Raw genomic sequence first — 72,089 nt, forward strand, 5'->3', positions numbered from 1 at the left:
TCTTGTAATAGTCCTTTCGTTGTAATCGTTGTAAAATCCGAGACTTGGATCATAAATAAAATTCGTATTTCTTTAAATTCGTGTTATACATACTTCATACATATTCATACGTTTAATTTCATGAAACAATTGATACATTGTTCGAAAATCTTGGAAACTATGTGTTAAACTTGCAAATTCGTGAAAGACATGAACAATACGTCGTTTGGATGCATATGATACTTAATTACGACATTCATACGCTTAATCATACTTCATTATACTTATTTTATGTTAATTACACTAGATAGACCCTTATAATATGCTTATATGCCATGAATTACCCTTAAGTTACCTTAAAACCATTAAAATAAACCTAAGGGACTAAAAATGTCAACACTTGAAACATTATAACTCGCCTAACCCACCCTGGTGGCCTGCGACTCGCAGGCCTTTGGGCTTCGCAGCCCGCGACGCAGTCGAATCCGAGAACAGCCTTATCAGCCTACGAGATTGGTCACATTTTGATGGTTTAGTTGATTGTTAAGTGTGTTTCTTGCATTAATTAGCCACCAACCCAAACCTAATCTATCCCCTATAAAACCCAAGCCTCCTCCAAGCATTTTTCACTTTCCTAACACTCTCTAATCACTCTCAAACACACTAAAAATGCAACTGAATCTAGAAGCAAATCAGAATCATATCAACTCACAAAAGTGAGCATAACTTCCTCATTTCTTAACCTTTTTCCTTGATTCTTCTTTCTAATTACTTGGAACAAACTTGCTTGAACTTGAGTTATCTCATACACATTCCTATGTCCTTATGCTCATAATCACTTCTATGGTTAGTTGGGCTTAAAAACAAGGTTGTGCCACTTAAAATCAGAGGTTAAAACCTCATAAACTTTTAGTTTTGGTTAGGGTTTAACCCACAAGTAATGAACAAGTTTAAAGCTTGATGTTTGTATGATTATAGGACTAGCTTGGGCTATCCTACTTGAAAATCCTCACATTACTTGATAATTTCTTAGATTAGTTGTAGTTAACTTATTCTTTATTGTATGTTCATGACCCTCTTTAATTGTTTATAACAACAAGTGTAGTGGTGAACACCAAAGAGGTACCTAAATGGAAGACTTGTTCTTCCTACCTCCTACATGACTTATATGATATACAAAAGAGGTTTCTAAATGGGGGATTCATCATCCTACCTCACGCTTGACCTATATGACATAATGTACACCATATAATACTCATATAATATCCAAATAATCGAACTTTTGATGATGAACTAGTGGTCATTTGTCATGATAGTAGGTTATATCATCTAAGGACCATAATACTTGTCACGATTCTAATGGGCATTTGATCCCTGAAAACGTTTAAACTCTTTTTGAGTTTCATAGTGTCAAGAACAAGTATTATGTGTGCTAGGTGATTACTTTCTTCATATGTTTACTTTCATGTATTCTAAAATCCGAATCTTAATCTTCTGATAAACTACTCTTCCACCTATGTTTCTTCATGTAGAAGGACAAGGTGCTCCATTCTAATCTACTAACAAACACTCGCGGGATATCAAGTGGAAAGCTTGCAAAACCGTGAGTATATTCGAACCCCCTTTACGTTTACCACCTTTTTGGGGTGTAACATGTTTACTTATGAAACTTACACTTAAACTTTATTCGTAAATGCACAAACATTCCTATTACATGCTTGCATACTTGATTACTTGATACATTGTACTTGGGGTTATACGTTTTGTGTTAGACTTATCATTAGCTTCGATCGAGCCTATCCTTGACATATATAGCGCTATAGGATTAACGCACCACCCATAGACTTGAGGTTATGTCATGAGCTTATTTCGTTTTATCATTGGTTTGATTTGTTAAACACATGTCGATTTTAATGTTTATCTTGTATCAATAGCTTGCCATGTGGAATCGTTTAAACTCATTTTATGCTATGTATGTATCAAACTTGTATACTCGCCTTTGCTTTTGCATTGAACTTTATTTTAAACATGTTACAGGTTGAGAACGATGATGCTATGAAATTGAGGTAGCGATGATGCTTAGATACACATATAGACGCCATAGGTTTAATATGTTGTATCAATTTGGTTATTGTTATGTTATGAACATGTTGCTATTTGAATTTCCATGTAATATTTGACAATTTGATTTATGAAATGAAAACGGTTTTGATTTAAATATTGCCACAAATAGTGTTATGTGTGATGAGCAATCTTTCTTCGTCCCACTCTGATGATTCCGCCATAGGTTGGGGTGTGACACCTTAAACATCAGACACAAATCGTCAAATATAACCATTAAATAATAAATCAAGAATTCAAGACACAAGATTTCTACTACAAGCACCATACGATTAATCAAGTTTAGCTAACTTAAGACATAATTATCTAAAGTTACTTAGACATATCCCAAAAAGTGTCTTCGGTGTCCAACTTCTTCATATGTTTAGATAGGGATTTACATTTTACTATTTTTTAATATAACGAATTAACTAGTCTTTAAAGGGGAAGGTAGAAAAGGGGTGGAAGAAAAATTTACAGAGGGAAAGTGAAATATTAAAAAACATTTAAAACTTTTAATAAATTAACATAAACAAACGAATGTAGACAAACAAACATAAACGAATGTGGGACAGTCAAACAAACGAGACCTTTGTTCGCGTTCGTTCATTTAGTTAATCGAGCGGAATATCGTGTTCATGTTCATTCATAAACTCAACTAAACGAACAAACATAAATGAACTTCCCGCCGATCAGTTCACAAATAGTTAAATAAGAAAGAATTTTCACATGTTGTGCATAGTAAATCCTCATAGCAATGGGAATCTTAACCTAAAAGCCTTTGTCTAAGCCTATAAAGAATATTTTGTAAAACTTTGAGGATTAATATTGGCCAAGAAACAAAACAAACAAACAAACCTGGCACTAAGGCATGTTTGGCTAAGTTATTTGAAACAACTTATTGACTTATTGCCTTATGAAAAGTCATATGCTCCAAAACGATATTTGGTAATGAAGTTGTATGTGAGGGGAAAAGTAACTTTTTAAAAAAAAACTTCATACTGAATTTTCCAAAAAGTCAATTAAGGAGTTTTATAAGCACTCCTAAACAACCCTAAGTTGGGGATGCCTCGTTTTTCTAATTTGGGATTACAAACACCACAGGGGTTAAGCATATTGAAAATGCATTACTCTGTGCATAATTATCTCTCCTTGTTTCACTCCCAATTAAAGATCCACGCATATCTCCAGCAATTATTTTTAATTCTCTTTTATTTGTTTCCTTCGTTTGGTCTATTGTTTTGCCGATTTAAGGCCCTTTCTTCTTTGTATTTTATTATCAGAAAAAGGCATATGCCAAATGAATAAAACTCTGATTACCAATTTCTATATGGTATCAGAGCGGGTTCCTGAACCATAAAAAAATATATATATATCAGAGCGGGTTCCACCATGGCCGGTGATGACTAGAGCCGAAATAAATCCAATTCCGCTGCCGACAACCTAAATCAATCGAGTCCAATCCCAGGATTAAACCGTGAGAAGTACGAACAGTTCATCAGGTCGTTCACTAATGACGAGATAATCCAGTGGATGGGAAACATGGGGGCTAGATTAGGCGATGGTGGCAACTGGATCGTTGATTCAGGGTGTACTGAACACATAACCGACCTTCTTAATTTGTTTCACGGCAACTTAAAAGCAACACACGAACTATCGGTAAGAATTCCAAATGGAGACTCTATACCCGTTAAAGGGAAATGGTTGTCCACCTTACCAAATGGGACTGAAATCCGAGATGTCCTATACGTTCCAGATTTTACTTGCAACCTATTGTCGGTTAGTCGGATGACTCGAGACCTTCATTGCACTGTAAATTTCTTTCCGGACTTCCTCGTAATGCAAGACTTGAATTCAAAGAAACTGATTGGAACGGGTAAATGTCAACAGGCTTATACCGGATGAAGATGGTCGAACGAGAAAGGAAGGCTATGTCAGCGTCGGTGGAGGTATGGCATAAAAGACTTGGTCATGCTTCTAGCGGTAAACTTTCTCATTTTGATTGTGTCAAGAATGCGTCTTTTAAAACTATTGATTGTGATTCGTGTGTTAAAGCCAAGCACACTCAGTTACCTTTTCCCATAAGTTCTATCAAAACCAAAGAATGTTTCGAATTGTTGCATTGTGATCTTTGGGGAAGGTATAGAACTCCTTCGTTTTCAAGAGCAAACTATTTTTTAATGATCGTGGATGACTACAATCGATCTGTTTGGGTTTTCCTTCTAAAACACAAATTTGATGCGGGTGACCATCTGATATTTTTTCCACAAAATGATCAAAACGCAATTTGGAAAATCAATTAAAAGGATTTGTTGTGATAACGGGGGGGGGGGGGTTATTTCAAACCGAATGCACAACTTTAATGCTTAAGAGGGCATAATTCTTGAGACCACTTGCCCACACACACCACAACAGAATGGTGTTGTAGAACGTAAGCACAGACATTTGCTCGAGCCTACACGAGCACTTAGATTTGGGGCAAATTTGCCAAAGAAGTTTTGGGTCGAGTGTGTCATGACAGTGGCCTACATAATCAATCATCTCCCATCAAACACCATTAACAACAAACCCCCATTTGAAATTTTACATGAAGAAGAACCTGATTATGAACACATGAAGATTTTTGGTTGCCTCGCTTACTTTCGAAATACCGATACAGATGGAGACAAATTTGATTGGAAAGGGAAACCCGGGGTATTTTTAGGTTATCCACCGGGAACCAAAGGGTACAAAATATATGACATTACCGATAGAAAAATGGTGGTGTCAAGAGATGTGAAATTTGTTGAAAATGTTTTTCTTTTCAAGAGCATGGATCGTATCGACAAAAGCGAAAATGAGAAACTTTTTGATTTTCTGCCCTGGTATTACAATGAGACAAATGATGGCGAACCCTTAGTCAATGCTCATGTTAATGGGAACGAAGAAAATCAGAATGGTGAGAATGCCCACGGTCACGAGGATGATGTCGAGACCATCAGCCATGAAGTTTTAGTTGAGGCATCGTTGAACACCTCAAACATTAATGATCAAGATCTTAACAATGCACAAATTGCAGAATATGAAATGCAAAAAACTGCTGGTCCTTTTGAACAAAACACTTCGGTTCGAGAGGAAGAAAATGACCAAGTTCGACCATCCAGAGTTCGAACCCAACCAGCACTCTTCAACGATTACAATGTCAAGCTTCCCCTATCGATAGACCATACTCAGCCCACAGCAAATCAAAGTTCATCCAAGGTACATTCTCTAGCTTGTTACATCTCTTATGATGATTTTTCTCCCACCCATAAAGCTTTTTTGTCAGCTATCGACTCATGCGATGAGCCCAAGACTTTTCGTCAAGCATCACTGAACCATGAATGGTGAGAATCCATGAAGAAAGAAATTAAGGCCCTTGAACAAAATGGTACTTGGACTCTTGAGGCGTTGCCCAAACACAAAAGGGCGATTGACTCAAAGTGGGTTTACAAAATCAAGTACAAACCAAATGGAGAGGTGGATAGATATAAGGCGAGATTGGTGGTGATGCGTGCTAGCGTGTATATATTTTAGATGTATATTTAAGCCCTTTTTTTTACACTTTTAGCCAAGTTTTAAATTTATAAAACACGATATTTACTAACACTAAACACACATATGGGCAAGTGCACCCATCGTGGACGTAGTATAGTGTTGGTAAGATACCGAGGTCGTCCAAGGACACAAGAGCTTTTAATACCGGTTTATCCTCAACGTCTAATCAAATCAAAAAGTGAAAAAATGTTTTAAACTAAGAAAAATAAAAACTAACTAAATGCTGAAAAATAAGATAAAATAAAAACAAATAGACAAGATGAATCACTTGGATCCGACTCGTGTGTTAGTATAACCTTTGATTATTTTCGCACTTTTGCACTTGTTTAAGAGATTATCTTAGTTATTGTAGTAGGCCCCTCTTTTGAAGGCGACGTTACCCTCAACCCAGTAGTTTGAGTCAGCAAGGATACAATCCTAAAGGGTCGGATTATTGAAAGATAATGAATTAAGTTATTAATGCAAATTGTGGTAGGCCCCACTTTTGGCGGTGACGTTACCCTCTGCTAAGTAGTCTGAGTCAGCAGGGATACAGTCCTAAATAGCCGGGTTGTAGTATTAATAGTAGTTAACTTATGAGGGGGTCAAAGAGTTTGGATCCCCGCCATCCAATACCTATGGGCATTGAAGGAGATCCTACTAAATTTGACCCAGGTCCCAAGCAGGACCTCTAAACGCTGAACAAGGGCAAGACCCTTATCAAACCGTTCCCTTAACCCCCGACCAGGTAGCCAACATACCTCCATATAGACCGTGGAGATATGAATGGTGAAAATCTTTTATTTTATATAGACAGTAAAATAATGCCAAGACACCACGGATAAACGATAAGGAAAGATCACCTTCAACATAAGTAACTAGTTATTAAAGTCATTAATACAAAACCAAATAAACAGTATTATACTAAACACTTGTCTTCACCAAGTGATGTAAGAGACTTAGGCAAACATGGCCTTGATTGTCAAGAACTCTTACGATCAATCTTGGATCCCGAGACGACTCACACACTCTACGATGGACAATGGATGATGGTGGTGGATGATGGTGTTATGGTGGTGGTGGGTGGTGGATGGAGTGTGAGAGAGGTGGTGTGCCAAGGGATGAGATGGAATGAAACCAAGCACCCCTATTTATAGGCTGAACAGAAGGCTGGGCACGGCCCCGTGTCCGCTGGACACGCCCCCATGCCCGTCTGACATTCTCTCTCTTCATTAATTGTAATTCGCAATTACAATTAATGCGCCTGCTGTACTTTCACCACGCCCCCGTGCCCGCTGGACACGGCCCCATGGTGGGCAATGGAAGCTTCTACTGGTTTGTCTTTTCTGCTGCTTCTTGGGCACGGCCCCGTGTTCGCTGGACACGGGGCGTATTCAGTCTTCTGTTTTCTCTTCTTTGCCTTGGGAGGTGCCGTTGAGGGTCCGGGCAGTCTACTTTTATTCCTTTTCTTGTATTTATGCTAGAATTAGTTGTCTTTTTGCTTCTTTTGTGATTTTGAGCTCATTTCATCCTGAAAATACAAAAGAAAGACAAAAACACTCTTTTTCCAACATAGTACTTAAAAAGGGTTAGTTTTATGCCTTAATTGATGTGATTTATATGTTGCATTTTACACACATCAAATACCCCCACACTTGAACTTTTGCTTGTCCTCAAGCAAAACTCTTTAAATGTGGCTTACACTCCCAAATGGAATAGGTAGAAGAGAAAGTTTTTAGCTTGTCCTAGAGTGTCGGGAATCCAAGGTCTTTGTAAGTTTTATTTTTATTTATTTACAATCCTATTCGTTATGATTTATTTTGAACGTTTCATAAGATAAATTACTTATTCGGGCATAGCGTGCCTTATTAAAATTCCATTTATATACAAGTTCACATACCTCACGGGAGATCACTCAACACTCGGCCGAAGGTGTAATTTTTAGTGAATCACTCGAGAGCGGCCTGGAGCTTACGCCTTCCATAGGCTTGCCAAGCAATCAATCCTCCTCCTTTTTAACTTTTTACCTTTGTAAATATCAAGAGGACTTTTTGGGTGAAGGGTTAGGCTTGGGTTAAAGGTGGGTGGTTTGGGTTAGTTGTTAGTAAAAGGGCGAAAATCGTAAAAAGCGTCGGTTTTCGTGACATACCTTGTTTTTAGTGACTTTTTATTTTGAAGTATTTCTCCAAACAAGCTTTTATATAGCTTTTGTTTGTTTTTGACTTCATCAAAAAAATTTTTTTTTCATCACATAAAAAGGCGAGTTTACGAAAAACCGAGCTTGTTACTAAAATAAAGGGTGAAAAATGAAAAGGGTTTTTTGGTGGGTAAAAAGGGTTTTGGGGTAATGAAATGAATGGTTTAGGCTCAAAAGGGCTATCTAGGGGGATTTTGGGTAGGTGGTAAAAAAAATTGAAAAATAATGGTTTAGAAAGAAAAATATGGTTAGTCCTAATGCCTCCATCACTTACTTACTTGGGTTTAAGTTGGTAAGGACCGGGAATGTATCGTCGTGGCAAGTTCTAGAGTTGTAAGAACCAAGCGGCTATTCACACAAGAAACGAAAATTGAGCATTTAGTCTAAATATGTATATCTTTATGCTCAATAAAGGCTCAAAACTCACTTTTGTGGGAATGGGTTTTTAATGTGATCAAGTATATATAATCGAATTTTTAACTAGACTTGTTATGCCATTTCGTAATTTTCTTATGTTGGTTCTTTGTTATCACGACGCTATCGGTTGTAAATTTGTAAAAATATAACCTTTTTAGAACTTGTTATTCCCAACTTAAACTAAGACAAGTCTTCATGATTTTCAATCTGCGGCTTATGATGAGGAGTGTTTTTTAAAACAAAAGTCTAAGGTGGAATGGTTATGTGCCGGTGATTCGAATACAAGTTTTTTCATAATATGGTGAAAAGCAGGAATGCAAGATGTAAAATTCATAGTGTTGTGGATGCTTCGGGTAATCGTCATGATGGAGATGGAGTTGTGGATGCGTTGGTTTCTCATTATTCAAACTTCTTGGGGGTAGAATACCCGGTTGAATCGGTGAACTTGGAGGATGTCTTTACCAATGTTCTCTCGGCTAATGTTGCGGATTACATGGTTCGTCAGGTTACTCGTGAGGAGATTAAGCAGGCCATGTTCAGTATTAGTGAAAATAAATCCCCAGGTCCTGATGGGTACACATCAGCCTTTTTTAAACATGCGTGGGATATAGTGGGTGAGGAGGTCACTAATGCGGTGTTGGATTTCTTTGATAATGGTCAGCTGTTGAAACAAATAAATCACACGATTCTGTCATTGATTCCAAAGAAAGATACGGCGGATTCAGTATTGGACTATCGTCCAATTTCTTGTTGCAATGTTCTGTACAAGTGCATAAGTAAGATTATCACGGAGAGAATAAAGGGTAGCCTGGAGTCGCTTGTGAGGATTAACCAATCCGCTTTTGTGCCGGGTAGGAAAATTTCTGATAATATCCTTCTCACTCAGGAGCTTATGCACAACTACCATCTCAATAGAGGTCCCCCGAGATGTGCCTTTAAGATTGATATTCAGAAAGCATATGACACGGTGAATTGGAGTTTTTTGGAGGTGGTGCTTCAGCGTTTTGGCTTTCATAATAAGATGGTTAAGTGGATCATGACCTGTGTAACCACTGCTTCTTATTCGGTCAGTATTAATGGTGATATCCATGGATATTTCCCAGGAAAACGTGGCCTGCGCCAAGGGGATCCCATGTCGCCTTACTTATTCACGCTTATCATGGAGGTGCTCTCTTTATTGCTTCAAAAGGCGGCTGAATCTTCGTTTAAATATCATGCTCATTGCACTAAGCAGAAAATCATTAACGTCTCATTCGCGGATGATTTGTTTATTTTTGTTAATGGTGACATCAGCTCGGTTAAGAAGGTTAAAAATGCTCTTGAGTTGTTCACTAGTATTTCCGGTTTAGTTCCGAGCCCTTCAAAGAGCACGGTATTCTTGTGTAACGTCCCTCCATCGGTTCGTCAACAGATTCTGAGTGTAATGCCCTTTCAACAAGGTGTTCTCCCTGTTCGGTATCTTGGGGTTCCGCTTATTACCACTAAGCTAAATTTTAAGGATTGTAAGATCCTTGTTGATCGGTTGGAGCATAAAATTACGAGCTGGATGAATAAATCTTTGTCGTTTGCGGGTCGGCTTCAACTGATAAATTCGGTCCTCTCCTCTATGCATATATACTGGGCGTCCGTCTTTATAATTCCTGTTCGTATCATTCATGATCTTGAGAAAAGAATCCGAAGATTTTTATGGAATGCGGGAACTGATGGTAGAGTTCGAGCGAAAGTGGCTTGGAAAGACGTTTGTTTACCCAAAAAGGAAGGTGGATTAGGCATTCGAAGTATTGCTGATGTCAATAAAGCTTTGATCACCAATCATATATGGAGTATTATTACCAAACGGAAATCTTTATGGGTCAATTGGCTTCACTCATATAAGCTGAAAGGAAAGTCTTTTTGGGATATTCCGAGTCGTGGAAGCATGAGCTGGGGATGGAGGAAAATTCTCTCCATTCGCGAGCTGGTTCGTCCTCATGTCTGGTTTTCTATTCGGAGTGGGTCTCAAACAAATGCGTGGAGCGATAATTGGTGTGAATGCAGCCCGCTCAGATCGTTTATTACGCCGAGGCACATTGCCAATGCAGGTTTTAACCTTCAGTCTTGTGTTGCGGATCTGATTGATGATCATTCTCAATGGAAATGGCCTCAAGCTTGGAATGATTTATACCCGGTTTTAATTAACTTACCTGTTCCGATTCTAGAGCAAAATATGGAGGATAGACTTAGTTGGAAGGACCTGGAAGGAAACACCTGTAGCTTCGGATCCGGGGTGGTGTGGGATTCAATACGCAACAGGGATGGTATCGTTTCGTGGGCAAACATGGTTTGGTTCACTCAATGTATCCCGAGACATTTGTTTCATATGTGGCTTGTTTGCAAAGATAAGCTAAAGACGCAAGACAGATTGGCTGCCTGGGAAGCAGGAAGCGAAACTAACTTAAGGTTAATGTGTTGTCCTCTTTGTAGGTACGGCCGGGACTCGCGTGATCATCTCTTCTTTCAATGTTCTTTCGCGTCTAAAATTTGGAACAGTGTGAAGACAATGGTGGATTTGGATAGTGTAACTGACAATTGGAGTTCTATTATGATATGGATGGCTCAATATGCTGAGTCGAAGAAGTTGGTTCATGTTATTTGCAAGATTCTTATAGCAGCATCTTCGTACTTTGTTTGGCAAGAGAGAAATAATCGCTTATTCTCTAAAAATTGCCGAACTCCCGAACAGGTGGCGCAGGTGATTGTTCATACGGTCCGGTTAAAAGTGATGGGGTTCAAAGAGGACAACAATCCGGTGAACAGAAGAGTTTTAGAGAAATGGAAGATCCCCACAGAGAATCAAGTTAATGATCCAGGCTAAATGAGTTAATCTGAGTCTTGGGTGTCTAGTTTAGTTGTGGTCGTGTTTGTTATTTCATCCTTTGTAGTTCTGGGCTGTTTTTGTCTTTGGTTGTGTTTGCTTTTTGGATTGCCTAGGCTTGGTATGCCAAGTCTAGTAGTGTGTGCCAGTTTCTTGTCACACCCTGTTTTTTCTGTTGATATATAAAATTCACCGGGGTAACCCTTTACCCAAAAAAAAAAAAAAAAAAAAAACTTAAACTAAGACAAGTAAATGATAAAAAAATGAAAAAGTTTTTGAAAAAATTTGGGGTGTTTAGCGGTTCCAATAGAGTTTTGTGTAAGGCTTGTATTTAGGATTTGCAAAATTCAAGGTTTTAGCATCCCCCCCACACTTAAATTACACATTGTCCTCAATGTGTCCAAAAATAAGGTTTTTGGTTGATTAGAATGTGTAAAAGTAGGTTAAAAAGCAAAGATTTATGTTACTGGCATCCTGGACACGGCCCCGTGTCCATTGGACACGGCCCCGTGGCGAACTGCCAGTAATGAAAACTTACAGAAAATGAACACGGGGGCGTGTCGGTTGGACACGGCCTCGTGTCTGGCAAATAATTGCAGGTCAGTAAACAAACAGCAGGTCTGGGAGATGAACACGGGGGCGTGTCGGCTGGACACGTCCCCGTGTGGACAGTCTGTGAGCCTGAAAAACAAGTTTTGTCTCCCGGTTTCTCCATTTTGGGGCTGCAAGTGCTAATGTTTAGCACTCTAACCCTTGTATTGCACCTGTTTTAATCACTCAATACCAAACCAAACAAACATAAACCATCCTAAATTACCAACGTTAATTGTCTCCATGCATAAAGTAAAAATAAAACAAAGATAAAAGAAGTAGTTAAAGAAAGTAAATTGTTCAACAAGCGGCACGCAGGCCGTAAATAGTTCGATTGAGAAGGGTACTTAAACCTGTGGGCTTATCACCAACCTACCCCTTGTTCCTTCAAGCCTCCTACTCCATGTCTTCATCGCTACCATCACCTCCACCCCCATGCCTCGCCATGTACTCCCGGATGCTACTGATATCATCTTGTATATCGTTAATGTTGCGCTCGATAGCTCCAACCCGGTGGTATGTGTTGTTGGCGAGATTGTAGGTGTTCCTGGTGCACATGAGGTTTTCCTGCAAAAGATCATGTAAACTTTGAAAGTTAGGAAAACCGCCTCCTTGAGAGGAGGATTGACCCGGATCGCCCTGGGGTTGGTACTGATAATGGGGAGGTGGTGCATGAAGAACTAGAGCCTCCTGCGGGTTCCATGCATAGCCTTGTGTCCTTTGAAAGCTCACCGTCCCGTCTTCTGCCTCATAAAGTAAGTTCATGGCTCGGCAAATGTGGTAGTCAACTCGTCCCGACCATGGACTCCTTTCAAAGGACCTTGGGATATTCGTGAAATGCTTGAAAAGACGGTACACCCATCCCCCGAAGAAGATAGGTGTAGGAGCGTGAGCAAGGCGATTTAGGTGCATGTTTCGTAACAAGAGATAAGGAACATCGAGAGGCTTCTGGTTGTGGATGCGGTGAAGGACAACCAAATCTTTCAACCCTACAACGCCACTACTGTCGTGACGCTTGTTCAGCGAGTAGGTGAGGAGCCTGTGAATGTAGCGGTAAAGCGGGTCCCTCAGTTTGGTACTCTTGGTGCTGCTAGGGTTGTAGATTCCTTCACCGATCTGAGCCCATGCGGCTTGACGTTCAGTTGCATCCAAGTCTCGTAACCCTCCAGTATTCTCTTCATTCCCCGATTCCTCTTCACTATATAACCCTATGATAGATCCAAACTGTGCCATGGAGGTTGTGAACGTGGTCCCTCCACATCGGAATGTGACCGCCTCATGGTCAAACGGTTCACACCTTGAGTTGAAAATGAAAGTACTGTAAAACTCCACTATGCATTGATGCACCGACCTAAGCCGGGTGTTCAATGCAACTGCCAGTGGACCTCTCACGATGTTGTTGAATCGGTCAAGTTGATTCACCATGGTTAACAAGTCGGTACATGCCCGCCTAGGGTACTCCTCCGGTCTTGTTTGTAGTATCTCGTACCGTGCCCTAGCGTCAAGTTCGCTTGCGTTGAACCTCGTGAATTTTGACATCTGAAAGAATACATCAAAAGTTAGTACGAAACAAGGATAATTGTAATGAAACTGCAAATAGTGGGCTGGACACGGCCCCGTGTTCAGCGGACACGGCCCCGTGTCCAGGCGTCTGTAACCCAAAAAATTCATTTTTCGTCCCGGTTTCGAAAACCTGAAAATTTTTAGCCCAATAGTAGCGGTTTCCCCCGAAATTGAAACCCTAAGTGTCGTTTTTTCCAAAACAAACCGTTTACCCTTTCAATTTCGTATTTTTCGGTTCAAGAACAAGGGTTTGGGGTTTTAGTTGGAAATCAAACGAATCTATCAACAATACATGTTTATTTACTTCCTACTATACTAATCTAAACTACTACTAACAGATTTCATCAAAAATTTTGAGTTCGATCCGGATGAACATGAAGAACCCTAGATTTTTCCCCAATTTTTGATGTTTTAACTACATGCAAGTAACTAATCTAACTACTAATGATGATAGAATCATACCTTGATGTTGTTAAATTTGGTAGTGACGTCGGAAAACTGCGGAAAATCGCCTGGAACCAGAGCGTTTTCGGCTATACGGGGCGTGTGGAATGATGTAACTGATAGGAAAAGAGGGTTTTATCCCGATAGTTGCCTCGACACGGCCGCGTGTCCAGCGGACACGGCCCCGTGCCGAGCAAAGTTTTTGAAATTTTTTTTTTGATGTGCTCGTGTGCATGCCCCTTATTTCCAAAAATGGCTAGAAGACTTACCGGTTTTGAAACGTACACTTACCTGTAACATGTCGGGTATGAGTTTATTCGTTAACCGTTTGAAGTGAGATCTCCTCTTCCTCATCCTCAATGGATCCTCGGTAGAGTTTTAGCCGTTGGCCATTGACTTTAAATGGTATCCCATTTCGAGTTTTAATTTCTACTGCACCGTGTGGAAAAACATGGGTGACGGAAAAAGGTCCTGACCACCTAGATTTTAGCTTACCAGGAAATAATCGAAGTCGTGAATTAAACAGTAGAACTTGATCTCCTACCCGAAATTCATTAGATCTAATATATTTATCGTGTAAATTTTTCATTCTTTCTTTATAAAATTCGGAGTTAGAATATGCATAATTCCTTAGCTCGTCTAATTCATTTATTTGACAAAATCGATTTTTACCGGCATTTTCTAAATCTAAGTTCACGTTTTTTATTGCCCAGTAGGATTTGTGAGCTATTTCTGCTGGCAAGTGACAACTTTTTCCATAGACAAGTTTATATGGGGTTGTGCCTATAGTGGTTTTATAAGCAGTTCGAAAAGCCCATAAAGCGTCGTCTAATTTGTCGGCCCATTCTTTTTTATTTATTCCTACGGTTTTTTCAAGTATTCGTTTTAAACCTCGATTAGTCACTTTGGCTTGCCCATTTGTTTGAGGGTGATATGCTGTTGAGACCCGGTGATAGACCCCATACTTTGTTAATATTTTTTCGAGTTGATGATTGCAAAAATGGGTACCTCTATCACTTATTAAAGCCTTTGGTGTCCCGAAACGAGAAAACAGTTTTTTCAAAAATTTTACCACTACCCTTCCATCATTTGTTGGAAGAGCCTCGGCCTCCGCCCATTTAGACAAGTAATCGACTGCCACAAGTATATATTTGTTTCCCTTTGAAGGTGGGAATGGTCCCATGAAATCGAGTCCCCACACGTCAAAGATTTCACAGACGAGAATGCCATTTTGAGGCATTTTGTTTTTGGAAGAAATATTACCTGATCTCTGGCAGGCATCACATGTCTTTACAAGGTTTTGTACATCCTTGTAAATGGTTGGCCAGTAAAATCCTGAATCAAATACCTTTCGTGCGGTACTTGCGGCACCATGATGTCCTCCGTATGGACCTTCATGACAATGACGGAGAATTCTTCGTGCTTCATTACCATGGACACACCTTCGGATGAGCTGGTCAGCACACATTTTGAAAAGATAGGGGTCTTCCCAAAAGTAATGATTTACATCAGCAAAGAATTTCTTTCTTTGATGATGTGGCCATCCTTTGGTGACTATACCGCTAGCTAGGAAATTAGCGTAGTCGGCATACCATGGCTCTTGTCTACTTTCCATCATTTCCAAGGATTCAGTGGGAAATTTCTCGTTGATTTGCTCATCTCTGGTTGTCTTCAAAGCTGGGTCTTCTAAGCGTGAGAGATGATCTGCAGCAGTGTTTTCTGCTCCTCTTTTGTCCTTGATTTCGATGTCGAATTCTTGGAGGAGTAGAATCCATCTGATCAAACGGGGTTTTGCGTCTTGTTTCTTGAAGAGGTACCTGATGGCTGCATGGTCTGTATAGACTACTGTTTTAGAAAGAACAAGATAAGAACGAAATTTATCAAAAGCAAATACCACTACTAGTAATTCTTTTTCTGTAGTTGTATAATTTTCTTGTGCATCATTAAGAGTTTTACTAGCATAATAAATTGGGTGGAAATGCTTTTCTTTTCTTTGTCCCAAGACTGCTCCAACAGCAAAGTCACTTGCATCACACATGATTTCGAAAGGAAATTTCCAATCTGGCGCTATCATGATAGGTGCATTGACTAGCATTTCCTTGAGGGTTAGAAATGCTTGATTGCATTCCTTGTCAAAGATGAAGGGTGCATCTTTTTCAAGTAATTTTGTTAGAGGCCTTGAAATTTTTGAAAAGTCCTTGATAAACCTTCTATAAAATCCGGCATGTCCTAGGAAACTTGTGATTGCTCTTACGGAGGATGGAGGAGGTAATCGAGAAATAGTTTCTATTTTTGCTCGATCAACTTCCATTCCTTCGCTTGAGATTTTGTGACCGAGTACTATTCCCTCTGTTACCATGAAATGGCATTTTTCCCAGTTAAGGGCGAGGTTAGTTTCCTCACATCGGGATAGCATTCGTTCAAGATTATCGAGGCATTGGTCATATGAGTCTCCAAAGATGGAAAAGTCGTCCATGAAGACTTCCATTGTCTTTTCTATCATATCATGGAAAATGGCCACCATACAACGTTGGAATGTTACAGGCGCATTACATAGACCGAATGGCATGCGTCGATATGCGAAGGTTCCGTAGGGACATGTGAAAGTTGTTTTCTCTTGGTCTTCTGGTGCTATCGGTATTTGAAAGTAACCTGAAAAACCATCTAAGAAACAATAAAATTTATGACCGGACAATCTTTCTAACATTTGATCAATGAAGGGTAAAGGAAAGTGGTCTTTCCTTGTTGCCTCATTTAATCGCCTATAATCTATACAAACTCTCCATCCTGTGACGGTTCTTGTTGGTATTAATTCATTTTTCTCATTAGTTATTACCGTCATACCTCCTTTCTTTGGGACTACTTGAACGGGACTTACCCACGGGCTATCGGAGATAGGGTAGATTAGTCCGGTGTCAAGTAGTTTGATGACTTCATTCTTAACCACTTCTTGAACATTGGGGTTCACTCTTCGTTGTGGTTGAATTACTGTTTTGTAGTCATCATTCATTAAAATTTTGTGCGTGCACATGGAAGGGCTTATTCCTTTAATATCTACAAGCTTCCAAGCGATCGCGTTTTTGTGTTTTTTAAGTATGCTAATTAATTTCTCTTTTTCTACGTTACTTAATTTAGATGAAATAATCACCGGTAAACTACCATCCTTGCCTAGAAAAGCATATTCCAAACCTTTAGGAAGTTCTTTGAGCTCAAGGGGTGGGTCTTTAGAAGACACCTTATTTTGTGGCTCATCTAGATTAAGAACCTTAAAGGTTTATTCTATGGCTATCTCTTCTTCGACAAAGTGGTCTTCTTCGTTAGTCGTATCGGGTGGTTCAGCTTCATCTTCAATTAGGGGGTCATTATTGCCAAAAGGATATTTCATTGAACGCTCAAGGTCTATGCTCCTTTTGAATGCCCCTAACTGAAGAGGTAGATTGTTGAATTTCCGGTTTTTCAAAGCTTTATGAGTTTGTACAAAAGGTTTTCCCAAGACTAGTGGGGCGTCATCGAGGATGACAAAGTCGGTTGGGATTATCAATTGATTTGTTTGAACCAAAACATCTTCAACTACACCGATTGATTTTATCACTTTTCGATCGGATAGAAAAATGGGAATTTGAAGTGGAGTAAAATCACTAATACTTAATTTTTCAAAAATGTAGTTAGGCATCATGTTAACACAAAGATCTTTATCAATGGTGATATTGCTAATAAATGAATTTTGAAAAAAACATGGAACCGGTGTAATGTTAATTTCAAAAGGGTCTTCTTTTATTAGCGAGGTTTGATCATTAGTTAACTTAACACTTACTAATTCTTTGATTTTAGCACTAGTGTTTAACTCTTTTAAAAACTTGGCATGAGGGGTTACTAAACAATGATTTTCGAAAGTAGGTGACAAGAGAATAATTTCTTCAAAATTAGACTCTTCATGAATTCTAACATTATCGGACTCACCTTTTTCATTGTTTAACTCATGTGTCGGTTTTTCACTTTCTTGTTCTTCCATTTTTACATTTTCAACTACCGCTACGTTATTATTACAATTTAATTCTTCTCTTGTGCGGGATTCCTCTTCCCTTGCGCGAGATTCTTTCATGTAACGTTTGATAGTTTTAATGTGTTCTAATATCCTATTGGTCACTTCGGTGAGAGAAAAAGAATTTGGATCCTCAAAGCTTGAATCCGGTTGTTCGATCCTTGGTTCCTCATAATACTCATATGAAGTAGATGGTTCACACCATTGTTCTTCATTGTAAGTATATGATGGATAAGGGTCGAAACTTTGTTCTTCATAGTACTCATATGGGGTGGGTTGTTCATGCCATGGTTCCTCATAATAAGAATATGAAGGTGGTGGCTCATATCTTGAGTCTTCAAAGTATGAGTATGAAGGCTCATACCTTGGTTCCTCAAAATATGAGTATGAGGGAGGAGGTTCATACCTTTGGTCTTCATAGGATGTGTATGAAGTTGATGGCTCGTACCTGGGCTCCTCATAGTAGTCGTATGAAGTGGATGGTTGATATGAGTTATTATATTGAACCGAGCGTGTGTTACGACAATTAGTGCAATAATTACCCCTATAATCATCCTCATTGTAGGTGTAGTTGTAACCTCTTAAGTATTGATCCATAAGAATCACTCAACAGACCACAACTGAGTCTCGGGACCAGAAAACAAAAATAAGACGGAAACAGAAGCTGGACACGGCCCCGTGTTCAGTGGACACGGCCCCGTGTTCAGGGACTGTATCTGGGCGTTTTAATTAAAGTTACTGGTCACGTTGAGCACGGGGGCGTGTTCAGTGAGCACGCCCCGTGTTCAGACTCTGTATCTGGGTATCTAACTAAAAATATGCAGCACGGGGGCGTGTTCAGCGAGCACGACCCCGTGTTCAGGCTACTGTAAATGCAAACTAAACTAAAATGCAGGAAAATGTGCGCGCGTTTTGAAAAGGTTTTGAAAAACTGATTAGGCCGTTGATTTTAAGCTTTCTTAAAATCCAAGTGTCCCCGGCAGCGGCGCCAAAAACTTGATGCATGCTAGCATGTATATATTTTAGATGTATATTTAAGCCCTTTTTTTACACTTTTAGCCAAGTTTTAAATTATAAAACACGATATTTACTAACACTAAACACACATATGGGAAAGTGCACCCATCGTGGACGTAGTATAGTGTTGGTAAGATACCGAGGTCGTCCAAGGACACAAGAGCTTTTAATACCGGTTTATCCTCAACGTCTAATCAAATCAAAAAGTGAAAAAATGTTTTAAACTAAGAAAAATAAAAACTAACTAAATGCTGAAAAATAAGATAAAATAAAAACAGATAGACAAGATGAATCACTTGGATCCGACTCGTATGTTAGTACAACCTTTGATTATTTTCGCACTTTTGCACTTGTTTAAGAGATTATCTTAGTTATTGTAGTAGGCCCCTCTTTTGAAGGCGACGTTACCCTCAACCCAGTAGTTTGAGTCAGCAAGGATACAATCCTAAAGGGTCGGATTATTGAAAGATAATGAATTAAGTTATTAATGCAAATTGTGGTAGGCCCCGCTTTTGGCGGTGACGTTACCCTCGGCTAAGTAGTCTGAGTCAGCAGGGATACAGTCATAAATAGCCGGGTTATAGTATTAATAGTAGTTAACTTATGAGGGGGTCAAAGAGTTTGGATCCCCGCCATCCAATACCTATGGGCATTGAAGGAGATCCTACTAAATTTGACCCAGGTCCCAAGCAGGACCTCTAAACGCTGAACAAGGGCAAGACCCTTACCAAACCGTTCCCTTAACCCCCGACCAGGTAGCCAACATACCTCCATATAGACCGTGGAGATATGAATGGTGAAAATCTTTTATTTTATATAGACAGTAAAATAATGCCAAGACACCACGGACAAACGATAAGGAAAGATCACCTTCAACATAAGTAACTAGTTATTAAAGTCATTAATACAAAACCAAATAAAAAGTGCAAAAGATTAAAAATAAAAAGTATTATACTAAACACTTGTCTTCACCAAGTGATGTAAGAGACTTAGGCAAACATGGCCTTGATTGTCAAGAACTCTTACGATCAATCTTGGATCCCGAGACGACTCACACACTCTACGATGGACAATGGATGATGGTGGTGGATGATGGTGTTATGGTGGTGGTGGGTGGTGGATGGAGTGTGAGAGAGGTGGTGTGCCAAGGGATGAGATGGAATGAAACCAAGCACCCCTATTTATAGGCTGAACAGAAGGCTGGGCACGGCCCCGTGTCCGCTGGACACGCCCCCGTGCCCGTCTGACATTCTCTCTCTTCATTAATTGTAATTCGCAATTACAATTAATGCGCCTGGTGTACTTTCACCACGCCCCCGTGCCCGCTGGACACGGCCCCGTGGTGGGCAATGGAAGCTTCTACTGGTTTGTCTTTTCTGCTGCTTCTTGGGCACGGCCCCGTGTTCGCTGGACACGGGGCGTGTTCAGTCTTCTGTTTTCTCTTCTTTGCCTTGGGAGGTGCCGTTGAGGGTCCGGGCAGTCTACTTTTATTCCTTTTCTTGTATTTATGCTAGAATTAGTTGTCTTTTTGCTTCTTTTGTGATTTAGAGCTCATTTCATCCTGAAAATACAAAAGAAAGACAAAAACACTCTTTTTCCAACATTAGTACTTAAAAAGGGTTAGTTTTATGCCTTAATTGATGTGATTTATATGTTGCATTTTACACACATCAGTGGCAAAGGGTTTCACTCAACTCGAAGAGGTTGATTATCATGATAGATTTACACCAGTTGCAAAGTTGGTTACTATTCGTACCTTGTTGGCCGAGGCTGTGAAAAGAAATTGGATGATTCAACAACTTGACGTGAATAACGCCTTCTTGCATGGGGATTTAGAGGAAGAAGTCTACATGAAGATTCCAGATGGTTTTGCTAAACAGGGGGAAGCTCATGTTTGCAGATTAAGAAAATCGATTTATGGTTTGAAACAGGCGTCACGTAATTGGTATCAAAAGTTCACAAAAGCTCTCATTGAGCTTGGGTTCAGACAGTCAAAGGAAGATTATTCTCTGTTCATTTATAAGTCAGAAAGGTCCTATGTAGCTGCGCTTATATATGTTGATGATGTAGTCATAGTTGGAAACGACTCTGTAAAAATACAACACACTAAAGATCAGCTCGACGAGATGTTCAGCGTCAAATACATGGGTCCGTTAAAATAGTTTCTTAGAATCGAAGTCTCTCGTACTAAGGAAGGTTTGGTCTTGTGTCAAAGAAAATACACGCTAGATATCCTGAGGGATAGCGGCCTGGAAGGGTGTAAACCTAGTTCCTTTCCCATGAAACAAAACCTTAAGCTTGGGAAGGGAGAAGGAGAAGATAAAGTGGATAACAGTCAATACAGGAGGTTAGTTGGTCGTCTCCTTTACCTGCAGGTCACCAGACCGGACATCACCTACGCAGTGAATGTCCTCAGCCAATTCGTGACAGACCCTCGCCAGAACCACATGGATGCAGCAACTAGAGTTCTGCGGTACTTGAAATCGACTCCAGGACAAGGTATATTGTTACCAAAAGAAGGTGGCATGAACTTATTGTCATATTGTGATGCGGATTGGTTAGGATGCCCTTTGTCAAGAAAGTCTCGAACTGGTTACTTATTGTCTCTCGGAGGAGCACCCATATCATGGAAGTCAAAGAAGTAATCAGTAGTTTCAAGATCATCTGCAAAGGCAGAGTATGGAGCCATGGCTACTACCATCAGCGAGGTGATTTGGGCAAGGTGGATGTTGAGTGAATTAAATGCTAAACAAGGAGAACCTACTGTTTTATTCTACGATAACCAGCCGGCTAGGCATATAGCAAACAATCCAGTCTTCCATGAGAGAACAAAACACCTAGAGATGGATTGTTGCTTTGTCCATGAAAGAGTTGAAAGCAGAGAAGTTGAACCAGTTTATATTAGCTCCAAAAATCAAGTTGCAGATTTGTTAACCAAGGCCCTTGGAGCTTAGCACCTCAACTCTCTACTGAGCAAGTTGGGCATTCGAAATCTACATGCTCCAACTTGAGGGAGAGTATTGAAAATGCATTATTCTGTGCATAATTATCTCTCCTTGTTTCACTCCCAATCAAAGATCCACGCATATCTCCATCAATTATTTTTAATTCTCTTTTATTTGTTCATTCGTTTGGTTTATTGTTTTGCATATTTAAGTCCCTTTCTTCTTTGAATTTTATAATCAGAAAAAGGCATATGCCAAATGAATAAAACTCTGATTACCAATTTCTATAAAGCATACCATTGCTTGGTTAAGCATACCATTACTGATGGTGAGAGAAATCAGGAAGACCATGAGACGATTCATCAAATGGAAGCAAGTTGATCAATTTAGATGATATTGTTAGCTAGTTTTGGTGAAGAACATCACTTGGTAAGTACTTCTTAGCCCTAGAATTCAAGTGTTTGGGGTTCACCATTAAAAATGTTAATTTCGTTGATGCATGTCGAAAGTTTCTTCTATTTTGTTAATGAATTCGTGCTGAATGTTTAAAGTAGGTGGGAATATCTTCATTTTTTCTTTAACATGACAACTGTTGAGAAAGTAATGACAAAGTTTAAAAATAATTAAGTTGATGCATTAGATTTCCAAATGGGTCAGGTAAGTGAACAAATTAGAAGTGACATGTGTTACTTACTTGTATGTTTGAAATGATGAAATAAAACTAGTAACCTGCTATGATGATATTTGGTACTGTAAAATGTTGGTTTAATTTGCTGCAAATTGGTGATGTATAATGGTGTAAAATAGTGTTTTAATTGCTGAAAATTTGGGTTGTAACGTGGTGTAAAAGCTACAGTAAAGTGATGGTTTAATTGTTGTATAATGGTGTAAAAGTTGTTGTAAACTGGTGGTTTAGTTTCTGTAAAATTGATACTGTAAAATGGGGTTTTAATTGTTGTAAACTTGGGCTGTAAAGTGGTGTAAAACCTGCAGGAAAGTGGTGGTTTCATTGCTGTAAAAAGGTGTTTTGATTGCTAAAATTTTGGGCTGTAAATGGTGTAAAAGATGTTGTAATATGATGGTTTACTTGCTGTAGATTGTGTTTTAGTTGTAAGGTATTTTAGTTTATTTTAAACTAGCCAAAGCGAATGAGGATGGAATATTAGCTCGTATTTAAGTTTGTATACTAATGAACCTATAGTATTAACATGCTGAATGCATTGTGGGTTCGAATGACAATTTATGATGGAATGATTTTTAAACTATGCTTTTAAACGTTGTGTACTGACTTGCAAGTTTTGCTGCGCATATTGAAGGTAGGACGTTAACAGGTCGAAGCTAGTAATTATTGTATCCAAAGATCCGATCCTACAGTCGTTTGTGAGTTCATCTTACACTTATTTCATGAAGCGATGACCAAAATACTTTATTTTAAGTTTATAAGATTAAAGTTTTTACGTTGTTGATATTGAGAATCAAATCTTTTGTATTGTGAATTAAAATGTAGTAACTTTATGCACTTTATTGTTGTATCACTCATGCAGTATGAGGTGAACATTCGTATGTGAATTATTGGATAAGTTTATACTAATATTAAAGGAATTGATCTCAAGTTTTAAACTGTAAGATATTTAGAAGTGAGTGTCTCACAACCTATATGGACTTTTGGATATATTAATCAATGAAGGAATAAAGCGAATTTGTTATTATTATTATTACTATGATATTTCGTATTGTAAATAGGATCTAGTTCTTACATGTGGTTAGTTCCCTGGATTTCACATGATGCTACTTTAGTAAATTGTTAGTTGATGATTCAATCAAATAAAATGGATCAACAGGGACATATGGGAGGTATCAAAGGTTGAGGTAAGTAGTTGCACTAAACCTTGTATGTAAGGAAAATTAGGATTGTAGTGTGGTGAGTACCATACATCTCGTATAAATTCATAAATTCATTGATATTTTATTGTGTTTCTTAGTGTTGTGATTGACCTGAAAGTTATGGGGGGCCCTTTCCAACCAACTAATTTCATGTTCTTTACGTTTGGCTAGTTTCCCGTGGTGTGCATGATTATACTAATGCTTATATTGTATAATCATTTGTAGGTAAAGCTCTTAACGGTGCTCGTGTTCAAGATCTCGGATTAGTTTGGTTGAAGATGCTATATAAAATGTCAACTGGACACTTTCCAAAAACACACTATGTGTGTCAAATATGTTTACATTTTGCAAATATGGTCCAATACACAGCCGAACATGTTTACACGTGTTCTAATAATTATTATCAAATTGTTTAAGTGTTAAAACATATTTTAGAACACCTCTAAACTCAGATTATGAATATTTCAAAAACTGACCCGTTTGACTTTTTAATATTAATAACTTTGACCCGTCAATTGACCAAGGAAACGTGATTTTCAGGATGTGCCCTTTTGAGGGATTAACACCTACCTAATTACGATCAGTAGCCATGTTCGTTGCGAACAATGGCTGGACCATTAAGGTCTAAACCGAAAGTCAAATCATTTATCGAAAATGTTTGACTTTCGGCTTTAAAAAGCCTATAAACAAAAATAGAACTGAAAGGAGCACTTACTAGTGATCCTCAAATGAAAATGCACTTGCTTAGGAAGTCTCCAATGCTCAGGAACCTCCAGAAGTGAAGATAAGAAAGAATTCAAGAAGGTGCAAGTTGAAATGCTTGCTAACACTTCTATTTATAGTGTTGGAGGGAGTCAAGGGATGATTACAGGTGTTATGGGGCTTCAAGAGATCACCACAATTGTCCCCTAACGTGTCACAAACCACTATGCACGCCATAGTATTGAATTAAGTGAGTTTTGGCTGTTTGTTTGGTGAACAAGCAAGAATTTCGAGCTGGGTTGGGCCTGGCGGCCCGCGACATAATCAGCTTAAGGGGCCGCGGCCCCAGCGGCCTTATATAGAATTGCCAAAATGGCAGCTTTGGTACCTAGCTCAAAAACTTTTACATATACTTTCATAAATTGACATATTTGGCACAATAACTCCTTATGACCAATATTAGGTAAAACCGAGAGTATAACCGAACATCAAAAGTTCTTGGTTCGTTAAAAGGTCACTCAGAGGCATAGTTTAAGCATGTTGACACTTTTAGTCCCTCCACATTCATACTTTCATTATTTGGCAAAAATAGTCCCTCCTAGCCAACATTAGGCAACATTAGGAATAGGAACACGTGTCAATACATTAATTGACATGATTTTATGAGGTGTTACAATAATTCACACAAAGTTTGTTTTCCATATTGGTTATATCTTACAAGTGATGACATGATGTATAAATGGGCATATAAGTGGAACATACGATAACCTTAGAAATTGACGTAATTTTTTTTCTTTGCGGAGCCCAGTTCTATTATAGGGTTAATATATACATACATTCACTTGCAAGTTGAAACTGGTAGAAACTGCTATATTCTGACCTGACACTCACTAAATAAATTGACTTCTTGGATAGAATTTTTAGATAATATTCAAGTGTTTAACATTACACCAAGATTACAATGTTCTCGAGTAGGAAGCAACCAATGAGAACACAAGCATTGTTATTGTTAGATATTTAAGTCTTAAAGTAAACATAAAAGATTAAGTGAATGATTTCATGATAGGGCTAAACCCATGTCGAATACTGGCGTCCCAAATTTTGTCGATGTTGAAAACTTCTTCCCCACACTCATTCACATTCCAGTCTTCTAACCCGTGAAGTATCCCTGCAATTCTCGATGCACTCAATACCCTTCTTGGTAACCAATTCTGTTGAATGCATCAATATTAAGAATTACTATGTCAATTGGTTCAACCATGAAGAACAAAAGTTAATTGACCAACCTCACAAGAATCAACATTCTCAAGACATTTGGGAGTGAGCATTGATGGTGTAGTGTAGTAAACACAATCTTTGCGTAATTTCTTTGGAGGGAATTGAGAATAAGGAATGATTATGGTTCCTTTTGATGCCTTCATTTGTTCTTCTTTGGTTAGTCCTTCTCCCACCAACCATATCTTCACAAATCAAGTAACAAACACAAAAGATAAGTTTTCTCTCAAGGGTTTTGGTGCATCAAAAAAGACATGTACGGGGTAATTTACCTTGTGGGAGTAAACATGTGAAATGATCAACTTGTCATGGTCATCAACCGAGTTTAGCTTGGATTTCAATGTCTCATAATCCTTCTCTCGAGATACAACAACCTAAGTTGAAACAAAATAAACTCAAGAGAATTATTTTAGGGTGTAAATGTTTGGCTCCATGCTTTCATTTATCATATTTGTGATATCGGTAAGTGAAGTTACTTGGATGCCCTTTTGACATAGAGCTAGAGCAAGGTAGCAAGCAATTTTATTGAAGTTTCCTCTAAAAGCAACTTGTGTGGTGCCTCTTGGAATGTTGTTTACGACCACTGCAACTACTAAACTGCTCCCATTCACTAACTTCACTTTTAGTTTTGGATTTCTTCTTATGAATAACTCTCCACTGTTATTAAATTCTTCCCTCTAAAAATTTATAAAACTACAATTAGTTTATGTGTCAAAACCAAAATGATAATAATAATAATAATAATAATAATAATAATAATAATAATAATAATAATAATAATAATAATAATAATAATAATAATAATAATTAAACTAGTTTTAGAAACAAAAGAAAAGATGGCAATGGGCCAGTCAAACTATGCGAACATTGTGACCCATTTTTATGACACTGTATGTTAGCGGTGGTTTAGAACTATATAATTTGTGTTAGGACCTTAGGATTCTGTGATGGTTGGTTTGTTGTAGCATTAGTCATGCCTTTGTGTTGTGTAGTCCTTTTTATGGAAGTGTATAACTACTTACATATGGGCTCTTGTCTCCTTTTTTCTTGTCTCTTTGCTATTTTATATGTAGCTACTACATTTTACTCATCACTGTAAATTAGATGTAGTTTACACTTACTATTATTATTGTTTGTTTTCTTTTATTATCCTGGCTACATTATTTCATGCTATCTAGGTATCTAGATTACTATACTGTAAGCAAAATGGTATTTGGAACCGGGGGTCTCAAGTTGAGGTAAATCTTACCCATTACACCTTCTCTAGGTCCTACCAATAATTAAAAAGGATATAAATACTTCAAGAAAATTGTTATTACTTGGTTGGAGAACTGTGTTATAAGATATGAATTGTACAAAGTACAATTTTGTCAAACGCCTACAAGACACACACCTAGCAAAGCAAATGCATCACACCTAGACTAATATAAAATTGTGTATTTACTAATAAGATTGTGCACTAACCTGATTAAGTAAACCAAGAGTTAAAACTTTCACACCCTTTGCCTCAGCATCTAGTATAGCATCCTCAATTAAGCCATTGATGGTTTGTCTTTGTCCTTGCATTAGGTACTATAGATAAAAGCCCAATAAAAATCTTGAAAACTAAAGGAAAGGAAAATAAATAAATAAATAAAAAATACGCATACTTGTGTCCTGTATTTTGGTATGGTCCAAGTTTGTAATTTTAGGTCTTTGAAGACATTTCTTTCAATGACGAATGTTTTCCCGTAAACCCGTGTAATCAACATGGACAAAAATGTGACAGGCGAAAGAATCCATAAATACCATTTAGAAGAAGTGTGAGGTTTAGAAGCTAAGGAAGCAAACCCGAGCCTCATGTGATAAATCGCCTCAGGGGTTGTTAGATGTGTTAAATGCACGACATGTGGTGATTCTTCCTTTTGTGTTAGCGACTTCTCATACAGCATGTCTGTAGATTTGTCCATCGTGCCATAGATGTAGTCGTAGAATGGCATGAAAAGCGAGTAGTTTGTTCGAAATTGAGTATGGTGCAAAGAGTGATACCTAGGTTGGAAAGAATGTAAAACATTTTTTAAATGCTTTCTTAAAATTTGTTATAAACAAGGTATTTAAAAATACGATTATAAAACTATATAAGTAAAATACAAACTTCAGTTCTCATAATTAAACAAATCTGTGATAAGCAAAATCACGAGACTAAATGTGTATAATAAAATAACCATCAAATTTTTTAATTGGTTTCATTGTTATATATATTTCCGGAAACCAACTAAAACAAAAAATGTGGCAGTATTTGCACCACGTAGGATATTATTGTATAAAAATGATCAAGTTTTGGTTTAAGATGTTCTACATGTCTAATATTGACTGATTTTTCTTTTATTAAAATATTTTCAATGTTAATATTGATAAATTAAAAACATTGGAGTGTGACGTACGTTGGAGTATACATGATGTACTTGAGAGGAGGGAACATAACGAATAGTGATTTTGGAATGAACTCAAAGTTACAGTGACCCATATTGTTCATTGCATCGATATACATCACATACCCCGCAACCGTAGCCATAGATGCCTTACCGCACAGGACTACCGTCATCAACGGGATCGCAAACAGTGCAAAATATGCAATGTGTTCCGCAAATGGATGAATCACGGCTGCAATCAATTGGTTAGACGACAATAAGAATATACAAAAACTTGTGTACAATGTATAGTTGTACCATTAGTAATAGATTTTTATGAATAGCATAGAAAGATATCTCTATCTCTTCATATCTCTCTATATCTTTCTCTCTCTCTCTCTCTATATATATATATATATATATGTATGTATATATTTGTCTCCTATGTTATATTAGTATTCACCTTGTGAAAACGTCATAGCAAAATCGAAATTTTATAAGACATCATATTTTAAATTAAAGGCTATAAGAGAAAAAAAGAATAGTAAAAAAGAAACCTTGAAAGAGCTTTGACGACTTGTATGTTTACGATTCTTGTATATTTATCATACACAACTTGGTTTTGAATAAACTTTACATGGAAACGTTGAGCATCGGTCTATACCAAAGGTCGATATGACATAACCAAATATGAATGCAAGACACTAGGTCCCCAACTTGGACCGGGAATAACTTTATCAGTTAAGTATATGTAAAATTATCAAAACTAGTATTAAGCACCCCTGCGCTGTGGCGAGGCCACCAAGACTGAACTTGCGGTGTGTTAATGCGAATAACTTAGACCGAAATGTAAAATATTACAAAAAAATAACTAAATTGATCTAGGACCCACGCGTTGCGACGAACCAGTCAAACGGGAAAAATAGACGACACACAAACGTTGAACTACACACACGTTGCGTCGTGTTAAGTCGCAGAATTTAAAACAGAACGTTAAAGAAAAATTTGCGTAAGATGAAAAGCAAAAGGGACCAAAGTTGAAAATACAAAAGTTATGAGATTAAATTGGAAAAGATGTAAATTTTAGTGTTATAAGTAAAAGAAAACATTGTTTAAGTATAAAAGTGAAAAATCAAAATAGCGTGAGGCAAATATTGTAAATTTGAAGAATGTAAATGTTTATAAATAATAAAAATAAACTATTTTTAATTTAATAAATTGATTATTGAGGACTGGGGTCAATGTCAAATCTTTAAAAATGGCTAGGAGGTTTAATTTTTTTAACTGGCAAATTCTCTCTTCTTCAAAAATTTTCGAGATTCTATTTTCTTTGTTGGGGTTGTGTCAGGTGTCTACAAGAATTGTTTCGATTTTGGGTTAGCTGTCATATGATTTTTTCATCATAATCTTATGTTCTGGGTTTAATTTCAAACCGGTAACCGATGAGATGATTTTGAAGGTTAGAGGTAATTTTGGGGCAAAGATGAGGCGGTAGGGAGGCCACTTGTGTTACTTTCGTACATGCCATTGAGATTACACTTATAATCCCTCATACTTGAGGAACCAATCTATAATGTGGGTATATCATACATACCTTTCCGGTAATTTACTCTGTTTAAAAAGTTATAAGAGAAAAAAAAAACATATGAGTGGCTATGTAAGGATGAACTTGGTACCAACCGGTACCGAAGATCCTAAAAAATAGGTACCGGTAATGAAAATCCTAAAAAATAGGTATAGGTATCAGTAACGTAAATACTCGGTACGGTATGGTTCGGTTCCGATACGGACCGGTATTTGAATGTAAAAACTTGTAAATTCGGTACCATACCTAACTGCAATTGGAAACCCTTAATGCCGGTATCAAATTGATACCGAAAATATTTTAATTCGGGAAATTGGATACAAGTATTGGTTCTAAACAAGTACCTAACTGATACCATCTGCTTAACCAAAAGGTCATGTGATATAAAATGGTTGGTTAAAATTAGCATGATTGTAAAGGATAACTTTTTAAGAAAGTTAAATTGTAAGTTGTAGAATTCATGCTTTAAAAACTTGTGCAAATGCACTCTTACCTTTGATTTGATGTAGTGTGCAATGGCCCACCGATCACATATTTTTAATAATAATAATAATAATAATAATAATATATTATTATTATTATTATTATTATTATTATTATTATTATTATTATTATTATTATTATTATGTTCTGTTAATAGCTTTATAGCGAAAACAAGATTAAAGTGACAGAGCTTGAATGAAAAATTAGTAGGGGTCAGACTCTTAAAATCCAAATTAGTTGGGGCTACACTTTATAAAATCAAATATTTTACACTAAAAAAAGATAAAATTAACACTATGAGCGAAAAATCAGAAAGGGCTAAGGCGCCATGGACCACTAAGATGCTCCGCCAGTTCAAGATTCAACACTAAACACAATAGTTAAAATAGAAACCACTAAATAACTGCAGTGTATTCGGTTGAATGGTGTGGGGGCATGGGTTGGGTCATCAATTACCACGTAGAACCATTAATGGATTGCTACACCACTCCCTTGCCTCATCCACCATGATTCGCATGGATTAAACCATATCAACCATGAGTCTCTTTTCCTTTTTCAATATTCCATTTTCCTTTCGTAAAAGTAAATTAAAATAAGAGAATAGTGATTTGGGTGATGACCACACACTTAGGGTACTGGTTTTGGATAAGACCTGAGGGAATGGGGCTCGTCCTCCGGCCCGTCCCCATGTCGCCGCCCCATCTTCCCACCCCCCATGCCCGTCGCCGCCCCTACTCCCGTGAACTTCATCCTCTCCCAGCCGATGATAACGGGCCTCCTTCCTCTCTCCTCACACACACATCTATACATACATACATATATATATATATATATATAGGATTAGGATCATGAGTGAACAACTTTTTAAGAGTAAACTGAGTGAACTAATCTTGGCCCTTGATCATTTTTTAGATTAAAAGGGTAAGATTGACATTAGCCAATTACTTTTAATTAAAATCCCTTAATTTTCTCCTCTCTTAATTCTCTCTCTCTCTCTCTCTCTCTCTCTCTCATTTTTTATTATTTCTCTATTATTTTAATTATAAGAGATTGAAGAGTTATTTTTTTTTTAATAAACTGTTATGTTCCTTTTAAAATTAATTATTAAACCTAACTAAATTATGATTTTTAACATATTGTATACAAGTCAATATATACAAGACTTATACACTTGTGTATTATTACATCTTGTTTTCACGGGTTAGTATAAACCAGATTTATACACTTGTGTATTATTCAAGTACATATGTGTATACGGATCGGTATATACCAGATGTATACACTGTGTATTATTCAAGTACATAGTGTATACATGTCGATATATATCAGACTTATACACTTGTGTATTACTACATATTATTTCCACTATACATCTTTTCATTAAACATTGATCTAATACATATATGTATAGAGAATGTAATTAAATATTTTTAATTGTGTTCTAGCTGGAACAATATTTGATAATCTTTGTATTTTTTTAAATTATGAAATATTAAGTTAGGTAATATGTGAGAGAAAAAAAAATATAGAGAATGTAATTAAATATTCTTTTAGTTGGAAAGGGGAATTAGGAGAGAGAAAAAAATAATTAATTAAATGAAGATAGAAATATACAATTATACCCTTGTGTTTATTAAAATAATTGTAAGTTACAAAAGATAATTACAATCTTGCCATTAAAGAAAAAATCTAGATTTACAAAATCAATGGTCATGATAAGTTCATTTTGTTCACAAATAAATCATTGTTCACTCATGAACCCTACCCTATATATATATATATATATATATATATATATATATATATATATATATATAAAGGGGTTCATCCCCCACCCCTAGGTCCATCATCTTCAAGCCCCTCCTACGTGGCGCTGACGTGGCGGCCCCTACGTGGCGCTGACGTGGCGGCCCATCCTCATGGGGATGAGCCTCCCCATACCCACCGGTCTAATGGATTAAAAATGGGTGACATGACGCTAATGTGGAGGGTCATGATGACCATGAAGGTCATGAACACACCTCCTAGTTACATTCGCTTACTACTGAAAATAATCTTTAAAGAATAATCAGAAAATATTAGTGTAATATATTTTAGCGGTTCTTATTTTATATCTATATACACACTCGTATTTAAAGAGAGAAATTTACAGGTGATTGGCTCTGTGACTATGGAGGAATGGTGGTGGGAATGGTAGCGATTGTAAAGGAAATGGTGGTGGAGAGCTCTGTGAAACCAATAATACAAAAATTCTACAGGTCCAACATGTAGCACAATTACAATGGTAACCCCATCCAACCTCCATATAGGTAAGTGTTGAGCCCCTTCAAAATAGTAATTTACCAAATAATACACTAACCCATTCAATATTATTTGGTCATCCCTGAAAAAAAAAAAAAAAAAACCGTCAATGGAAGTTTAGTTATTGAAAAATATTTTTAGGAATACATCAATAATCTATTAATGTGTTCATAAAATTCGATCCTTGACTTATCGGGGCTATAGTGTATAAGAAAAGGATGAGAGATAAACCAGTTTCTTTCACGATCAACTTGTTCCAACTCAATATTCTTGTCAACTATTCGGTTTTGACCTTTTGCAGTTTTGTATCGAGAGAAAGAAATCCAAATTTGATTATGAAGCATTCTTGTCAAGAGTAAAAGAAAAATGAGGATAGTGGTTGAATCTCTTGTGTTTACATCCATTGTCATGAAGTCATAGACGCTCTTCACCACCCATGGTACCAATACGACATACTTTAATCGTTTCATAAAAAGCAATAAAGTTGTTAATAGACGATGAAAGAAATATACGAAGCATTTATTTGTACATTAGTAAATACTAAATTGACACAACTTACGACTCAACTACGGTTGTGGTAGAGAGAATAAAGGAGGTTTCTTTTCTTTGGTTATGTAGTCGATCTATGTTTAAGAACTTAGAGCATTCACATACTCCATCAAATTCTCTGTGTGGAGTTTTTATAATATAAAGAATATAAAAAGTGGTTGTAAGTGGAGGAAAAAGAAAATGTTACTTTTCATCTGTATATTTGGGGGACACTGTTCACCTCCTATAATTTTTTAATATATTTTGAAAGTGGTTGTGAGTGGATGAGAGAGAAAAAAGTAATGATAAAGATATAAAAAATATTATTTAATTGAAAAGGAAAGAGAAAATGTAGTGTTTTTTAGTGTAATTTAGAGTGCAAATATGATGGAATGGATGTGAATACTCGTAGATTGGGGTATTTTAATATCTATGACATTGTGATGTAATGGGTTCCAGTTTCTGGCTGGCTGGTCCATTTATTTCTATATTTTTATAGAAGTTGGCTGGTCCATTTATTTCTATTTAGATGAGTGAGCTATGAGCTATCTAGTTTTAAGCACTATTAAAATTTTCAAGTTAAATGACCCGCGTCTATGTCAAGTTGTCGACACACGAGTACATGAGAGGTGCTCGTAGGGCTGGCAAATCGTGTGTTATCGGATTTAACAGGTGTCTAAGGACGACACAAGTATTAAACATCAACACAACTCGTTTAACTACTTTATATCTCATATTTATAACACAGTTTTACGTTTTATGTATTAAGAATAAGAAATGATGGATCCTAACATTATAATTATATTTATTTTTAAGAAGTAAAAAAAAATCACATTGTGTATTTTTTTCAATAAACATGTTTAATTGTGTCTTATACAGATATCTATTGCCAGCGTGCTCGGCTTCTTATGCCTTGACAAGAATTTGAGGTTCATATAATGTGTTTATAATGGATTCAAAAGTACACCTTGTTTAACTTCCATATTAATCAGAAGATGAAAAATCATAATCATCTCATGCGGATTACCACCTCTTTCTAAAAAAGGGTCAAGAGATTAATTAGGTGGTAATAATCATTTCAAGAAACATAGTTTGAAACCTTTGATTAAATAAAATCCCATTTAGCGACAGATTGTAGGTTTGAAGTAATTTTTGGACGTACAAGTCAGAAAGAACACATAATAGAGCGTTGTACCTTAAAGTTTCCAAGTGGTTTCCATGGCCAGTTTGTAAGGAAACCAGGAGTAGCAGCCATTGATGAACCCAACTCTAACTTCTGTTGCGCTTTGTTTATCTTGGCTGAGTTTGTGTTAATATATATACACAAATATTGTCAAGCTTTTGGTTTTCACTTTGGTGACATAAACAGAAAAAAGGTAAAAAAAAATGTGAGGTCGTAGTTATATCTATTATCTACCTTCTAGGGATTTTAATGCATTTGATGAAAATGATATTCATCAAAAGAAAACCTTTTAGAAAAAAAAATATTAACTTCAAAATAAAATAAAAAGATAATTTCTTGTACGAGTAAATATATAGAGGATGTTAGATTAGACATTCACAATACCGTCACACAATAATCTCTATCTCCTATCTCTATATAATCACGAGTTCTTCATCCTTACGAACTCAGAACTACCATCCACATATATATCCTAAATGAGAACTAGATCAAGCCGACTGACATGTTGAACTCCATAACCATGATCATCGCTAGGCACAATAAACTGAAAAAAAAAAACGGTTAAACGATAACGGCACATCTAAAAGCCTTCTTAATAATAAGTAAATATATTTTTACCTCGTTCAGATCTGGCAACAATGGTTGGCGGGGCTCAACAAACTAAAAAAAACAACCGGTAAAAGGTAATGGTAAGTTTAACGCCGAACAGAAAAAAGTAAATAAATACTTACCTCGTTGAGGTCTGGCAACAACGATTCATTATGATGGAGGAAGAAAGCCGGACACGACCTACTCCGCGTGATCATTTGTTCTCACATCGTAATAATCAGGGACAACAGACCCTCCTAATACAAAAGGTGTGCTAAGTATTTCATAAACAAGTTAAAAAATGCTATACCACACCGCTTTCCAGAATAAACTGCTCATGTTTGTGTCGGACGACTCACCGAAAATGTAATTAAAGTTGAACCAAGACATGGTGGAATCGAAATATGAAGAAAAAACGAAGACAATGTGAATCGTCTTCGTCTTCCTCGTTTATAAAGGCCAAGCAGAATTCAAATTCACAAACTAATACGGATCGTATAGGCCTATACGACCCGTATAGGCTGACGCAATGTTCTTTCAATCACTTTATGTCACTGTTGAGTGACAAAAAGTAACCTCGTACTATAATACGGATCATATAGGCCTATATGATCCGTATAGTGTTTGCATGTGAACCCTATCTGTCAGGTTTGATAGACAACCTACTACTATTAGACATCGTATAGGCATATACGATGTGTATTAATCCGCATGAGGAGACAGTGTCAGCCTTTGACTGACCTTGGAAATTGAATTTAACCTAATATGCATCTTATAGGTCTTTACAATGCGTATTGATGGTGTCGATTTAATTTTTCAAAATATGCCAATAATACCATCCTTAGAAAAATTATTCATAGAAAGATACATAATTTTTATATTTTAATTTATAATTAGACTGAGACGTAGAACTGAAATGACATTGGATGTGATTTTTAAAACAAATGACAACTTCTTTTAATATATATATATATATATATATATATATATATATATATATATATATATATATATATATATATATATATATATATATATATATATATATATATATATATATAGTACTATGGAGCCTATAGCTTGAGTTTTCCACCAGGATAAAGGATTATTGTTTATTTAAGACAGGCACTATTCTCACAACTCTATAATTTTATTTTCACATCCCTAGATGTTTACGTACCGTATAACATTATACGGCCCGTATAGAATGCTGTGGCACAGAAATAAATGCAGTGGAATTTTTTTTACATGTATACGGGTCGTATAACATTATACGAGCCGTATACAATTGTATACGAGCAACATAACGTTATATGACCAAAAGTGTTTATTTTTGTGAGATTTGATCAGAGTTTTGGATTTTTAAGATCTGTATACGGGCCATATAATGTCATATGACCCGTATATAAGTATTTTTGTGTAAAACCAAACAACCGTTTAATAAGTTTTAGTAATTATTTAGATAGCGTTTTCAGTATCCGGAGTTTGTTGTGTTGTTTGCAGCTAGGATTCAGAATGCTTGAAGTTTTATTATAAACTTTTTGGTGAAAGTAATCATCTTTTGGGTCAAGTGAAGTAATGAATGGAGGAATATATTTTACTTATTTTATGTTTAATATATGAAGCATATTATATAAGTTTTTAGATGGTATTTGTAATGTTTAATTGCCTTGTGTAACTTGATTGACATCTATCGATACCTTTTCACCCAGGCGGCACCACCAATAGTCTACTAGTCACCTTAATTCAATCTTGAGTGTCCATCTACAATCCTACATTGTTGAAAATCACTGTATAACCAACATTTATCTTCTTCTGCCATTTGTCTTCCTCCTTTCAAAATTTCAAATCAAACTCACCGATCACATTACCCTACCGCCGGAACCCTATTCTGCTTCGCCACTTTTAAACCCAATGGACTTCACTTTCCGAACAATTTATAAGCACCAGCAGCAGCACGCCGACTTTTCTGACCACCCCGAACAATATATAAGAACCATGAAACAATCAACCCCCTTTTGTTACACATATATACAAACCCACCAATCCACACACACCATTTCAGCCACACTCTTCACCTTCTTCTACCGGAAAATTAACAATCTTCTGCTGGAAAACAAACCATCATGGCTGAAGCTTTTGGTATTTATATAATATAAGAAATATTTTGGCATGTTTGTATAACGATGTTGATACTTACTTTTGTTGTTTTTTATAATTATAATTTCTATTTTTAAAGGGGTATAACCGATTTTAAAAATGTTAACCGATTTAATTGTGTCGCTTTCGTATCTATTATGCCATATCCATTATCCTCTTGGTGGTTTCTGTACCCATCCCCGCGCGACATGGCATCTAACCTTTGAATCCCAACGCTTCTCCTTACATTCCTCATCATTTTCTGAATTCGAGTTCATTAAGATATAATGACTACTGACTAATTGCAAGACTGTTTGTCGGGCTTCCAATGCTCGCACTGGGTGATAAACAACGCTGATATGGAATTGGAGAATCGTTGTGGGTGGTAGTTACCCGGTCCCTTGCCGCCTTGGTAGTTGTTACCATATCCATTATCCCCTTGGTGGTTTTTATACCCATCCCCACGCGACATGGCGTCTAAACCCTTGAATCCCAACGCTTCTCCTTACATTCCTCATCATTTCCTGAATTCGAGTTCATTAAGAAGTAATGATTGTTGGCTAATTGCAAGATTGTTTGTCGGGTTTCCAATGCTCACACATGGTAATAAACAACGTTGATCTGGAATTGAAGAACCGTTGTGGGTGGTAGTTACCCGGTCCCCTGCCGCCTTGGTAGTTGTTACTATATCCATTATCCCCTTGGTAGTTTCTATACCTGAAGGGGTATGGTCCCAAAAACCCTGCGGAAGCGCAAAGGACCATACCATAATTACATTCCAAATTCATCTTGAACAGACCTTGCTCGGCCGCGCAACGTGTCTTAGTAAGGTTTGGAAAGATCAGTCCTCAATGACCATGCGACGGAGAATGGAAAGACCAATGTTCAATTAACACCCTTACGCGGGCCCGCGCAAGGGTACAGTCAAGCTTGAAGATTTAAAAATAAAAGACAAGTCTTGGACACATCCGCAGGTATGAAATGAGGACTTGAACAAAAGGAATCTTTTTTGTTGTAACAGAATGGACACGTGGCAAGGGATTAACGGTTTACAGTTGTAGATCTTCTAGAAAGCATTAAATGACCATCATGCACAACCTCATTCGATTATAACCGAATGTGACGTGGCAAAATCTAGGGCCTTCATTGAAGTCACGATGATGGCAAAATTTTACATGCAAATCTAGATCAAACCACTTTCCACGTGGCATCTCCCCAGCCATTGATCAAGATCACGATCCGTGTGCATGGATGGGGAGATAACTGTTAACGTAAAAGGAGATTCCGTTATTACTTCCATGATATTTTGGCGCCAAATTTCGGTCATAAATATGAGAATTCAGGTACAATCTATTCATTCACTTTTACTTACTTTCTCTCTTACTACTTCATCTTCTTGAGATCCCTGTACTTATTCTTACGCCGGAGGGTGGTCACGGAGAGAACCCCCATTCTCCCCGAGGAGAGTCTAACGGCTTTCTGTTTTGCAGTGATTTCCTGCGAAGTAGTTCCCATCAATCATCGGCGAGAGGGTTAACCTTTTTATGCAGAAACCCTACCCCCAGATCTGATTGATTCCAGTCATTTAGATCGGGTGTTTCTTCATTGGCGCCCACGGATTACTTCTTTCATTTTTCATCTTCTCGTTCAGTTTCTTTCTCTCTTCTGTTTCCATGGCAGGAGGTCCATCGAATCAACTACCAGGTCCTCGATCCAAGAACAGAGGCAATTTTGCTTATGCTTCTCATGTCGACGGAATCGTGGAAGAAACGTCTAATGATAACGATGTTCAACATGATGCAAATCATGTGAACGATCCCGTTACTCCAGGAGTTCAGCCTGAAATCCCGATTAGTTCAATTTTACCTCCTAGTGAAACTCCGATTTCCTGGTATGTTAAATCTCAAGGTGCTTTGAATGCCATTTATGCACAAATTTGTGCACAAATTGCTCAAACAGCACCGCAGGCATGAAGATCTGCAGCTCCGGTGCGAACTCCATCTGCACCTCGAGTGTTACATTATGATTCACCATCATACATGTCGGTCGAAGATACAGAAGTGTACTCTCAATCTAGCACCATATATGAGTCTAATCATTCTGGATCTAGACGTCGGGATTATCGTGAAGAACAACATTCTCAGAAGCGTCAATCTGTTCATTCACGGCTGGGCCCGCGCTTCTCACAAAAGCGGGACACCCAGACTGATGAATACGATAGAACATATAATGAGGATAATAACACAAAATTACCATCTAATGTGAGAAAGTTTAATGGATTGTCAGATCCCGATGATCATTTACGCTTGTTCACCAGCGCGGGGCTAATGGAGGATGGACCTTACCGATGTGGTGTCACCTATTTGTTCAAACTCTTACAGGAGCAGCACGCCTTTGGTTTGACAACTTACCAACATGTAAACTGACTTCCTGGATTGATCTTAAGGAGAAGTCAGCAGTGATGTTCCATCAGAGACTCCGCAGATGTCATGAACATCTGGCGGAGAGATAATGAAAGTCTAGAGGATTTCTTTAATCAGTTACAAAAGGATCATGCAAGTTTGTAGTGTACAATCCAGAAGCGGAGCATGATTATAATTTGATCTTTCGATCGGCTGAAGTTGCTGAGAATTCCAAGTTTGTTAGGGAAATTGCATTGGCTCCCCTCGAGCGTGCAAAATTACCATCTAATGTGGGAAAGTTTAATGGATTGTCAGATCCCGATGATCATGTACGCTTGTTCACCAGCGCGGGGCTAATTGGAGGATGGACCTTACCGATGTGGTGTCACCTATTTGTTCAAACTCTTACAGGAGCAGCACGCCTTTGGTTTGACAACTTACCAACATGTAAACTAACTTCCTGGATTGATCTTAAGGAGAAGTCAGCAGTGACGTTCCATCAGAGACTCCGCAGATGTCATGAACATCTGGCAGAGAGATAATGAAAGTCTAGAGGATTTCTTTAATCGGTTACAAAAGGATCATGCAAGTTTGTAGTGTACAATCCAGAAGCGGAGCATGATTATAATTTGATCTTTCGACCGGCTGAAGTTGCTGAGAATTCCAAGTTTGTTAGGGAAATTGCATTGGCTCCCCTCGAGCGTGCAAAATTACCATCTAATGTGGGAAAGTTTAATGGATTGTCAGATCCCGATGATCATTTACGCTTGTTCACCAGCGCGGGGCTAATTGGAGGATGGACGTTACCGATGTGGTGTCACCTATTTGTTCAAACTCTTACAGGAGCAGCACGCCTTTGGTTTGACAACCTACCAACATGTAAACTGACTTCTTGGATTGGTCTTAAGGAGAAGTCAGCAGTGACGTTCCATCAGAGACTCCGCAGATGTCATGAACATCTGGCGGAGAGATAACGAAAGTCTAGAGGATTTCATTACGTGGTATAATAAGGAAGTACTTGAGATCGGCGACGTACATGAACATCTGATTCGAGCACAGTTTAAGTATATAGTATGGTGTGATGACATGATAAAGGTGTTATCAGGAACTGAGGGGTTACCGGAGAGTTGGGAGAAACTTATGGCAGCAGCTAAAGTTTACGCTCAAACCGAGCGCAACTTAATCTCTAATCGACCTCCATTGCCTCAGAATCGTCCGCAAGACATGAGCAGGAACAATGGTCAAAAATTCAAATTGAGTTGGAAGGATTCAGGATTGAGCACGTACTCTTCATAAGATGCCCGCGCAACGATTAACAAAATTGCTGCCCAAAAAGCAATTAAACAAGAGAATCGAGAGAGGCAGTGGTCTCCTCTGACCAAAACTCCTGCGGAGGTTCTCAGTACGGAGAATTATCAGTTTAAGCAGCCGCGGCAGATGAAAAACAAGAAGGGTCATGATCCAAATCTGTACTGTGATTATCACAAGGACACGGGTCACACAACTGACAATTGTATCAGTTTGCGCACTGAGATCGAAAAGGCACTCAAAAGCGAGAAACTCACTCATCTGGTGCAAAACGTGCGCAAGGAGGTTCATCAAAGTATCCACAAAGATGAAGGACCAAGTAACAAGAAAGCAAAGCAAATATGTATGGTTCAAGGTGGTCCGGCGCGAAGGCGAACCATAAACGAAGTCACAATGAATGATGGCACGAGCAGCAAGTGATTTTTCCTGTTGTACCAGGGGGTCCTCAAGAAGAACGACTGGTCATCATAACTGGTATTTTTGGTCATTATCGTACTGATTATATGTTTATTGATCCGGGGAGTTCTATGGATATTATCTATGAGCAGTGTTTCAAGCAGTTAGACCAGAGGATAAGGCGTGCTTAAAACCAGTTGATTTCCCACTAACTGGTTTCTGTAATGAAGCCATCTTTCCGTTGGGTCAGATCTCTTTCCTATTACACTTTTGGATGGCAAACACTCATGCACTGTGTCGGTCAATTTATGGTTATGCTAGCTACGTCCTGCCATGATGTTTTGTTGGGAAGGCGTTCACAAAGGGAGTTTAGTATGATTACTTCCATACCGCATGCTGCTTGTGGTTTTCCAACAAAAACGGGCGTAGCAATTCTATATTCAAGAAAGGAAGTCATGTCTGTGGGTGATGAACCCCCAGTTAAAGTCGCAAAGCCTTCTCCTCTCAATGAGCTAGAGAAATGGGTTCTTAACAGTGAATATCCGGAGCAACCGTCCTACTAGGACCGATAGTGTCTCCAACGATTCGCGCAAGACTCAAACAACTTTTATTTGAGAATACGGATATTTTTGCATGGTCCCCAGTGGATATGACCGGTGTACCAAGAGAGATGGCGGAACACTGTTTGAATGTACGTCCTTCAGTGGAACCTTTGGTACAAGGAAAACGCAGTCTAGGTCCAGAAAAAACTCGCGCAATGAATGAACAGGTAGCTGAACTGCTTCAAGCAAGAATACTACGAGAAGTTCGGTATCAAACATGGGTGGCCAACCCAGTGATGGTTCAGAAACACAATGGCGGATGGCGTATGTGTGTTGATTTCAAGGACCTCAACAAAGCTTGTCCAAAGGACTGTTATTCTCTCCCAGTGATTAATAAAAAGGTCGATTTGTTAGCCTCGTTCCGCTGGAAATCTTTTCTCGACTGCTATAAAGGCTATCACCAAGTGTAAATGAAAGAAGAAGACGAGGATAAGACAGCCTTCCGCACAGAGAAAGGTATTTTTTGCTACACGAAGATGCCTTTTGGCCTCCGCAATGCGGGAGCTACATATCAACGGTTGATGGATAAAATCTTTGGAGAGGATATTGGTGTAACAATCGAGGTTTATATTGATGACCTTGTCATCATGAGTCCGGATGAAGAATTAATGCTCAAGAATATTCAGCGCACCTTTAATTCCTTGCGCAAAGTTAATTTGAAGCTGAATCCAGTAAAATGTTCGTTTGGCATGGAGGAGGGCAAATTCTTAGGATTCATCGTAACCAAAGAAGGTTTCAAACTTAATCCGGAAAAGGTAGAAGCCATTCAGCGCATGCCATCACCAATATCTATCAAAGAGATGCAACGCCTAGCTGGTCGACTGGCTGCGCTTAACCGATTTTTAGCAAACCATGCTGCCAAATCTTATCCTTTCATAAGCACTTTGCGTAATTGTGTCAAGAAGAGTCAGTTTCAATGGACTCCTGAGGCCGAGAAAGCTTTTCAGGAAATGAAAGAATGCTTAATTCAGTTACCTACTTTAACGGCTTCGCGGTAAGAAAACCCATTAGTCTTATATCTCTCCGCATCTGATATTGCAGTTGGCGCAGTGTTGTTAGTGGAAAGAGACGGAGTCCAAACTCCAATATATTATATCAGCAAGATGTAAGATGTTGACGGGTCCAGAAACCCGTTATTCAATCATGGAAAAGCTTGTTCTAGCGTTAGTTCACGCCTCGCGCAGACTACAAAGGTATTTTTCTGGCCATGCCATAACCGTTCTTACTAATTATTATTTGGGTCAAATTTTATCCAAACCGGATGTTGCTGGCCAGTTGGCAAAGTGGGCCATCGAATTGGGTGGACACAATATATTGTAGAAGCAGCACCCAGCTATTAAGGGCTAAGTTTGGCGGATTTCCTTACGGAAGTTCCGATTGATAAAATTCAAGAGTACAAAGCCATACAGAACCCGGTTCCAGTTTTTGACGACAGCATGTGGACCTTGCACACAGAGGGTGCTTCTGACGATTACGGCGTAGGGGTTGGCCTTTGTTTAGTCAGTCCCGACAATCACGAGTTTACTTACGCCATTCAGTTAGACTTCAAAAGTACCAACAATGAAGCAGGGTATGAAGGTTTTCTGGCGGGACTTCGCCTAGGAATTAAAATGGGTGCAAAGAATCTAGAGGCGCATGTTGATTCTTTGTTAGTTGCTCGACAAATCAACGGTCTCCACGATGCGAAAGATGAAACCATGGCGTTAAACCTTCAACATGCGAAGTTTTTAATTGAAAGAATTTCTGACTTTCAGAGTAAATCAAATGGTGTTAAACCTTCAACAAGCTCGCGGATGCACTCAGCAAGTTAGCTGCTACAAGTTTCAAACATCTGGCAAAAGAGGTGCGCATCGAAGTTCTATCAAACCTTTATGTTCCTTTACGACACGTAAACATGGTAGAAATCGGAAATCCATCCTGGATGTCTCTGATTATTATGTTGTTACAGCACGGAACTCTTCCGGAGGGAAAGGTAGAAGCAAGAAAAATTCAGAACAAAGCATTGAATTATGAAATGGCAGATGGAATTCTCAACCGGAAGTCCTATACGGGTCCTCTTCTATGATGTGTTGACAAACATGACGCGCAGTACTTGGTTCGAGAAATCCACAAAGGATTATGATGAATTCATGCCGGTCCTCGCATGGTGGTGGCGAAAATTATGAGCGCAGGCTATTACTTGCCTGGCATGCACTTGGATGCTGTCGAGACTTTGCGCAAATGTGCATCATGCCAACGTCATGCTCCAAAGACCCTCCACCCAAAAAATCCTTTGGTTCCAGTAACCACAGCATGGCCTTTCCAACAGTGGGCAGTCGATCTGGTTGGACCTTTCCCTGATGCGCCCGGCGTAGTGAAATTTATCATAGTTGCTGTGGATTACTTCACAAAATGGGTGGAGGTGAAACCCCTGGCATGAACCACCGCAATGTTTATCAGGAAGTTCATCTTGGAGCATATTATTTGTCGGTTTGGTTTACTGCTCTACATCATCACAGATAACGGTGCCAATTTTGCTTCCGACGATTTACAAAAATGTGCGTATCGAGCACAGTTTCGCCTCCGTGGCGCACCCACAGGTAAATGGTGAAGTTGAGAACATCAATAAGCAGATCGTGGATGGTATCAAGGCAAGATTGGGAACCGCAAGAAGAGGTTGGGTCCATGAGTTGTCAAGTATTCTTTGGGCTTATCGCACCATGCCAAAGACTAGCACGGGTGAAACACCGTTCAGCCTTGTCTACGGAACGGATGCCGTGATCCCAGCAGAAATCGGTCTTCCGTCACCTCGTATGCTAGCCATGGAGAAACAAAATAATGAACAAGAGTGCATGCTTGACTTGGACCTCCTCGAAGAAAGACGAGAGAATGCAACCATTAATAAAGCCAAGTATAAGTCAAAATTGGAGAAATACTATAATGCACGGGTTCGCGTATGCACCTTCGTACCTGGGGATTTTGTCTTGAGAGATAACGAAGTATCAAACTCCAAACACCCTGGGAAGCTCGCGCCTAAATGGGAAGGGCCTTATGTAATCAACGAGGTCCTGGGGAAAGGAGCTTACACCCTACGCAGGATTGATGGAACAGATGTTCCGCGGACGTGGAACGCGCAGCAGCTGCGCAGGTGCTACATGTAATCTTAGCATCCTTTGTACTTGGAAGGGTCCTTGCGCCTTACCAACAAGGATCGCTACTTACACATGCATCAACTTTAATTATCTTATTTATCCTAAATGTAATCTTAACAGCTTTGTAACTATCGACCCCTGCGCCTTATCAATATCAATGCAATGTCTGTTACTTACATCATACCTTCTTTTTATGTTTTATTACAAATGCATCCAATTCCTATTGGTAAGCACAAAAACACTATGGTAATCTAATACAAGTCTCATGAACAACCTGCAGTCAAATGTAACTGTGCAAGGTCCAGTCCTATGTTCAGACATGAGCTTTATACCATCTTTATTTGTCTCACCTAAACAAAGTAATTGTACTCATGCAAATATTGTAACTAAAACATATGATATATTCACAAGAAAGGTTACATGTGCGCAAGCACATTAACAAAACATTACAAAAAGGGATCTAACATCCCAAACATGTTCAAATAACAGAAACAACTTCCACAAGTTACAACGACCTACTCTAAGTCTTCTTCATCTGAAGCATCCGCTTCATCAGGAAATATTTCTTTCAGTTGGTCCACGAAGTTCTCAGACTGAAGCGCAATAGTCACCAAGTCCATCATCGGGAGGCGCATGTTATTGTATTCTTCTTTAGCAGCAGCATGAGCAGCACCGGTGTCAACCCCACGGGTGGCAGACCTGCTGGTATCCCAGTTAACTCTCAAAGCATTGGTGACATGCTGAGTACATTCCACATATCCCTGTGCATAGCCGTCATGGCGTGCAGTCACCATCAGGTTAGCAACAGTTTGGTCCAGATCAATTGAGTTCAGAATTGAATTTGCATCCTGCGCAGACAAAGTCATATTATGAGTATACAAACTTATTCAAAATAATTCAGGGGGTTGAGATACTTACGTTTATGATCCCATAGTGTTGCATCCACATCATGTTGTTCTTCAAGGGCTCAACCAAGCTTTCCGCCGTCACCCTGGCAGTTTCTGAACTTTCAAGTTTTTCTTCAGTCTCGGTGAGGCGGCACGTAGTTTCGGCTTTTCAACTTTTGCAAGTTGCAAATCTTTCTTCACAGACTCAAGTTCCGCTTTGGCTTAATCCTGATCATGTAATAAAGAGGTAAGTTCTTCAGTCTCCTTATTTCTAAGGGCAAGAGTTTCACAAGTTTGTACCTCTCTTTGCTCGCTTCTTTCTCTGTGAGACCGGGCCACATCACGAGCAGCCTCTGCATCCGCTTTTTCTTTCTTCAACTTCTCAATCTCCTCCTTGAGATTGTTCACATCATTTCGAAGAACCCTCTTTTCATTGTTATCTTTTTAACATATCTCTTTCCATCGCTTGCGGGCTTCCGCAAGCCGAGCAGCTTCTGCTTTAGCCTTCTTCTCCCAGCTCATGGCTGACCATTCTTCCGTCTTCTATTCACCCTCGAATTTGGCTTAATCAGCTTCAAGCTTGGCTCTCAAAGTAGCAACCTTTGTTTTCTCTTCAACAACTTCTTTTTTGGATGCTTCAACAGCATCCCACTCTTTGTGCATACTGCGCCACTCGCGCACTATTCGGTGAGTAGTTGAAGTTGAGCTGGTTGTCTGTTGAATATGGGCACGGTAGGTACGTTCTGCGTTTGCTCTTCTTGGAAAGTAATTTCTGCTGGGGGAAAGGCACCTTGAAACCACTCCTAACAAACTTGCCAGTCAGAAAAAGCATCTCCTTGCTTCAACTTCCATACAGGCATGGATGTTAGAAGCTCTCTTCTCCGAATAAGTTCTATAGTAGTGATCCCCTGGAGTCTCATCCGGGCGGATAGGAGATTCTTCTTCATCATGAACAATATAGGCTTGATGCTCAATATTTTTTTGGATTTTCTTCAACATTATTTTTGGGAGGCTCGGAAGTGGGTGCAGAGGAAGAATGAATGGTTACCACAGGTACTTCTTCCTCAATAATGGATTTTTTTCTTTTTAGGCCCCTGCGCGTCCGCCATAACTTCAGGAGACATTGGTTTGGTAACACCAACATCAACTGTCTCCACCTCCGCTTCACCAGTCTTCTTCGCTTCCGCTTCCATAGTTTTCTCCACCTCCGCTTCCACAGTCTTTGTACCCTCTAAATTTTCTTTAACAGACTCAGGGGGGTGACGGCGGAAGGTCATCACTGAAAGCAGATAACGTTTTCGCTTGGACAGATAGAACAGGTTTTTTCTGCAGGGAAAAATTAACAAGGTTATTTTATAATATGGTAAAGGCGGAAATCGGGAAAACGACACTCACCTGGGGAGAGCTTCGCAGCAAAGGCGTCTAGATTGCCTTTCTTGCTGATCTTTTTCCTTGAGATCTTTTTTGCGGGATGCGCCACAGCTTGGCCTTCAGGCTTCTTTCTTTTACCCGCCTTAGTCCTCACCAGCGGCTCAGGACTAGATTCCACATCAATTGGATCATTCGGGTTTGATATTGGGATGTCCGCGGTGTCTCGGGGCTCCGCCTTGGGTTGTTTCACAGCTACAGGCACAAGACCCTCTAATGAGTCAGACACCACTACGTAATCACACCAAGAATCAGACACAAGGCGCGTACCTTTCTTCTTCTTCTCTACCTTTGGAACGTCTGCCTTCGGCATTTCAGACTTCTTGGTTGCAGTAGAGGCAACAGGTCGATGGAGGCGCCTCTTCTCGGTCGGGAGTGAGCCAAAAGAAGTCATATTGCAATATTACCCAAAGTGCAACATCAGCAAAGAGTAATATTGCAATATTACATGGAAGATGCAAAAAAATGAACTTACCAACATCAGCAGAAGGTTGCGCAAAGTTCTTCACCGCCTAATGGTACCATGGCTCCTTATCAGCACCTAACTGGACTGTTGTCATTTTCCCCTTTTCTCTCTTATACGCCACTACGTATAAGGCGACATCTGCAGAAAGAAAGTCGATAACAAACAATATCACGGAATATAAGCAAAGGCTTTCATGACTTACTAGTTTTATCTTTTACATACACTGGTTTGTCACGGCGATCTGCTCTCCAATAAAGACTCATTTTGGCAGCAACCAAGGCCTTTTCAGGTAATTGAATAGAAGGAATATCTTTAATATCTTGATACCAGATTTCAGTCACCGGAGCATCCAAGTTTTCCGGTGGGATTTCCTTTACACCCCGGAACTCCATCGTCACCGGTATCACTCCTGATTTAATAAAAAATAATTTTGATTTCCACTCATGGAATGATTTTGGAGGGGTAAGAAGGATCTTTTTCACTGAAGGACGTTGCATAAACGAGTAGAACCCTTGTGAGCAGTGCAACTGGTAGAAAACTCGAAATCGCTCAACCAATGGTGCAATATCCATGGACTGACAAAGAAATTCAAAGTGCCGTATCCGAACCATCCCCATAGGATGTAGCTGAGATAAGTGGAATTTGTAATAACCCAGAACTTCAAGAACAAATTTTGTTGTCGGTAGCCGGAAGTTTCCGTCGGCAAATTAATCCCAGAATAAGCTAATGTAACCGGCCGGATCTTGTGCCGCCGTTTGCCCTTCCTTGGGATAAAAGGAACCCCAACTGTTAGGAAACTTGAAGCTTTTAACGAGATCATTAAAAGTCTCTTCCGACCATTTCAACAGAGGTAAAGAAGAAGACATCTCTTCTACAGTATCTTCTGGTTCATCACCGGTGGACATAGGAATTATGAAAAGCAAAGACATAATTGCAGACCTTTTTAAAGGAAAAGAAATGAGGAAGACGAAAGGTTTTGCAGACAAGTGCTTAAAGAAGAAGTTTCACAAGGGTAGATATACTCATCGCCATTAATGCTCTCGAAAACCGTAAACCTCTTTTTTCAGGAAAACACGGTTATCAAGGTATTAAGGGCGAGTGGGGAAACAGAAATGGCTTCACGCGCACGTAGAAACCACAATTGAAAACGCCCAATTAATGTTTGACGTCTGACACGGATGACAGCCTGTCACACAACCGTCACACGTCAACATCACCACAGTACCTTTTACCAACTTGCCTGCCATGAATCAAGCAATTTCAAAATTCAAATCATGAAAACCTCATATTGAAGGAAAAGACATATCTTCTGAAAGAAATTTATTCGTACCCTGCGCCGAGCAACCTGTTGACCTCTCAACAACAAAAGCGCGCACACTTCATTTTTTTATAGTCCAGTACTCCACCTACTTGCCATTTGCGCATAGGAGCACCACTGGACTGGGGGGGGACTTGAAGGGGTATGGTGCCAAAAACCCTTCGGAAGCGTAGAGGACCATACCATAATTACATTCCAAATTCATCTTGAACAGACCTTGCGCGGCCGCGCAACATGTCTTAGTAAGATTTGGAAAGATCAGTCCTCAATGACCATGCGCCGGAGAATGGAAAGACCAATGTTCAATTAACACCCTTGCGCGGGCCCGCTAAAGGGTATAGTCAAGCTTGAAGATTTAACAACAAAAGACAAGTCTTGGACACATCCGCATGTTTGAAATGAGGACTTGAACAAAAGGAATCAATTCTGTTGAAACAGAATGGACACGTGGCAAGGGATTAATGGTTTACAGCTGTAGATCTTCTAGAAGGCATTAAATGACCATCATGCACAACCTCATTCGGTTATAACCGAATGTGACATGGCAAAATCTGGGTCCTTCATTGAAGTCACAATGATGGCAACAATTTACATGCAAATCTAGACCAAACCACTTTCCACGTGGCATCTCCCCAGCCGTTGATCAAGATCACGATCCGTGTTCATGGATGAGGAGATAACTGTTAACGGAAAAGGAGATTGCGTTATTTCTTCCGTGATATTTTTGGCGCCAAACTTCAGTTATAAATATGAGAATTCAGATACAATCTATTCATTCACTTTCACTTACTTTCTCTCTTACTACTTCATCTTCTTGAGATCGCTGTACTTATTCTCACGCCGGAGGGTGGTCACGGAGAGAACCCCCATTCTACCCGTGGCGATTCTAACGGCTTTCTGTTTTGCAGTGATTTACAACGAAGTAGTTCCCATCAATCATCGGCGAGAGGATTAACCTTTTTATGTTGAAACCCTACCCCCAGATCTGGTTGATTCCGGTCATTTAGATCGGGTGTTTCTTCAATACCCATCCCCGAGCGACATGGCATCTAAACCCTTGAATCCCAATGCTTCTCCTTACATCATCGGTCTTATTATATTATGGGAAGGCGCGCCACAACCTGTTTAACTCCAGGGGGATAAAGAAAACATCTTTTACCCTTTCGTCATTTTTAGATGTTCTGTGGAAGAAAACAAACCCAATCGTCTTCAACCGGTGGAAAAGTATCTACATTGGAGTCTCGCCGACTTGCTCAATTCAACCCAATTTGGCTCGGGCATTGTATATGGTGTTTCTTGTAGAGACATTTTCAGGGTTTTGCTCTTTAGTGATAGTAAGAATGCCTCATGGTTTTATATTCTGGTACGTCAGTTGCTCCAACGTCCTCTCTTCTGCTGGAGTCAGCCTCATTAGGGACGGAAGACCCTCTAGATATAGAAAGGGTTCGTGATCAGGCTGAGCTTTGTCAACCCTTAGATTCCAAAACCGTGACCTCTTTCAGTATGTCCTAATCTGTTGGAACTTGCAACTGGTTTTCCTGCTCCCGGTCCGTCTCGCCGTGACTGTTGGCTTCTTGTGGCCGGCACAATCGGACGTTAGCCAAATTTTTAACGGCTGCCCGCTTGGGGTTTTCTCGTATATCGTGCGTCTGACTTCTCTACAACACTCCACCAATTCATCCATGCTATCGAATTTCTAATGAAAGTATACGGGTCGTATAATTTTATACTGGTCGTATACAACGTTTATTATTTTTTATTCGCTCATATACTCAATGTAAGAGTACTGTTTATTACTTGTATACGGGACGTATAACTGCATACGGCTCGTATATAACGTTTATTATTTTTTATTCGCTCGTATACTCAATATACAAGGACTGTTTATATCTTGTATACGCGCCGTATAATGGTATACGGCCCGTATACAAGTAACAAATTTTGTTTACTAGTATAGGTGGAATTGAAGAAACGTAGTCAGTATGTGTTCCAAGATTAAGTTTACTTTTCTTTGCTTTTACTTCATGTTTATTAACTGGTCGTTTGTTTGACATCAAACGTATAAACAATAATATCAAACGTACGGCAAATAAATGTATAAATAAATGTTAAACCTGATCGCTTTGAAACTCACTAGGTTCCTGGTCATCGTTTGGACCCTTAGACGGTCCACCACTACCGAGAGGAGATTGAAAACTACTGGGCAGCTGTCCACCACTAGTAGGAGGGGATTGAAAACCAATGGGCGGCGGTGCATATTAACCAGCATAATTACCTTGAAAGGCTTCCAAACCCTAAGGATCCTGACTTGCATCAGACGCAAGATTGAGATCGAACGGAACATTCAGATCAAACAAACCCGGATTGTTATTTTGATTGTTTTGATGACTCCTTTGATTCGACTCGCTAGCCGAGTCACTACCAAAAAAGTTTCCCCAAAACGACATTGATAACGTAATATAATTTGAATGCAGAGAAATATAGAAGAAACGAATAGAAGTTGAATGAAAATGAATAAGATTAGTGTCGTTTAATAGACGTTTTCTACAGAATATTACATCGTTTCAAATAATTAACACGCGGATCGAGGAATCTAACGTCGAATCAAATAACTCGCACGAATATCAAGGAATCTAACGTCTAATCGCATGACTGGCACGAGAATCGATGAATATAACATCGAATCGAAGAATCTTACGTCTAGTCAAACAGTTAAAATTTAAAACGAAATTTGAAATTCGAAATATACGGGCCGTATAACCTTGTGTCATATACATTATATACGACCATACAAAAATCTTATTCTCACATGGTATATACGGGCCGTATAGTATAACCTTATACGGTCCATATACACTATGTGAGAATAAGATTTTACCATTTAGGATTAGTAATACGCTTATTTAAACACTTTTCTAAACAGTTATTTAAAAAAAATGTCAAATTGATGCTGCTAGTGTTAAATAATTGTAAATGGTAGTGTAGCACTATTGTTCACATATATTGTACCATGTTCAAAAGCAGTTGTATCTTCTTTATAACTTTATAACTGGCGGTCCCCTCTTTCGTTTTTAGGTCATACTTGTACATCTACCGTACCTAATGATAGGGAGTTGTACTAGGGACATGATCAATTGTAGTTTTACCCTAGTGGGTGTGGTACACGGTCCTCCGCCACATCAGCTTCGTTAGCGTCCCATGGTACCTCTCTTTTATTTCTTAGGCGGCAAAAGGGGCGCTATGGAGAGGGCTCCATCTCAGTAACGAACGCCAATGGTATGTGCAGGCAGGACCCAATGTTTTCAATCAATCAGTTTTTTCCACTTTAATTATTTTTTTATTTTGTTTAATAGAGAGCTTTAAAGAAGTTTTATCACACACCGTATAAATTAATAATAAAATTCATCACTTATGTGGTGCATACCTGGTAATATAAAACCCCTAGGCTTTAAAATACACCCAGCCTTAGCCGTAGTATACATAACATTTTCTTAAAGGAAAAAAAAAAAAAAAAACAAGATGTTCGTTGTATATAAGGAGGTGCTATGTGCCAGACGAAAATAAAATATGTAAATTTATTTTCGAACATATACAAAACCAATTTTTCCCTATTGGTTTAAATAGGTGGTGGAGGTAATAGTGCCAGACAGCTGCCTGACACTCATCTATTGGCTTAACAAATTTACGATTTTATCCCGCCTTAAAATTACGATTTTGCCATCAGTACAAAATTATGTTTTTGCCCACACTTAAAAATAAATTTGCGCTTTTACTCGCAGCTAAAAATTTCGATTTTGCCCTCGGCTAAAAATTTCGATTTTGCCCTCGGTTTAAATTTACACTTTGCCATTAGTTTTTTTCCTTAAAATTACGATTTTGCCATCAATTCAAAATTATGTTTTTACCCCCATTTACAAATAAATTTGCGCTTTTGCTCCCAGCTAAAAAATTCGATTTTGCCCTCGGTTAAAAATTACGATTTTGCCCCGTTTAAATTTACACTTTTACCCGTAGTTTTTTCCCTTAAAGTTACGATTTTGCCATCAATTCAAAATTATGTTTTTACCCCCTACTTATAAATAAATGTACGCTTTTGCTCCCAACAAAAAAAAATCAATTTTACCCTCGGTTAGAAATTACGATTTTGCCCCGTTTAAATTTAGAATTTTAGCAGTAGTTTTTTCTCTTAAAGTTACGATTTTGCCATCAATTCAAAATTATGTTTTTACCCCCCCCCACTTAAAAATAAATGTACCCTTTTGCTACCAGTTAAAAATTTCAATTTTCCCTCGGTTAAAATTTACGATTTTGCCCCGTTTAAATTTAGAGTTTTGCCATTAGTTTTTTTCCTTACAGCCAAGTTACGATTTTCCCCCAACTTAAATTTACATTTTCTCCATCTTTTTGTTTGTTTTCCTGGTTAAATTACAATTTTGCCCCCAGTGTAAATTTGCAGTCATGCCGGCAGGTGCCTGTCACTCCCCCATTACTCCTTTTAATTTACAATTTTATCCCTGAATTAAAATTATAATCTCGCCCTCGGTTCAAAATTGCGCTTTTCCCATCGTTTTATTTTTTTAGTAAAACTGTAAAAGTTTTTTGTTTTAATTGGTTTACTCTATTTATTATTTTTTTTTTCGTGTCAAAGAGCTGCCTGACACTCGCTCATTAGTCTAGAAAAATTACGGTTTTGCCCGGAGCCGAAAATTACGGTCTTATCATCGTTTTAATTTTTTTCCTAACAAAATTATAATTGTGTTTTTTAATTGATTGAAAATTATTCGGCTATCGCCCCGCAACGCAGACGACGCATCAACTAGTTAGATACATATATACCTTTGCAAGCCCCACATAAATGGTAACTTGTGTATATACATAAAACAACAACCACAAACATATATAACTTTTACGGTTAAAATCACATTACATTTTTTTAAAGGTGTGAATTATTCGTGAATGTCGAGAGGTATGGCACACGTTGTCTTAACTGGGTCCGCGCTAGAAAGCCTCTTCAAGCAATAGATTCCCAATTTGAACCCCTCAATGAAAAACCCTATCACCCAAACTAGAACTTGAGACCTCGAGGGAAAAACTCACCCGGGCCTACCATAAGTGAACTTAGATACCCGTGGCCACCACTAGAGCACTAGTGATGGTTCACATTACATCTGTCTTTTGCAACATTTAAACCAACAACTATTTGATTAGGGAGTATGCTATTTTACCACCAAGCTATCCCCTTAGTTTAATACACATCATGGGTTATATATGGTTTTTTTAATGATAACGCTTCCTGCTACTATATTACATCAATAATTCTAAATATTCATCTTTGTCAAGGGTTGCACTTAAGAACTCTCCTCTAAAAGGCATATGCCTCTACCAACTTTACCAAATAGGCTTTCCCCACAATAACAGTTATATGTGGATACTTTAACCTTTTGTATGAAAAAAAAAGTTATCTGTTGTACATAAGGATAAGGAGGTGTTAAGTACAAGACGTAAATAAACTAGATAAAATATATGTATAAAAAGTTATTAGGACCCGTGTATTGCGACGGGACTGTTAAACTGAACAAAAATAAACGTAAAAATGTTAAAATATGCACGCACGATCCGGGGTATTAACACACCAAATCTACAACGAAAGAAAAAAAACCTAAAAAATAAGAACAAAACCCACAAAATAATGTTTTTAAAGTTGGATCTATAATCAAACTAGCCTTCTTATTGGTTCACTCTCAGATCAATTGAACCGCTTTATAACCAGATTAAACTACGAAATGTAAAAAGTATAGAGATACAAAATTAAAAGAACGGATTATAATTCATATATAAAAATAAGTTCAGCTCGGAGAATGTACTAAATTATATAGTATAACAAAAACTAAAAATTAGAAACGAAAAAGTAAAGTCATTTATATAATAAAGGGAAGTAATAATAACATATCGTAAAATCTTATTCAAGTAAATTGCCATTTTAGTCCCTGAGTTTTGCTCTAAAATGTCATTTTAGTCCAAATAGTTTTTTTTCACCTATGGGTCCCTGCCTTTTGCGCTTTATTGCCATTTTGGTCAAACTCATTAACTCTGTTAGATAATGTCAGTTAACTCACACTAAATAGTTTGATACTTGCCATTTTCATCCAAAACCTTTTTATCCCTTTATAAATAATATATATATACAACTACTATCTTATAACGTTATATCTTTTTAATAAACAAACAACCCCATTTCTCTCTCTCTATCTCTCTCTCACACTCTCTCTCCTCAAGAACACCCTAAGCCACACCACTTTGCACCACCACCCAAATGTCATAGAACCACCACCTACCACAGTTAACCACCACCCAACTGTCATAGAACCACTACCACCAACCACCGTTCACCACCACCCAATCGTTCATCACCAACCACCCGCCAATCCTAGATCTAATGAAGACCGATGCGGGCAAGAGGATTGATTTGCAAACGATTTTGAAACTCATCTTCGGACATCAGTGTATTCTCCGGCGAGTGTTCAGTGAACCTGCGATTGAATGTCAGAGAAAATAGAGTATTTTGATTTCTTTTTTTTTTTGGCTGAATTGTTAACAAAAACAAATTGAGTGAAAATTGGTTGTCTTCTTTCATTTAGTTGATTAAACTGGGTGAAAATTGGTGGGTTGTATAAATAGATACCTACGCATACGGTCAGATCCATGGTTCCGATGCGTCGGCCGGAGAAACAGAGATACCTGATCTCTATTTAATCTGAACAGACAAGTAATGGTGTGGTGGTGGTCGTAAGATGTTTGGCTTAAATCTGAATTGACAAGTGGTATTGTGGTGGCGGTGGATGTTGCCGAAGACGGAGAAAGGGTGTCACTGCAGTTTTTAGCCGGTGGCGGGGGTGGCGAAATAAAGGGGTCCCATTAATAATAATAATAATAATAACATTAATTTTTTTCTTTTTTTAATGTAAAATAAATTTTGGATCAAATTGGCAACCGAAAAGATTTAAATTGAAAATCCCCAAAATACCCCTGGTTAAAAATGGGGTTTTTGGACGGAGTTAGAGTGTGTGATCAAAATGGCACCAAAAGGGAAAAGTCAGGAACCCAGATGCGAAAAACAAATTATTTGGACCAAAATGGCAAATTTGGACAAAACTCAGGGACTAAAATGGTAATTTACTCACCTTATTCTCACATGGTGTATACGGGCCGTATAGAATAAAATGAACTGACAAAGGCTATACCAGCAGCCTTTGTCAGTTCATTTTATTCTATACGGGTTGCATAACCTTATAGAACCTGTATACACCATGTGAGAATAAGATTTTAGGGTGGTCGTATATAATGTATACGATACCTTTATATGGGCCGTATAAGGATATACGGCCCGTATACTTTGAATTTCTAATTTTTACTCTACGTATTATGTTTCAAATTCAATTTATGCACAAAAGGGCATAATTGGTATTTTTAAGGCATAATATAAGGACTTGCATAAAACCCGACAAACAATATGATCAAATGGTATAACCTCAGAGGGTTATTCCATTCATTAATGTGATCATAATACAACTTCAAATCAGTAGCTAATTTAGCTTAAACGTGTCAGAATCGAAAGTCAAAGTAGAAGTCAAACTGTTAGACTTTCGGTTGCGAACAAAGCTATAAGCAGGAAATGACAGGTTGGACATAATCTAACATGTGCTAATACGTTATACCAACTGATATAATGTCAAAAATTTGTGTTTAGACGCTTAGAAGTTCATTTAATATAATTTCCAAAAATATGTGTTTTGACTTTTATTTTAATAGAATTTGACCCATCATTTGACCAAGTTAACGTGATCTTCAGGAGGTGCCCCCATAGGGGATTATCACCTACCTTATGACGATCACGTAGCCAAGTTCGATTCGAACATTGGCTTTACCAAAACGGTCTTAACCGAAAGTCAAAGCAAAAGTCAATTTTCTTGACTTTCGGCTAAATACTAGCCTTAAAACTGAAAAGGAACTAGGGAAGGACACTTACAAGTGTTCTAGGATGCTTATAACTTCAGTAGGAGGGCTCTATACGCAGAAGCAACTCCAAGAGATGATTAGAGAGAAAGAGATTGAATGGTGCAAGTTGAGAGGCTTATCAAGGCCTCTATTTATAGTTGCACCAAGTTCATGAGATGATGCCAAGTGTTTCCAGGGCTTTTCTAGTGTTGATTAGTGTCCACTGAGGTGTAAGAAGCAGGAGGAGAATGGAAATTCACGACATATGTGGCATAAGGTGTAGGCTGCCATGGCAGTCTGCACAAACTGCCAGCTGCACCCCCTTACGGACCATAAGGGGTGATGGCTTACGGTCCGTAAGGACCTAGCGCGCCCATGGTATTCAAATACCTTACGGTCCGTAAGTGACTATCAGATATAATATAATATTTGCCTTACGGTCCGTAAGGCATAAGCCTTGCGGTCCGTAAGGATCCTTCAGAAGCCATAATTTTGGCATTTTGTCACAAATGGTCCCTCCACATCCAATCTTCCTCAATTTTATATATATGGTCCCTCTCGTCCGACAATTTGGTATATTTGAGAGTTGATTGGACAGGTGTTGCCATATTATTCGATATAAATTTCCGAGGTGTTACATCCTCACCCCTTAAAAGAAATATCGTCCTCGAGATTTTATTCAAATCGATAGGGGTATTTTTGTCTCATATTCGCTTCAATCTCCCATGTATATTCTTGGCCACGACGGGAATCCATTTGACTTTCACGATGGGGATCAATGTCTTACGGTGCTTTTTAACATGTCGATCCTCGATCGAAATCGGTTTCTCAATGAACCTTAGGTTTTCATCAATTTGCGCATCATGGTGCGACATAGCTAGCGACTCATCGACTAGACATTTCTTTAATTTGATATGTGGAATACGTCATGGATTCCACTGAGTTCCTCAGGTAGCTTAAGTCTATAAGCTACGGAACCGACACATTCAGTTATTTCGAATGGTCCAATGTAACTCAGGCTCAACTTGCCCTTCTTTCCAAATCTCTTGACACCTTTCCAAGGTGATACTTTCAATAAAACTTTGTCCCCAATTTGGAAGCCTCTTATTAGCATAGCTATTCTGCCTATCTCGGGCAGCTTTGAGCCTGTCACGGATCTGAATAATCTTATCTGTGGTTTCCAGGACTATCTCAGGTCCTGATAGTTGGCTTTCTCCAACTTCAGCCCAACAAACGGGTGTTCTACATTTTCTACTATACAAGGCTTCAAATGGAGCGACCTTGATACTTGTATGATAACTATTATTGTAGGGGAATTCAATTAGGGGTATGTGGTTATCCCAACTACCACCTAAATCAATGACGCATGCTCTTAGCATGTCTTCTAATGTTTGAATTGTACGCTCACTCTGACCATTAGTCTTTGGATGGTAAGTCGTACTAAAATTTAATCCCGTACCTAAAGTTTGTTGGAAACTTATCCAAAAATGAGATGTATACCTAGTATCTCTATCAGATACTATGGATACTGGCACTTCATGTAAAGACATCATATTGTCCACATATAATTTAGCAAATTTGTCGGCACTAAAAGTTTCCTTGATTGGCAGAAAATGGGCTGACTTAGTCAGTCTGTCGACTATCACCCAAATCGTGTCATTGCCATGTTTGGTCTTTGGTAACTTGGTAATAAAATTCATCGTTATCATTTCCCATTTCCAAGTGGGAATTTCAAGTTGTTGCAGTAGTTCTGACGGATTCTGATGCTTAGCTTTAACTTGTGAACGCATCAGACATTTAGCTACATAGGTGGCTATAGATTTCTTCATACCCATCCACCAGTATTCTTTTCAGATCCTGGTACATTTTATCTCCTCCAGGATGTACAGAATATCTAGAATTATGCGATTCCTGGAGAATCAGATCTCTGAGTCCTCCGAAAATAGGAACCCAAATGAGATCATTTAATCTCAAGATTCCATCATTTCCAGGTGTTAACTGATCAACATTTCCACCTAATCCTTCATTAGAAGCATTTGCTTCTAATAAGGCTTGCTTCTGAGCATCTAATAGCTTTTTATTCAAGTTAGTCCATAGCTCAATGCTTTTGGCGTTAACCCTAATTGGTTTAACTCTTTCCTTGCGACTTAAGGCGTCAGCAACCACATTTGCCTTGTCGGGATGGTAACGAATCTCACACTCATAATCATTTAAAGTTTCCAACCAACGGTGTTGTCGCATGTTAAGATCTTTTTTATTAAACAGATGCTGGAGGCTTTTATGGTCTATGTATATAATATACTTTGTGCCATATAAATAGTGTCTCCAGAGTTTCAATGCAAATACAACCGCACGCAATTCTAGATAATGGGTGGTATAATTCTTCTCGTGTATCTTAAGTTGTGTGATGCCTAGGCAATCACTTTCCATCTTTGCATAAGCACACAACCCATTCCTGTGTGCGAAGCATCATAGTACACTACAAGGTCTTCAATCCCATCAGGTAGGGTTAAAACAGGAGCATTGCTCAATTTCTGCTTAAGAATCTCAAAGGATTCTTTCTGTTTAGGACCCAATCAAATTTTACATTCTTACGGGTCAACGTAGTCAAACGAGTGGAAATTCGAGAGAAGTTCTCAATGAACCTTCTATAATAGCCAGCCAATCCTAAGAAACTACGAATTTTTGAAGGGGTTTTGGGTGTTTCCCAATCCTAAGATACCACGCTTGCTAATTTTTGGGATATGAGTTTGATTGTTATGATAGTTAAGATGAAAATAATGAAAGAAGATAAAACAGAGATGAAATATGCAGCGGAATGATTAACTTTTCAATCACAGTAATGAAGATATTGCTTTCATCAACATGATTTTATAAATTTTCAATTACAAGTTTACGTATGCATCCCTCTCAGCCTGATCACTCCTTGTTTGTTCGTACAAAAATACCAAGGTGAAAGTGATGAATAGAACAGTACATGCACTATTCTATTTATAGTACAAATGAAACATCTGAAGCATCTAAGTTGACGTCACCTAGACAACGACATCTAACAGCCTAACAAACTCCTAACATCTGCTAGAGCCTAAGAACTATTACACTAATAATACAAGTAAACTCTGTTGATCATCATCTGTTAAAGATCCTCTGTTGGAATTTATCATCTGTTGATCCACAGCAGACCTTAGCTTCATCAGACTTTAGTCTTCTCGGCATAGGATGATCAGACCTTTGCTTCAACAGACTTTATCTTCATCAACAGAGGTTCTCTTTGGCAGACCTTTGGCTTTAGTAGACTTTAGAGAAGCAGATGTTGAGTCTTTTCCTTTGGGAGGAATAGATCTTCAAAGCACTGTTATTTGTAATTAGATGTTGTAGACTATTTCGGCTTTCCAATCATCTATTCTTTATTTCTCATCAGGTTTTCCCCGATTTGGTCTTTGAATTGTTATTCAAAGTTCATGGAAACCATATCTTCAAAATCCCTTTCTAGTTCAAGGTTCAATAGCTCTTGGAGGTCACCTGCATCCAGACCATATGCATGCTCCATTCTTATCCTTTGAACATCACCATCTGGTTTAATGGGTGAAGAATTATTTTTTCTGAGTTTGGTGATTGTGGCCTGCTCACAATATTAGTAAGTGTTTCACGCAGTTGGTCACTAGCAGGATCTGTGTGATATAACAGTTGGTTTTCTCAGTCCCTCTTTCCTGTAGAAGTCTTTATACATCTTTGTATCTGCCTCAGACATTTGCTTCTACCTTTTTGCTTGATTTAAGGCAGCTATAGACAAGCCAGATGCTGAGGATTGCTTTTTCAATGTAAGGGTCTGTTGAGGGACAACAATTGTTGGATATTCTACCTTCTTTGGAACTGTAGGATCCTTTTCTCTTAGCTGTTCCAGTTTCTTGTATGTTTCAATAATCCTGGACTCTGTCCATCTGGCAACAGACCTTGCATTACCATACTCTGCAGCAACTAGCTCTTCTTTCATTCTCTTCAGCTTCAATGCCTTGTTTTGATCAACTTGTTTGTATTTCTTCCAGTCTGGTGAAGTTGACTTATGTAAAGGGTCATTGAGCATCTTTTGAATTCTTTCTATTACTTCTTTGAGAGCATCTGGTGACCAATATTTGAATTGTGCTCTGTTTTCTTTGTATGGTTTATGTTTCATGATGTGATCAAGGTAATCCTATCTTAGTTCCTTATCAAGCTTAGTGTTTATTGGCTTCTCAGACATGGACTTGCTCAGATCCTTAGCATAATCTTCTATCTTACTCACCTTGCTAAGTTCTAGTGACAAGATTCCCTAAGTAGTCCTGTCATCCATCCCTTTGCACTTCTCCCTTCCAATAATCTCAGTCTGTCTTGCTTTCAACTTCAATTATTCATCTAAGTTTTTAGGCTTGCGATAACCATTGAGAGATGGGAAGGACAGTTGTGATGTATCCTCTATTGAATAAAAAGATTCAATTTCACCTTTGATTGTATGAATCTCCAGAGGATACTAAGCAGCCGGTGGGATGATTTGTGGTGGTGGTTGAGTGGATAGAAATGAAGTGGATCTTGGTGGAAATGACAAGACTGGTGTGACTTGGATGGAGGTAGATGATAAGGGGATTGGTGTTTGAATCTCCTCAACATCTTCTTGCACAACAAAAGTTTTTCTTTTGCGTGTGAATTTGATTTTAGGTGAAGGTGGGCGTGTTCGAATTCTTGGTTGTATGGGCAGTGGTTGTGTTGTTGTGGTAAAGATTATCATGGCAGTGGTTTGTGGTATATCTGCTGATACATCTGTTGTACCAGCATCTGTTGGTTGATTTGGTGGTGATGGTTTCTTTTGAGGTGATTTTTGTGGTGAGGGTTTTGTTTTGGCTTCAGCAGAGGATACACTTCTTGTAGACCTAGTAGTGATTTTAGGAGGGGTGGTGATTGGTTGTCTAACATTTCTTGTTGACTTTCTCCTTTTTGAAGTTCCAATGTCTTCCTTTTCCTCTGCATGGCCTGTTCTTGTTTAATTAGGCTAGAAGCTTTGGCTTTGACTATATCTTGCTTTCTCTGCTTTTCTGAGGCTATCTCTTCTGCTATCTTGTTCAGGGTCTCATCAATCCCTTTTTCACTTCTAGCATCTGATGCCTTAGAAGAGGTTTTGGTTGGTTTTGTAGGAACAAACTCTGAATTTTGTTGTTGCAGTTTTGATGGTTTGGTTTGTGATGAAGGCTGCAACTTTCTCATCTTTTCATTCTCCCCCTTTTTGGCATCATCTTCCACTTCTTCTTGAAGTATAGTGGGAGGAGCAGAGCCAATAGTCTTTAAAAATGTTCCATGATGGCCTTGATATCAGCTTGTGTAATTTTGTACATGGCCTCAACCATGTTTCTTATCAACTCCATGTCAGTTCGTGATTAATATCAGCCAAATTCCGTTGAGCTTGGATAATTGGTTGTGCTGATTTCCACAGCTCATTGGCAATTTTCTTAGTTGAAGGTTGACTTTCAGAATTTGTCAACATCTGTTTCATCAAGCTTTCATTTCTTCCATAGATGTCATTCTTTTCGTCAATTTCTTGTATCTTAATTCATCACTAACTTAATAGGATCATCTGAATTCCTACCAGAGGTAGTTTGATTTGGTTGTATAACAGGAGAAAACTCCAAATTATCAGGACCAAATGCCCCTTTTTCTTGGTACTGGGGACTTCCAACTGAAACAGAGGTTACAATTGTATCCTCAACAGTTGTTGTCTTCAAGGGAGTCTTATAGATTAAACCACTGTCTAACTGAATACTGTTGTTTCACCAGTTGTAGTGGCTGATTCACTTGAACTACCACCAAGAGTTACATGTAACTCAAGGGGTGTAGCCTCCTCAGCTATTTGTGGGCTAGCAAGTTTATTTTTCTTAGACTTAGTCACTTGTGGAAGTTTTCTCTCTTTAATTGGTGACTGAGAGGAACTGATTTGTGTTTGAGTTGTATCAGTTGCTCCAAACGGAGGTATGAATGTTAGTGGAATTATAGTGGACGGTTGTGGAGTTCAAAGAAAAACAGCCATGTGAGAGGGGCTTAGAAACAGACTTTCAATTGAAATGTATGCCTCTTGATTTGGTGTCCCTGTGCTTACAACTGGATCGTTTTGTGAGGATTCAAGAGGAGTTTGAATGGGTGGAGATCTTTCATCAATTGTGAAGAAGTAGCAACAGCGGTTTCTAGTGGCTTTTGTGTTGCCACAATGTTATCCTCTGGATCTCATCTTCTAGAGGTGCCTTTTTATTTTGCTACTTTTTGGTGGGCTTTTTGGATGTGGGGGTTTCTTTTTGGATTTTTCTGGTGTGGGTTTCACAACACCGGTTGTGGTACCATGATCACCAGGAGTAGTGGGCTCAGCAACAGAGGTTTGAGCAACAAATGTGGACTCATCTAAAATAGGCTCATTCCCATTTGCTTGTGTTTTAGAAACTTTTGACTATTTATCTTGCATTTTAGTAAAAGTTTCATTTGTAAGACTTTTCATTTGTAAAGCTTCACCTTGTTGAAAATCTTTTGTAGACACTTGTTTTTGAAGGTAAAAGCTTAAAAGTCTAGGATACATAAGAAAAGCACTATTTGATTTCTTTTTAACAACATTCACATTTTCCAGCAAGTCCAAGAATGATGTCGAGTCAAAGTATGTCGTAATTCATAATAATTCGTGTTAGTTTTAGCGTGTTAAACAGAATAAATCATATGTGTTTATAGATATATTGTAAGTTGATGTTTGGTTGTTTAAACAGGTTCTAACAAGAGTTAACGAGGAAACAAAGTTAAAAGGAAAGTTCCAACAAATCGACGCATGGCTGAAAACTAAAAAAAATCAAACCTGGACGAGCTAGGCGACACGTGCAAGAGTGAGGACATACGTCCGCGACGCACTGGGGCAGCCAAGTGATGTTGCCTCGTTTTTCTTGGAAGTCGGCATAGATGATGACCCCCGCGATACGCGGGGGTGTTTGGGGATTCTGCCGCGACGCATGGCCCAGATCTTGAAGGGATTTCTTTATTTAAAGTGCTGAAACATGCAACTAGGGATCCACCTCTCATAATTCGAACACAACCTACACAGAAGGGTTCTAGGGAAGATTCAAAGCATCACTTTTCATAATTCTTTTGATCTAATCAACTATTCAAGCATGTTCGCGCAACACGAGATGACAATTGATGAAGTAACAACAAGCATGCGAGGCTAAACCACATGTGACTTCCGCCCGGATGAACGTTTAAACGGTTTGATGTATTTATTTGTTTTCTGATTTGTAAAACTAGTATAACTTGACTACTTGTGTTGGTTTATTGATAAACGTTGATTGTGTTTGAATTATTTGTCGATTTCTCAAGTGTATTGGCAATATACTTGCGTTGTTAGCGGGTTGGTAATTTGGTGGATAGTTGATACAATTAAACGCATTGTTAGGTTGCATGGTGAATGTTAAAAACTATCCTTAACAATTAATCAAAACCATTAATCCCAAGACCATGTCTATGTGGTGTTTTGAATCAGTAAACGAATTTTTATGTTAAAACGGGTAATAGGGATTCCAGGTGGAGGTTACTTCTTCTCATCTTGATAACACTTTTGATGACAAATCGTGTTTTCTTTTAAATCTACAAACAAACCCACAAGTTAGTTAATTTATGTTTATACTAGGTTACCACCCGGGATTGCTTCCCGGGCTCGAGAAAATTACTTATACTAAAAATTATTTATTATTAATACATAATTAAAATCATGCAAAAACTATGACATATTAAATGTCTTCGTTGTAAGAAAAGTTATAAATTTTTCATAAACTGAATCGCAGGTTGTGAAGTTGTAGATAGACTTATAAACTTATTGATTGCTTATGATTCATGTTTATAAATTACTTTGTACTAATTTCTTATGATTAATAAAACAATAGAAAATTAATGTATATTAAAAAATACAAATAAAGTGATATATTATAATTAATGACAGTGGATTACAAGGGATTCTAGAAAATATGATGATATTACATCCTCATTTTTATTTATCAAAAGATCAGGTATTTAATCACCTGAACACATTAATCATTCATAGAATTTCAAACAATAAAAAAGTGTAATGGGTTAACCAAATATTAAACATTTATAAAACTCAAAATAACAAACAAAACAAAAATGTAATGAATGTTCAACCAGCCAACTCCTCATTTGTGACCAAAGTTAAAAAAAATTGCATCCCATTTCGATTCGTCATCCACGAACTATGTTTACACTTGCCAATATTGTTCACCCGTTTATTTCACCACCTTAAACCTTAAAGCGTCAATTTTAACCATGTGTGGTTCATATTCAAGACATTTTTCCTTGTGATCCAACCTTGGGAATAGTGTTGGCAACCTTGCGAAAAGACATGAAGATTGATCCTGCCAGATATAAAAAACACACTTTAAAAAATCAAAGAGATAATAAATCAAATCTAAAAAAACACACTATAAAAAATAAAAGAAATAATGAATCAAACCATTAAATATGATAAGAATAATGACACTCATATGATAAAGTTTGAATTAATCTTCTCTTTTATAGTTTGCAGTATCTCATTTTTAACTTCATTCATGGACCATAGCCTAATAGGCTATTGTTTATGATCCATTTCAATTATAATTTAAGCCCAATATGAAAGAGAGAATCAAACACTTATGAGAAGTTTTAATTAAATGTTTTAATTTTGTTGGTAAAAAAATAGGAGTCAATTTTGACCCGGAAGAGGTTGATTTGGGTTAATATTTTATTTCTGATCAAATTTTAGGTTGAAAGTAGCCCAAATTGTATTCGTATTCGAACGATTTATTGAAAAATTTGGATTGCGTAAAAATAAGTGTTCAAAATCATATATAACACGTTATTTTTTAATTAAAAATTATTTTAAGAAATGACAAAAATAAATGCATGTCAACCCAACCATCCAGGCAAGTTCGGACCATTCTAAAAATTTAGAAAATTACATGGTTCGACTCGTTACCCAACCCACTCATATTACCACCTAGTCATCATCGTTTAGAAAGGGAAATGAAATCTACACTACATATTTTCAACCATGCAAAGTTTGTTTTTGGGCCCAAATGTTCAATCCAGGTCTATGTGACGTTATATTATATATAAAGAAAGACACACATTAACTAAGGTGTAGCATGGTTGTGTATTATAGGCTTCCCATTAGAAAAGCGCATAATTGTTGTCAATATGACACACCTGTATGAAGAACATAATTTTAGAAGTAAGACTTGTACCGCTGAGCTAAGCCGAACATGCCAAACGTACCGCCAGTGTGAAGCATCACCACTATGGCACCCACTTTTCCTTCCTGTTTGAATTGCTAACTTGCATAGAGTCCGACTCCGTTAATATCTTTTCCTTGAACATACAGTCTCCTGACAGACAGACGGACCCATTCCTTTGTAGATATAACACCAAAAAACAACCCAATACGACTCATTCAACGCATACCAAAGTTACCTTTTTAACCCATTACTGAACCCATTATTTTAATTTATATAGCATGCATGCGTTAGAAGATAAAAAAGCAAAAAAAAAAAAGGAAAATTTTTCTTACTCTTAAATACCATATTCAGTCCATAGCACAAGGCAACACGAGCAAAGAGCCATGTCAAATTAAGATGCAAACTAACAGATGCATAAAATTCATACCGTTCCCGTCGCTCATTAAGATTCTTCATTGCTCCTTGTAATGTTTTTTTATATATTGCTTAGCAGCTTCAACCTTCTGTTTAGTAGCATTTGAAGGTGCTTCATCACTCGTTACTCGTAATCCTTCCTTCCCATTAATTCTACCTTCCTTTTCCGGTGAAGACTTTGACTTATCTTTTGGCTTCAACTTTTTACACCAACGCCTTGCAAAGTCCATCGTTTAGACAACCAACACTTCCTCCTTATCAACACTCACCTACCGATCAACGAAAATGATCAACGCATTGAGAACCCAAATACCAGTCACCGAAAACAATCAACACATTGTCTATTTAAAAGTACACAGTCCCAACCATATTTCCACTGGAATAAACGAATAAATGAATAATCAGAGCATTCAATATAGAAGAGTTAAAAATATATATATGTACAACTGTAACTTAAAACACTTTAAGCATCTTAAACCAATCAACCATATGCACAATTCATCTTCTAAAACTACTTATTCCAATTAAGTACCAAAACCTATTACCAATGATCAACATAAAGCACATTATATTTAACTAATCCCCAAATCCAATTCGTCAAAATACTTATCTGTGTACCAACATGATATAACACCAAATCTACTTAATCCAATTAGATCTATTATCTATTAGATTTGATCTAGCAAACCCCTGAAACATAGCTGAATCGTCATAAAAACCATACAAACCCCATAAATGTATGCGCTTTTAGAGTTAAGGAAACTAAAGAACCTGAAAGTGAAGCTTGAGCAAGAAAGTATCAACTTGTAGGTTAAATTCAGTTGCATCCCTAAGAAAGCCACCAACAATGGAATCTGCATCTAGGCATGTCTTGTTGAACTTCTACACATATTCATATTGGTGATTATATTTGAGGTTGTGATGTGCAGAAGCAAAGAAGTCAAATCAATGCAGCTTTCGTGCCCCGAATCTACTAGTCATCGCCTTTGAGCTGGGAAAAGCATTTACCTGGAGTCGGCTATTCCTGTTTTTGCTGCACATGAGTGCTCCAAAGGTGGTAGATCCACTGTAAAAACATATTACAACATCAAAAATCATTAAAAAAATTAAGAGAAAAAACCCTAACTTATGTGGTTTTTGAATCCGATCCAACCATGATAGATTTAGCAATAAATAATAAAGATTAACAAAACAATAACTAAAATAGATTAGCAACAAAATAATAAGATCAGAGTTTTTCAGATCTAAGAAATCTAAAATCATAATACCTGATTAACACTTCAAAGTAGAACGACAAAGGAATCGTTGTCGATTCTATATCATTAATAAAATCTGAAACAACGATCCAAGCCGAATTCAGATAGTTGAATCTGTAACATCATTGATGAAATGAAAGAAAAAATCAAATAAATATTTGATTAACAGTTAAGAAACAAAGACAGTAGCCATCAACATTGTCACACCCCAACCGATGGCGGAAACATCGGGATGAGACGAACAAATTGCTCAAAACAACATAACACTAAATGTGACAATATGAATTAAATCATTTTATTAAAACTAAAGAATAATACACTGTTTCGAATATTAAACATAGATTCAAACATTGTTTAATTGCTAAAATGGGTATCTAAAGCCATCCTAGCTTGTTTCTTGAGTCTTGTACTAATCAACCTGCAACATGTATTAAAATAACATCAACAAAAGTTGGCGAGTATACAGGTTTGATACATAGCATAAAGTAGAATAAAAAGTTTAATACTCATATCTAACATGAACAACATAATACAAGTTACTAATATGCTGAAACAGTGTCACTATATGTCAAACCCAAGTTTCTAACGCACACGCCCCAAGACTCACTCAAGGGCGATGCGTACTCCTATACAATAGGAGATTTAATAAGTCTCAGAAGTTTAATAAGTCTCAGTAGTCTCAGAAGTTTAATAAGTCTCAGTAGTTTCAGAAGTTTAATAAGTCTCAGTAGTCTCAGAAGTTTAATAAGTTTCACAAGGTTAATGAGCATATAGACACGAAAAGTTTACATGGCATACGAGATTAACAAGCATCAAAATTGTTTCATGTTTAAAAATGGATAGAGTGTGCATATAACAAGTTTCAAGCGTTGCGTGTTTTTAGATAGAATACATGTTGCACCCAAAAGTGATAAAATAAAAATGAGATCAAGTATACTCGCATTTGATTGCGTTGCGTTTTCTTGGTAAAGAGAAAGAGTAGAAGGATTGGAGGATGTTCCCAAAGTAACGAACGAGATACGTTTATCCTAGGTAACACATACGAACTCATTATTATTCATTCCTTAGTATTTTAAGGTCATCTCATTAATTACTTTTCATGATATAAAAGAAGTATATTAGAATTTGCTATTATTAAATGTTAAAAAGTTTAATTATAAAAAGGAAAAGGAAATACTTAAAAACTAGGAACGATATATGGTTTTATTGATTAATTGTTTATTTTTTTTAAAGTTAATAATAAGTTTAATATTTTGAAAGATAACAGCTTAATTATAAATAAAAAGGATCATGAAAGAGAAAGAAAATTAATATAAAAGTTTTTATACATAAAAAAAAAGATTAATTGAGCGAAAATGTAGGGAGGCAGGTTAGAACCCGTGACCTCCTGTTTCTGAACAACATAAACAGCAACCACTAGACTAATGACCAAATTTGTGTTTTAATTGGACTATTAATTCACTTATACAAGTATTTTCGTGTCATCTTCTCCAAAGAAAAAAAAAATAAATAAACAACTGAGATCGAATATGGTTATATATAACTACTGTTTCTTTTCTTGTTTCAGTTAGTTTTTGAATGTTGTAACAATTTCAACAGTTCATTAAATGAAAATTAATAAGAAGCAGAAAAAAGATAAAGAATCGAAGAAAAAGGTATACCGAAACGATGATGTTTACGAGACGAGTTCTGTCGACGTTAACTTCGGCAGCGTCTTTCTTCTCCGGTGAGATTCCGGTGATCACTTCGTACTCCGGCAAGGTGCAAAGCTTCGGCGGCGACTCGATGTTAACAAGGTGTGTGTTTCGGTCGTCATCCCCGAGTCTCCGGCGACTGCAAGATGAAGCGATCCGGTCTACGGCGAAGGTGCTTGTGGTTGGGAAGGAGGTTGTGTCGAACAGTGAAGAGGGGTTGGGTCGAAACCGATTGAGATGAGGGTGTCGATGATGGTTGATGGCTATTTATATACACGTTTCCAAACTAGTTTCCGTATGATTCGAAGTTTCCGAAACCGACACATGGTAAGACTCGATGAATGTGGACATGACCTTTGTATTCGTTCTTGATTGATCGAATAAATGGAAATGCGAATAATGGGATGTCAATCCCGAGTAATCAGGTAATCAAGCAGAAAAGGAAACCCAGCTGGTTTCTTCGCGGTCAACAGTTGCTGGGCGGCAAAATCAAAATGAACCGAAATTATCGCTTATTTAAATTTCAAAAGATATGCCGTTTGTTCAATATGAAAACAGTGTCGGAGTGGTTAGACGCGAGTTTGGTTTTGGCGGAGACCCGGGTTCGAGTCCCTTCTCCACCACTATTTTTTTATTATTTTTTTTAAATAAAACTTTGAGATTATACAGATATCACCCTTAACTAGAAATGTTAACTTGATTAAGTTATATAATCTTAAATCCCACTTGAAACCCTAACGAAATTAACCAGGTTATTATTATTTTTATATAGTGAAAGTAACAAAACTTTTAATAATTAATTAATTTATTTAATTAAACTAATGAATAAATAAATAACCATATTCATAAACAAATTATAACGATTATTTATTTCGCGAAGCTTTCGAGTTTCAAGGGTTAGGATCCAAAATCCAAAACGGGTCGGATTTTGGAAATCCATTTTGACGGATGTTACAGTCTCCCCTACTTTAGAAGATTTCGTCCTTGAAATCTAAGAGAAAAACTTTTAAGAAAGGAATAGATGAGACTTTGATCATAATGTTTTGTTTAAAGAAATTTTTTTCATGAATGCGTCACATAGCATATAAAAGGTTCAATTAGTTTCACATAGCATATAAAAGATTCAATCAGTTTCACATAACATAATCATGAATTTCACGTAGGGTAACATAGATAATGAAAGCATTGTAAATTTAGTTTGTTCACGAGAGATTATTATTAATTGTTTTAGATTGTGAAGATAGTGTGTAACGTGTCTTCAAGCTTGAAATAGAAGTAACGTTCAAATATAAAGTTTCATTGATAACGAAAAAGAGTTGGCAACTACCTCTGAGGTAAGGAAATCACCCCTAACTCATTGGTGAAGCTGAAAATTGAGCGAAACTAATCGTCAAGGTAAGGAAATCACTCCTATCTTAATGAGAAGCTTCCACTTTTGAGAATATGAGTATTAGCATAAAAATGTAGAACAATTCACATGACATACTTAGTTAACAAGATTAACGTATCACTGGCATGTGATAAACAGGTCAACCCATCGTGTACCGCAATGTTGACTACCCAACATCGTCGCAACGAAGAGGGTGTAATGTTGTTAAATTAACATGAGCACTAGAATACGGGCGGGCGCTACTCCTATAGCACTACGCATAGTGCTATACATGTTAAGGTGTGGGTTAAAGGACAAGTTCATCACATAAGAATAACCCAGTAATCACGAATCAAGTATACTAGCATGCATGTATTAGATTGAAATATATATTGCGTACAAATGTAAAACACATGAAAATTGAGATAGCATAAAAGAGATTTATCGTAAAACATGGATTGTCACGGAACGTAACATATGACTATTCCAAAGTAAATCGAAGTCCTTTTCGAATTAAGGAAGCGTGCTTTGGCCTAATAGACAAATACTCTCATCGAGAAGCGATTAACAATATTTGTCCTTCCAGTTACTACACGTCCTTAATCGATTGGGAAAATCGAAACTTTGGCGAGAATGAAAATTCAGGAGTGGGACTAGTTAAAGAAGATGCGAGTTTCACCTCTAACTTGATAACATCGTACCCTAACGTGGTTGGTACTTATCAAAAGATAAGGGTCCACTAGAGTATGAAATGGAAAAATCTCATCAAGGTTTGGATATCACTCCTAACTTGAGGGTAGATTTCGTGCAAAAATCAAAGTATAGCTGAGTGAAAATCATCACCAAGTGTGGGAATCACCCCTATCTTGATGAATCTTTTCGATTGTGTTGTAAGAGTGTCTTCAAGCTTCCAAGTGTGTATTGTGTTAGCCCTAGGAAAGGCTTGTATATTAAAAGTCCAAAAGAGAGTAGGGGGAAGCAAAGAAGATAGAAAGGAGGTTGTTTTAAACAACACATAGTGAGTAAGCTCCTAAACTATAGACTAGGCAAGGCATTCGTAATTCCCTATAGTTATGGCTCTGAGTAAGCTCCTAAACAATAGACTAGGCAAAAATAAGGCAATCCTACCTAATTCCCTATAGTTATGGCTCTGATACCAATCTGCCACACCCCAACCGATGGCGGAAACATCGGGATGAGACGAACAAATTGCTCAAAAAACATAACACTAAATGTGACAATATGAATTAAATCATTTTATTAAAACTAAAGAATAATACACTGTTTCGAATAGTAAACATAGATTCAAACATTGTTTAATTGCTAAAATGGGTATCTAGAGCCATCCTAGCTTGTTTCTTGAGTCTTGTACTAATCAACCTG

The 72,089-nt window shown here is 37.9% G+C and overlaps 3 protein-coding genes and 2 long non-coding RNA genes across 9 annotated transcripts; 3 read left to right on the plus strand and 2 right to left on the minus strand.

Annotated features, from left to right (window-relative positions):
- Positions 1-8,546: 8,546 nt before the first annotated feature.
- On the plus strand, positions 8,547-20,921 carry LOC110900463. Its single transcript, XM_022147351.1, has 2 exons — positions 8,547-11,097; positions 20,434-20,921. Exons 1-2 carry the CDS (start codon positions 8,547-8,549, stop codon positions 20,919-20,921), a joined length of 3,039 nt encoding a protein of 1,012 aa, XP_022003043.1.
- A 117-nt stretch (positions 20,922-21,038) lies between these two features.
- LOC110900464 (secreted RxLR effector protein 161-like) lies at positions 21,039-21,404 on the plus strand. The gene has a single exon (XM_022147352.1). The coding sequence runs from the start codon at positions 21,039-21,041 to the stop codon at positions 21,402-21,404; it is 366 nt and encodes a 121-aa protein (XP_022003044.1).
- A 210-nt stretch (positions 21,405-21,614) lies between these two features.
- Positions 21,615-23,954, plus strand: LOC110902441. The gene is made up of 3 exons (XR_002571111.2): positions 21,615-22,133; positions 23,021-23,084; positions 23,814-23,954. It is a non-coding gene; the product is annotated as an uncharacterized LOC110902441 (long non-coding RNA).
- Positions 23,955-25,181: 1,227 nt separating this feature from the next.
- LOC110897451 (very-long-chain aldehyde decarbonylase CER1) lies at positions 25,182-34,201 on the minus strand. 3 transcript variants are annotated; one of them, XM_022144200.2, is made up of 10 exons: positions 34,048-34,201; positions 32,556-32,779; positions 32,174-32,406; positions 27,989-28,208; positions 27,215-27,593; positions 27,030-27,137; positions 26,042-26,242; positions 25,838-25,939; positions 25,577-25,750; positions 25,182-25,501 (listed from the first exon to the last, which is right to left on the minus strand). In XM_022144200.2, the coding sequence occupies exons 1-10, from the start codon at positions 34,105-34,107 to the stop codon at positions 25,334-25,336; spliced, it is 1,869 nt and encodes a 622-aa protein (XP_021999892.1). In that variant the 5' UTR covers positions 34,108-34,201; the 3' UTR covers positions 25,182-25,333. The 3 variants fall into 3 exon arrangements, with proteins under 3 accessions (XP_021999892.1, XP_035837811.1, XP_021999894.1); XM_035981918.1 differs by lacking the exon at positions 32,556-32,779 and having other exon boundaries at positions 34,048-34,185; XM_022144202.2 differs by lacking the exons at positions 32,174-32,406; positions 32,556-32,779 and having other exon boundaries at positions 34,048-34,147.
- A 30,523-nt stretch (positions 34,202-64,724) lies between these two features.
- LOC110902442 lies at positions 64,725-67,762 on the minus strand. 3 transcript variants are annotated; one of them, XR_004877068.1, is made up of 4 exons: positions 67,656-67,762; positions 67,159-67,453; positions 65,983-66,763; positions 64,725-65,115 (listed from the first exon to the last, which is right to left on the minus strand). It is a non-coding gene; the product is annotated as an uncharacterized LOC110902442 (long non-coding RNA). The 3 variants fall into 3 exon arrangements; XR_002571112.2 differs by lacking the exon at positions 64,725-65,115 and having other exon boundaries at positions 65,370-66,656; XR_004877067.1 differs by lacking the exon at positions 64,725-65,115 and having other exon boundaries at positions 65,370-66,763.
- Positions 67,763-72,089: the final 4,327 nt, after the last annotated feature.

The sequence above is a fragment of the Helianthus annuus genome, chromosome 13 (assembly GCF_002127325.2).
Source record: "Helianthus annuus cultivar XRQ/B chromosome 13, HanXRQr2.0-SUNRISE, whole genome shotgun sequence".
Taxonomy (NCBI): Eukaryota; Viridiplantae; Streptophyta; class Magnoliopsida; order Asterales; family Asteraceae; genus Helianthus; species Helianthus annuus.

Coding starts and splice junctions, on each gene's coding strand:
- LOC110900463 (XM_022147351.1), top strand. CDS start 8,547: ATGGTGAAAAGCAGGAATGCAAGATGTAAAATTCATAGTGTTGTGGAT. Junction 11,098..20,433: donor GAATCAAGTTAATGATCCAG/GCTAAATGAGTT, acceptor TACACACATCAG/TGGCAAAGGGTTTCACTCAA.
- LOC110900464 (XM_022147352.1), top strand. CDS start 21,039: ATGAAACAAAACCTTAAGCTTGGGAAGGGAGAAGGAGAAGATAAAGTG.
- LOC110897451 (XM_022144200.2), bottom strand. CDS start 34,107: ATGGCTGCTACTCCTGGTTTCCTTACAAACTGGCCATGGAAACCACTT. Junction 28,209..32,173: donor AGTCACAGAGCCAATCACCT/GTAAATTTCTCT, acceptor AATTGATTGCAG/CCGTGATTCATCCATTTGCG. Junction 27,594..27,988: donor TACATCATGTATACTCCAAC/GTACGTCACACT, acceptor TTTCCAACCTAG/GTATCACTCTTTGCACCATA.